Raw genomic sequence first — 72089 nt, 5'->3', positions numbered from 1 at the left:
CTTCAAATGTGGACTACACCATAACATCCTGGAATCCAAGCGGCCTTAACGTATCCTGTCTACTGACTGCAAAGATGGGCTCCAAAGATGGGCCCTGGGTCGTCATTCAATCGAATCAGCTGTCCACCGAGTTCTGTCCATCGCCGGCAACGCAATCAGTTCCTTCCAAATGAAACTTCCATTAAAACTGACATAAATACAAGAGCTTCACATTTTATTTGAAACTCTTACATAAAAAGAAAGTATAGCGAAGATCAAATAATCTGTATACTTGTGTTACGTAACGGGAGTTAAAATGAGTTAAACTGATAAAAAAACTTTTTCTTGTGATGGCTATGTGTGTGAAATCAGATTTGAAAATTTAAAAACTTTTAGCAAAGTTGAAGAACTGAATGTGCTGAAAACTTTATTTTTCTCTATATATACGTGTATGCACAGTGTGTGGTTCAACGACGGACACCATAAAGAACTTGGTTTTAGCCCACAAACGGATATTTGTATGCTATGATTCAGTCCAAAATTGACCATCTATATGAAACGAGTAAGATCTTAAGGTCCCATCACACTTTTTATTTTCCGGGTTTATCTGCTGGGTTCTGCATGGATGGTAGGCAATAACCAATTTAGCACCTTAGTGTAAAATGGTGGTCCAGATCTTTAAGTCCTAAAGTCTAGAATTTTCCAAAACTATTAAAAACTGTGGTAGAAATTGAGATAATTAACTATGAGATTTGACTTTTTACTAGACACGAAGTTAAAAATGTAACAGCTCATTCGTTTTTCATAAATTAAATAAATTCTAGAGTTTCTTACACCTGTAAGTATGGTTTGTATTCTGTGCAAAATTCACAGAAGAATCTCTCTCACTTGAAAAGTGTACCTTTAGTAATAAATGCAGCCAATAGTAAGTGAAAATTTGATGAAATTTCACGTGTAAGAACAATTATTTTAATATATGTTCGAACTTTCAATGCTATGAGTGTGAATCCCGAATACTTTCTGCTCCTGCTGACAAAGTTTTAAGAATTTATTTGTAAAAGTATAGACAGTGGCAATTGAAATGTCCTCTGGTGCCTCTCCTGCTCCAAGTCGGCCCGTTGGACGTCCTACCCTCCTTCAAAGACAAACTAGCTTTCGGAGAAAAATAGAGAATAATCCATGAAATTCATACTTAATGCGTTAGATATGCAAACAAAAATGTGTTTTTTTCTTGTGATATGTCCATGTAAAACGAGTGTTTGAAGACAACGTGATGGTACACTCGAGCAGTCGAACATTAAGTATGCAAGAGTGTGCAGAATTGCACTTTGCCCAGAAACATAGGACGAAAATAGGTAATTTGCAGCAGTCAGCTTCCCCTGTAATTACAGGATTTTGTAAAATACAGGCTTCTCTATAATAAATAGCTTCGGGGCAGTCATGATAAACATGTTGTCTGGCGGAATTGTGAAACCAAATTACCATGAATGTAGCTGCCGTGTCGAAGAGTGCAGTAGACTCTTGGCCTGTGTTACGGGTTCCACTAATTGGCGTGACTCGTAAGTTAATTTACACCTTATCTTCAAACTACTCTCGTTGCGAAATGTTTTCGCTGCATTTCACTGTCTTCACTTGGTGTTTATGACTGCAAACGAACACATTGGTGTTGGTCGGTAATCCTTACATCTCGAACTGATTCTAAGCAACGACGTGGGCTGCTGCAGAGACTCCTGTGTTATTGAGAATCGCGTCGCGTCGAGATTAGCTGTTTATTCTTACAAGATATGCCGAAAAGAAACACCACGTAACTGAAGAAACAACACAGTGATTCCGAGACTTAATGAGGTTGATATCGAGGTAGCCTGATTTACGCACAACCCATCCTGATGTGGCTAACACACCTTACGACTGTTGCTTGGGGTTCACATTCACATTCAATATGGACTTTTTGATTGTTTCATCTTTCAGGCGTTGATTGTATCTCTTTATTTTCCTATACAGTGAACTACGGGAAGATGAAGCCCTCAAAAAGAAAATAAAAACTCTTACGCTCCACACTGTTTATAGAACGATTATCTGAATAGAAGAAGGGTGGTACATATAGTCACAGGATTGTTTGGTTAGAGAGTGAGGGCAACAAACATCCCTTACATCTCGTAAGAATGTGCTGTGAGAGACTATGTATGGGCGGTGTTTTGTCGACGTGAGGATGGCATGGGAGGAGGGCTCGGAAGGGGGAGGTATACAATTTTAGGAACCTGTCACGAAATCTCTATGTCTGTAGTTATACCTTTGACTAGTTTCAAGCGTGGGCTATGAGGAAGAAATTTCTGATAATACGTTCCATGCGCAACATTGTATGGAAGCGCGTTATAGACTGCAGGTTTACTGGAAAAGAAGAGAATCGAGTCTTTTGAGATGGGTCTTAAAACTTAGGTGGACTGATGCTATAAGAAATGAGAAGTTCTTCAAAGACGCAGTGAGGTGCTTTGCGCAATCACCTGAATAGGAAACTGTGCATGGAAAAACGTGGAATATGATAGACTTGGAAAATTCCCAATCAATAAGTCAGGACATTGGGTGCAAATGCTACTGTGTGATGGAGTGGTTTGCACAGGAAAGGAATTCGTAGCGGGACGTATCAGAAAATTCAGAAGGCTGAAGACAGAATCTCCCCCGCCCCCCCCCCCCCCCTCCTCACACACACACACACACACACACACACACACACACAAAATATATTGTGTCTGTTGTCGTGCGGCAAAAAGGTATCACGAGTTATAATGACAAAAATGGCTTCAACCTTCAGCTATGACGCCACTATATTGAAACGGAGGCCACGAGAAAGACAGGTCGTGGTGTGTACGCCATAGCAGGTGACACTGCAGATCTTACGAGTACCAGCAGCCATCTCCGACGAATTAATAATATTCTTGACTGCACATTTAAATGCATGCAAGCTCTCGATAGCACATGTCAAAGTTAAGACCTTTAGTGGCTACCTTTTCAGTTAGATATTGGTTCCGTGTGGACCCTGCACGCAGACGAACGTTCGCGAAGTTTGCGACCAAGCCTATTAGTGTGATATCATAAGTATGTTGTGGGGCGCATATTTCTCGAGGGCCCCGATTGAAACAACGACATTGGTTAGTTGATGGATAGATAGTAATTTCAGGAGGTTTACGAAATAAACCTTAATACCCTGCAGTGCAGTGTGCGACGATTTTTCTTATCATGGTGATGAAGTTTTGTACAGCGTTTTTGTAATACGGAACCAAATTTGAAAGATATTAATACTTCCTTTCATAAGTAAGCCTGTTTTAAAAATATCAATACTTTGCTTATTTTTCAAGATCAAGACATTAAATTGTAGGATAAAGCTATGGGAAAATATCGTTGTCAGGGTGAGAAGTCTGCTCTTTTTAAAAATGTGTGTTCTTTATAAAAACGTTGGGAATTTATTCATGAAATACATTACACGAGGTGGTATCCAAAACTTACCTCTCAAAATTTGCACGAAAATGTTTGTGAACACCCTGAAATACCACTTAATGACACCCCTTAAATTCTTCTCGAATCAGTGAGGCAAATGGCAGCGAGCTAAGGATTTCCGTTCGATGATGGTGAACTTGTTTTCTTCGTGTTTCCGTGAGTTTGCCTTTTTACGATGGCTGACAAGAAAGAGCAGTGTGTCGGAACGAAAGTGGTACTTATTCATGAAATTTTGCAGTCTCGTTATACTGCCTCTTGCGAATAAAGTGACGGTTTTGGAAGTGGTCTTTTTTTTTTGTAATAAAATATTTTATAGAACAATCTTTGTCGCATGAAAACACTTATTCATAAGTGGTAACTGGTTTCGTCCAAATGTGGATCATCTTCGGATCACTCCGTAATACAGAGTACAAAAAAATAGAGGGGACTATGTTAGGAACGTTAATGGAAATATAAATTATACGCTGTTATATCCACTGCTGACGCGTGAAGACGATTGGACGGAGCAGGAACTGTGGGTACTGCTTACTGTACTACATAGAAATTATTATTTGCGTATAACTTGAGATAATACCCAGCACAGTATTGAGGTTTATACCCATGCGGTATGACATGTATGGCATCCTTTGTACCCCATTGTCCAAAGAAGGCGTAAGGTGATAGGCAAGATGAGGGGCATATGTTATTTAGCTCTACGACACTACCACACAATTAACAGCCGACACCAGTGCTATAGTTTCGGCACGTCGTCACTGGTGTAACATTGTATAACTTACGTTTAACTTAGTGTTTATTAATCCTACTTCGCATGTAATCGAAAGCGGGATACAACCTTTTGGCCTGCAGGTAAGCAACGTCCTGCTTCGCGTTAGCTAGGGGTCATCCGTGCTTTGCCGCATCACCTCACTCTCAGTTGTTTCCTAGACATAGCTGGAAGATCCCCGTCGAAGAACAAATGCTGGCGGTCTTGTGGTACATGGACGCAACGAACAACTGTTGGAATTAGATATTGTTTTGAGGGAGTTGGTGGCACTGTTCTAAGCTTATATGCTCGAGAAGCACGTCGCTCGGAGTTGGTGGATGACGGCTCTGAACATAATCTACTATATATAGCTACAGCATTCACGGATATAGTGTTACCACTTAACGCTAGGCATTGGCACCCATTAAACATAGTTCATGAGTACTTTTGTGTGTACACTGAAGAAAACATTTGGAGGTACCCGCTGTGTCGTAGGGATCACTATACACTCTAAGAAAGAAAAAAAGTCTCACCACCAAGAAATTATCAAAATGGGATACGTTACATATGATGTACATCTACACACGATCGAATGATTACACTCTCAGAAAAATTGGATAACTGCTTCAAGAGAATGAGCTGCACAAATTGACCAAGACAACAGTCCGTTGATCCAGGCCTGGCCATTATGCAAGCAGTTATTCGAATAAGCACTGATTGACAGAGTCGTTCGATGTCCTCCTGCGGGATATCTTGAAAAAATCTGTCCAGTTGGTGCATTAGTTTCTCAAAACCCAGATTGTTGGAGAGCTCGGCCCATAATGTTCCAAGTGTTCTCAGTTTGGGAGAGATACGGCGACCTCGCCGGCCAGTGTAGGGTTTGGTAAACACGATCACGAAACGAGCCCCAATGAACAGCGAAGACGTGTGTAGAGTCGTCCCGAACAGTGCTAGCAAAGTGTCGGTATATTCAATGTATTCACACATTGTTACGTAGTAAACAATCAGGAGTGTTGAACGCAGATGGCATTATTTTCTTAGCATTATCCCTTTGGTTTTTATCGGCGGCACCCTTATAGTACAGAGTTACGTAGACGATTTTCTATGCACCGTTTTGTTGCCCTTCATGGCAAACCATCACATATTTGCAATTCAGCAAGATATTGCCCGTCCGAACGTGGCGACAGTTCCTACGCGTTTCTTCGTGCTTGTCAAACCCCATCTTGTCCAGCACACTCTCCGGATCTCTCCCCAATTGACAACATTTGGGTCACAATGGGCAGGGCCCTCCAACCACCCTCGGATTTTGATGATCTAATGCGCCGCTTGTACAGAATTTGGCACGATATCTCAAATGGTTCAAATGGCTCTGACCACTGTGGGACTTAACATCTGTGGTCATCAGTCCCCTAGAACTTAGAACTACTTAAACCTAACTAACCTAAGGACATCACACACATCCATGCCCGAGGCAGGATTCGAAACTGCGACCGTAGCGGTCGCGCGGTTCCAGACTGTAGTGCCTAGAACCGCTCGGCCACTTCGGCCGGCACGAGATCTCTCAGGAAGACATCAATCAACGCCTAGTAGAGTAACTGCTTGTATAAGGGCCAGAGAGGGACCAACAAGTTACTGACTTACTCCATTTGTGAAGTTCTTTCGGTTAAATAAATAATATAATTTTTTTGAAAATGTGACAATTTGTTTGTCTGTACATGTGAATCACAGCTGCCGATTTCTGCCCCATTCACCATTTTTTCCATTTAAAATATTTACCATCGGCTATGCGACAATGGTAAAATTATTTCTATTTAGCGGGTCTGAGCCTGGTATTTAATTCATAAATGTTTTTCTGCCTTAAAGCGATAAATTTTATACTTGCGATTATTTTAGCTGCCTTTCCCTTTAGTGGAAAGCTTCTGGGCGTTGTTGTTTAAATTTTATTTATATATTGTTTTATGTAACCAGCCTGAGTTACTTCCATTTTTACCCAAATGCTTTAAGCAATCTTTTCTAGATTTAGCTAACTTTGTATTTTACGGTCTCCCATACCTTGTTGTCATTTATTGGACTTACAAGTCTCAGTTGGTATGTTAACTACTGACATATCTTATTCTTTGTAACATGTGTTAACTGAAACCTTCTTAGTGTGTTCTAGCAATGTCTGGATTTGGCACTGTGCCATTTTAAATTATATCGAATAACTGATGAGGAGGTACTGAAGCAAATTACGCACAAAGGAAGTTTATGGCATAATTTGACTAAAAGAAGTTCACAGGACTAATCCTGAGCCACCAAGGAATAATCAGTTTGGTAAAGGGGGTAAGTACAGGATGCAAAGTTTTAGTGGGAGACAGTGGAATGGAATCTGTCTTTCATATGTTGACATAAAGAAAATTATTATATAGCAATTACAGTCTTTGATTCAATATATTAAAAATTTCTTGAGTGGTTCTATGTATAATTAATGTTGTTAAGTAAGAACTCATATTACCAGAGCCTCAACACCAGATCTGTTACAAAAGTGTCTGACACTTTTATTTTGCGGCGAACATCTGATGGGTATGAATCTAGTAGCGTGATAGCATCAGCCGATCTCGAACCTTCATGCCCATGCGTGAACTTTTTCCCACAGTCGACAGCGTTAGTTGCTGACAAGCAGCAGTTGAGTGAGATAGTGTGTAGTCAGTATTTCGATGCATGCGAAATGATGGAGCGACTGGAACAGCGCTACTGCATCAAAGTTTGACAGAAACTCGGCGACAGCCAGGTGGAAACCACCTGGAAGGTTCGGGCAGCTTTCCGTGGCGATGCTATTGGCGTCACACTGATGGCGGTGTGGTACAACCTGTTTAAAGATGGTTGCACATTGGTGCAGAGTTAGGCACGCTCCGATAGGCGATCAACATACCGAAATGACCAGATCATTGACAAAGTGAACGCTGTGGTTTTGTGGGACGGCCGTGTATCTATCAGAGAAATTAAGGAAGTGGTGGGCATCAGCACTTTTTCAGCACATTCCATTGCGACCGAAGATTTGACATGAAGAGAGCGTCGGCGAAATTCATGCCGAAGCTGCTGGCGGCGGAGCAAAAGCAACTTTGTGTTGAAGTCCCACAGAACATGCTGGACTCCACAAACCGTGAGCGCGACTTATTGAACACCATAATCACTGGTGACGAGTCTTGGGTGTATGGGTACGACCCGGAAACCAAATCCCACTCGTCACAGTGGAAGCATTACTCATCACCAAGACCAAGGAAGGCCCGCCAAGTGTACAGCAACGTCAATGTGACGGTGACTGATTTCTTTGACTCCCGCTCTTTGGTACACCACCAATACACACCACAGGGTCAAACAATTACCAGAGAATACTACAGGGATGTCCTCCGTCGCCTACGGGTTGCTGTGTGCGGCGCAAGAGGCCGCACTTGCGGTCAACAGGAAATTGGCCCCTGCATCACGACAATGCTCCAGCCCATTCCTTGCGCTTAATTCAATCTTTTTGGCGAAAAACAAGGTTCCTGTGCTTCAGTAGGCTCCTCACTCTCCTGATTTCACCTCTTGTGACTCCTTGCTGTTTCCCAAACTCAAGAGGCCATTGAAAGGAACGCGATTTCTGACAAGAGAGGACATTATGGCAACAACTACAGCCGAGCTAAACGATATTTCGAAAGAGGCGTTTTTGCATGCTTTCTACAATGGTGGCACCGCTAGGAGAAGTGTGTAGTGTCCCAAGGGAACTACTTTGAGGATGATTAGATGTCAAATTCTCCAGATAAGCCAGTTTTTTTTATCCCTGCTTAAGTTCCTATATTTCTCTAACGGACCCTGTACTTCCGAAGCCACGAGGAAAACTTCAGTACGAGAAATTTGCAAATATTTGTATGTTTTAGTTTCTATACTATATGGGCAATCATTGCAACCCGATGAATGGCGCGGATTTTCTGGTGATAAATTCTTAATATCATCCAACTACGTACAACAGTTTTCTTAATAATCACAGTTTACGACATCTTCTACTTTTGTCTTGGATTGCTTCAGTATCTCTGCTAGATTTGAGAAATAGTCATGAGACGTAAGCCCTTATTTCCTGTTATATCAGGACTGTCAAAAATATGTAATATTGTAGTCGATAATTACAAAAAATTTTAGAACTTCACACAATGCGTTATGTAACTTTCAGCCTCATTCAAGCCATCACATGACACTGGTGTTCGTATAAAAGTCTTGTACGGCAGAGATAGGAACGTACTGTGTATGACAAACATTCACACATTGCTATGCAGTAAACACTTTACACTTGAGTTTTGATCAATTGGGTCGGAAGAAAATTTAAGCCTATTGCTACCGCGTAAATTTTTAATTTTAATTTCCATTGCGCGCTTAAGACTAAAGAAAAACAAACTTTAACTCTTACTAGAGCAGTGGGTTCTGTCCCAGCTGTTAAAAACGACCTTCATTAGATCAAAATGGTGTTAGTGTCAGGTGGACAAGCCCAGCGACAAGTAATAGAAGAAAATCGCCACTGCCGAAGGTTTTCTTCATGGACTTTGACGTAGTGGTTGAAATAGGGTGTTTTGTTGTCTGGCACTCGTACAGAAAGGGTGAAATATATGAACGAAATAAAGTAGCTGAATTTACGAAATAAAATGCTGTTACTGCCTCTTCTTTCTAAAAACCATGTAATCATATACTAAGCAATTAGCTTCGTTTCAACACTGTCCCAATAATTATCGTCTTCAACATGGAGTCTCACTTGCTTCAATCCCTACCGCCTCTTGTTTCACCGACGTTCAAGCCTAACAACTAATATTTTCCGTAATTTACCTACATAATACCATTTTAACATGGCAACGTTCATTACGTAGCACATTTGTTTCAAATTACACAGATAAAAATAGAAAGCAAATAAAAGTAGTGTACACGAAGTAAAGTTGAAACACTTTAGAAAAAAATATAAATTTTCGAGTTAAAAAATATAGAAGAGCACAAAAATTTTAAAACGTTTCGGCAGGAGACTGAGAAATTGTAGCCGTGAATTGTTACACACAGAATTAGAGCAGTAACAGTATTCATTACTGAATGAAATACGAGGAAGGGAAGACGGCTGAGGGCAATTTAGCAATTTTACGATCGCATATCTCTGGTAAATACGGAAGCTTTAAATTGCAGAAAAATATGCGGAATTTCTGGGTCATTCAGGAAGGGAGCTTTTAGAAGAGTTAAATTCTTTTTCACTGTTCCTGCAGCACTACTTCTGTAATTAATGTAAGAGTAAGAGTAAACCAAATCTGAATATTCAAAATAGTTTCTCTGAAGTTTGCAGAAGCATCTTATTGCTTCAGTAGTGCCTTTACAATGAAGTGACGTTCAACATCGACGGCAGAAAATAACACCAAAATTTATAGCAATATGCGAATTACACAGACCTTAGAGGTAGATAAGACATTTTATTTATGTAAGCAATCCACAGTATTTATACGGTGTCTACCTGTTAGCATGCTTGCCCTTTTCTTAAATATATACTATTTCTTTATTCCTTATAAAATATGTTCGTTATACATGTAGTTAGGTCTGATGGATAAATAGTTTGCTTAAAAGATATTCTTCCCTTATATTGAGTGAAATTACGTACTAGATGAATCCCCGAAATAATTATTCGTCATTATAGTAGCATGTCCTATTGCAATGAACAGGCATTAAGTTCGTTCTTATGGAGTGCATCACAGTTACTTACAGTTTTCTAATACAGAGTTATCCATAAGAACCTCGTAGGTTGCAAAAGATTTCTGTACCAAACTTCAAGACATAAAATTAAATGATACATATCGGTGGATAGAGCTTCTCCCCGAGTTTCAATTAGTTATACTCTTCGTGGAGTAGTTACAGAGCACACTACCAGAAGGGAGGCGTGTCAGAAGTTGTTGATAGGTCATCCACTCCGTACTTTCGCACGAAATTATATTGAAGCGCCAAAGAAACTAGAATAGGCATGCATTTCAAACACAGAGACATGTAAATAGGCAGAATACGGCGCTGCGATCGGCATCGTCTATATAAGGTGACAAGTGCCTGGCGCAGTTGCTAGTTGCTAGATCGGTTACCGCTGCTACAGTAGCACGTTATCAAGATTTAAGTGAGTTTGAACGTCAGCGCACAAGCGATGGGACCTAGTATCTCCGAGGTAGCTATAAAGTGTGGATTTTCCCGTACGGTCATTTCACGAGTGTACCGTCAATGTTAGGAATGCGGCAACACATCAAATCTCCGGCATCGTAGTGTCGGAAAAAAAATCTTGCAAGAACGGGACCAACGACGACTAAAGAGAATCGTTCAACATGATAGAAGTGCAACCCTTCCGCAGATTGGCCGGCCGCGGTGGCCGTGCTGTTCTGGCGCTGCAGTCCGGAACCGCGGGACTGCTACGGTCGCAGGTTCGAATCCTACCTCGGGCATGGGTGTGTGTGATGTCCTTAGGTTAGTTAGGTTTACGTAGTTCTAAGTTCTAGGAGACTTATGACCTAAGATGTTGAGTCCCATAGTGCTCAGAGCCATTTGAACCTTCCGCAGATTGCTGCAGGTGTCAATGCTGGGCCATCAACAAATGTCAGCGTGCGAACCATTCCAAGAAACATCATCGATATAGGCTTTCGGAGTACCTTTGATGACAGTAGGACACAAAGCTCTACGACTATCCTGGACCCATAAACACCGACATTGGACTGTTGATGACTAGAAACATGTTTCCTGGTCGGAAGAGTCTCGTTTGAAATTGAGCGGATGGACGTGTATTCATGGACCTCGCATGCCAACAGGAGAGTGTTCAATCTGATGGAAGCTCTGTAATGGTGAGGGACGTGTGCAAGTAGAGCGATATGGGACCCCCGATCCGTCTAGATACGACTCTGACAGGTGACACGTACGTAAGCATCCTGTGTGGTCACCTGCTTCCACTCCTCTGCACTGTGCATGCCGACGGACTTGAGCAATTCCAGCAGGACAATGATACGCCCCACACGTCCAGAATTGCTACAGAGTGGCTTCAGGAACACTCTTCTGAGTTTAAACACTTCCGTTGGCCACCAAAATCCCCAGACATGAACATTATTCAGCATATCTGGGATGACTTGCAACGTGCTTCTCAGAAGAGATCTCCAGACCCCCGTACGCTTACGGATATATGACCAACCGTGCAGGACTCATGGTGTCAATTGTTCCAGCACTACTTCAGGCATTAGTCGAGTCCATGACACGTCGTGTTGTGGCACTTCTGCTTACTCACGGGGGCCCTACATGTTATTAGGCAGGTGAACCAACTTCTTTGGCTGTTCATTGCGGTTCACTCTTGCAGACAGGCAAGTTAGTGAGCAGATTTTGAGAGCAGTCTGCAGTCGTTGCGCACTTACGAACGCACGTCGCACCCATATATTGTCGTTTGCCGCGTCACAGTTGATTCCCGTATTGAGCACCTACTGTGTGAGTCAGAAACTTGAAGAGGTCCTCTACCCCTGGTTACGCATCCATTCTTTGCACGAATAATACCTTTCGCGCAGTCTTCCTCTGAATACCTGGAGGTACTTATGAATAATCCTGTTTGAACTATGTGTGTACAGTGTGTAAGATGGTTCCATATGCTGCACGAGATACCACTGATAAAAATTAGAAAAAAACCTAAAATACATGTTGGTATATAAATCATTCCAACCCATGACGGTCATCTGTCGATGGACACTGCAAACTACGCAGTTACCACTCATTCCTATGGTTCTTGCAGCACTTCTTCTATAAAATCCGCTAACCCAGCCACATGTCTGCCTGTTTTGTCTTATGTATGGGTCACGTGCCGCTCTAGCGTGTGAAAATTGTAGACGCATACGTCACAGCAGTACCAAAAATGTCACCACAGCAAAACGTCTCAAGAGTCGTGGCCAACATGAACTAGAGGTGATCGGGCGGTCGTGGCAACGGGAAGGAGGGGGGGGGGGTGGAGGGTGCGTGGAGGGTGCCTGAAGTGGTTGTTACTAGATCTTCTACGACAGGTCATGAATTGTTATCTTTTGGGTTAGATTCCTGCATGGATTAGAAAATTCGATATTGCCCCGTCATGCATAGATCACATTCAGAGCTTTTCGGCATCGGAGATCCGCTTCAACAGAGACAGTAATTTGTTGCGGTAAGTATATGAACCGTAGAATCAATGTTCTAAAGTGCTTTCCATTCAAGCGAACCTGGAATTTTGCTTCCGTTACTACTCTTTGACTTAAGAGTATTCACTCATGATTGAGACAGAGATTGATCATTCCACTTTGTGTGAATGTTTCCTCGACACTCATTGCACTGGTTTCTTTTAGACGTGACGATCCCTCACTGCACTCGCTATCTGCCTACTATTCTTTCTATCTCGTGCCGCTTCAGCCCATTCAGTGATACGCAGCACTCTGAGGTCATCTCGTCTTGCCATCTGCTTCTTGGTCTTTCAAGGGGTCTCGAGCCTTCCGTCCTCTTGCAATATATGTGGCGGACTATTCTGCCATAGACCGTACTGACGAGACGGCACACCAATTGCAAACCTCTCTCTTTGGTGATGTCCACTGCCGAAGATTGATCGCCTAGCTTAACTAGTTCTTCATTTTATCTCCAAATCCATATTTGTGTTGCTTGACTAATTTTTGGTCCAAAGGCTTTTCTGAACACTTTATTTTCGAAGACTGAGAGTTGTTGCTCTTCTCTTTCGGTCAAACTCCATGCGTCGGCTCCGTGTAGCAGTACTGGTTTCATGTTTGCGTTGCCGAGTTTCAGCTTGGTTTTCCCAGTCAAGAGTTTCCAGGATAGAAATATTTGGAAGGAAAAATGAACTTTACTTTTGTGCCTAATTTAATTTGGTATTGGACTTGCCTTTTACTGCAATCATATATACTTAAACCAAGATATTTGAACATCGGAGTGTTACTGAAAGTGTAGTTTTCTACGAGTTTTCCGTAGTCTTATTTTCCCTTCGTATGGTCATACATTGTGTTTCCCTTCATTAATATTTAAACCTACTCTCACGGCGGTTTCATTTAGCTTCTTGAAGAGTGTTTCAATTTCACTATTGCTGTTTCGTGTAAAATTATGTAATCTGCAAAGGCCAGTATATTTGCTTCTTTACCTGTAATGTTTCCCTTTGTTGCTCGTTTTGTTTCTCTTACTACACTCTGCATGACGAAGTTTAAGATGAGTGGATATAGAGCATCACCTTGCTTCTGTCCAGTTTTGTTCTCAAAACAGTCAGATACTGAGACACGATATGTCTCCCTGCTTACTGTCTTCTCCATATGTATTTTGAACAAGCTGATGAGTTTCATGGCATTTCGTATTCCGCATAATTTCACACACGGTTACTCTGTGCTACGATTCGTAGACGTTCTGTGAGTCTACGAACAGGTTGCACATAAAAACTGCTATTTGTTATCACAGATGCATGTCACTTGTACAACAACCTTCAGACTGAGAAAAAAAAATCCTTGGAGAATTCATAAAAAACAAGCGCCTGCCATGCCGTGAAAGCCCGACAGATGTCTCCCGTCACCACGTCATCCCCTCCCTTGCGGCGCCGTGCGGATGTGAATCATTTGATAAAGAGGGACATGTGGCTAGCACACCTTTCTCCGGCCATTTTGCAGACTTCCCAGAGTGCTGATCCACTGCTACTCGGTCATATAGCTACACAATTGACACCACGTGGTTGAGTCCACACCATACCAGTTATCCAATTAACAAAATATCTTTGACAGTACCGGGAATCGTACCTAGGTCCTCCAAAGAGCGGCCATGTACACTGATCACTCAGCTACAAAGGAAGACTTAGGAAATCTTCACCAGAATGGCTGTACATAACAGATATTGTTCACTAATATAAAGGTAATTAACGATTATCCGTTGCTCTTACATGTTACCATCGCCGTGTGCTTTAATCCACCATAACTATACTTAACACTTGCTACGAGCGAACTATGGGCATGAGCTCGGGGTTGTAAAGAAGTGAAAGAGTATAGGAAAGAGAGAGTAAGGGGCACGGATGTGGTTTATACTACAGTAGCCTGGGACAATGGGTCCACACCTATTTCATTAGAACACTTAATTCACCCATCTGTTCCACCTACGACATTAAATTAAATCCATCAAAATAATTAAAGCTCCAAACCTCTACGATGTAATACAGCTGAAAGGTGACTGTTTACCTCTCGCTGCCAGACTGTCTAGCGCTTACATTGATTAAAACTAATGTTGGCTGATATAATGCAAACGATAGACCAACAGCTGAGCTCACGCAGTCGTGTTTCTCCTGTTTATTCCATCCAGATTATTGTTTGCTTTTACCCAACATTCTTTGACTTCATCCATTATATAGTCCTGAAATTTGAGGTTCTGTTTGTCATTAATGAGAGTTCTGGTGTATTTCAACACATTCACCTTCCTTTGATTTACTCATAATTCATATCACTCATTTATTTGAGGGCATTGAACGCTTTGTACAAGTTTACAACGACGAACATCTTTTGCTTGGCCAATATTTCCTATGGAAGTATCAAGATTTTGGTTTCGTTTCGCTCCTGTTATAAACGCAACAACGGAGTTGCCTATCTGGTGCCTTTACGTCATCTAACACCAAACTGACCTTCATTTAACGGCTACTCAGTCTTCCTTTCCGATCGTTCGAATAATATCCGGTCCCCATATTTAATTCGGTCCCCATATTGAACTCGTAAGCTATGAAAAGGTTGTGCGATATTTTTTCATTTATCTGCCTATCAGTATGTGATTCTGTGGAAAATTTGTTGCTGAAAGTCTGTTAGATTGTACACAGTAAATCGAATGAACATGGATATCTTTTTCAGTTCTGTCTGTTCACAAAATGGATTTTCAATGCTATTGTTTTCTCGGCACTCTTCTCCATGCCCCTAGATTTGTTCCGGGTATCAAATCATATGGTGCATGGTCTTCATGCCAAGTAGTGCTTATCAACAGAGTTCAAAGTACCACGCATCTAGGTGTCGTTGATTTCATTTGGTGTTGTTTACAGGAATAAGGTACACGTTTTTGGTGAGTGGGTACGGCTTCTCGAACTGCGATAGAGATTCTGTAATTACGGAGAAATGAGGAAATATAAGTAAGGCATTTGCTGCGGAAGATTTACTCAAGATTGTGGGTTACTAAAGCTATGAATCCTTTCCATGTAATTCGATAGAAAATTTGACTCATTTGATTATTACGATGCTGCCGAAACATTGCTGTCATTGTAGGCGTGTAATGCAGTCTGATCAGGGTGTTTCATAAGGAGAGCTGCATCAAACCAGTCTCAGGACTGAAGACCACAACAACAACAACAACTAACAAGAACTTTCATATTGGCACTTAGAGCCAGTTGGTTTTCTGGTACGGCACTTAGAATATTTTTAACAAATTATTAATATTCTAATTCGTTTCATTCTTTTTGCAGTGATGAAACGCGAAGTGTAAATCAGTGTTATCAGAATACCTTCTCAATTTTTTGGATACAGATTAGTTATGAACAAAAAGAAATACATTCCTATTTGATTATGCTGGAAGTTGTGAGATTTGGTACTTAAAACTTCCATTGTCATTCTTCATCCTGTTGCCACTTCCACAAATGATTTAAGAAATTCCACATTAAAATTATTTATTCCCTCTGCCTTTTTTGACAGCAAGTCTCCACCGCTCGGACACTAATACGACATCCCTCATGTTCTCCTGAATTGACAACTATTTCTGTCCCTATCATGCCAAGTAGTGCTTACCAACAGAGTTCAATGTACTACGCATCTAGGTGTCCTTGATTTCATTTGGTGTTGTTTACAGGAATAAGGTACACGTTTTTGGTGAGTGGGTTGTTGATGTTAAATTCGCCATACAGCTGGTCGATGTTTATCCGCTACGCACTATGTCGGCCATATTCTACATCGATATTCTTATTCCGCAAGGCACTGGACGATGACTGGAAGGGGATATCCTGTTCCAAAGCTTATCATTTCCGCACTTGAAAACCGATGTAAAAGTGGGCTATCCATATGCCCCCGTATGAGACCTAACTTCTCGTGTCTTATCCTAGCGCGAAATGTGTGATATCGGTAGTAGAATCGTTGTGCAGTCAGCTTCAAATGCCAGTACTCTAAATTTCCTCAGTGGTGTTCCTCGAAAAGAACGTCGCTTTCCCTCCAGGGATTCCCATTTGAGTTGTCGAATCAACTTCGTAATACTTGCTTGTTGCTCGAACCTACCGGTAACAAATGTAAGCAGCTCGTCTGTGAATTGCTTCGATGTCTTGCTTCAATCCGACCTGGTGCGGATCCCAAACACTCGAGCAGTACTCAAGACTAGGTCGCACTTGCGTCCCTTATGCGGTCTACTTCACAGATGACGCACAGTTTCATAAAATTCTGCCAATAAGCTGTAGTCGACCATTCACGTTGATTATCACATTTCACATAAGCTCGTTCCGTTTCATGTCGCTTTGCAACGTTACGCCCAAATATTTAAACGACTTGACTGTGCCAAGGAGGAAACTGCTAATGCTGTATTCGAACATAACGGATTTGTTTTTCCTACTCATCTGCATTAACAATTTTTTTTACCTGCAGAGCTAGCTGTCTTTCGTTACCCAAGCTGTAAGTTTTGTCTAAGTCGCCTTATATCCTCGTGTAGTAAATCAACTTCGACACAGTTCCGTACATCGCAGCATTATCAACAAACAACAGCAGACTGTTACCCACACTGTTCTCCAGATAATCTATGTATATAGGAATATTAAAGATCGTATCATATTTCCCTTCGGTAATAATAAAGATATCTTTGTCCCTGATAAACACTCACCGTCGAGGACGACGTACTGGGTTCTATTCCTTAAGAATTCTTCGAGCCAATCACGTACCCGGAAACCTATTCCATAAGCTCGTACCTGCAGTGGGGCACCGTGTCAAACGCCTTCAGAAATGTAGAAAAAAGGATTTAACCTATTGCGCTTCATCCATAGTTAGTATTATGTAATGCGAGAAATGTGCAAGCTGAATTTCACGCGAGCTATGCTTTCAAAAAGTACATTGATTCGCTGACAGAAGCTTTTCGACCTGCAGGAAATTTTTTGCAGTCGATATTAGAATATGTTCCAGAATTCTCAGTATACCGATGTTAGGATATTGGTCTGTAAGTTTGCGTATCCGTTCTTTTGTTCTAGTTATAAACAAGTGACACTTGCGCGTTTTTTCCCGTTGATTCGATTTTCCGGTGTCCGAGGGATTAGCGATGAATGCAACTTAAGTGTTATATGCATAGTGAGACGCTTGAGAAATGACACGTTCCAGATCAATAAGAGAATGGTTTATTACAACACAACAGGATATTAGATAAACAAGAAACTTTGTGTTACAAACCAAACTCTCACAAACATCGATTTGGTGTTCGCCTGGAAAACAACGAAGTTCATTAACATGAAGGCACGTAAAGACTAATCCAATGAAGTTTTCCACTGGAAGGAAGGAGAGTGTATTCGTCAGCAGGCAGATGATACTTCATCTGCATCTACATCGATACACCACAAGCCACAGTACGTTGTATGGTGGAGAGTATCCCGTGCTGCAACTTGTCATTTCTCCTCCTGTTTCACTCGCAAATAGAGCGAGGGAAGGCCGGCCAGAGTGGCCGAGCGATTCTAGGCGCTACAGTCTGGAACCGCGCGACGGCTACGGTTGCAGGTTCGAATCCGGCCTCGGGCATGGATGTGTGTGATGTGTTTAGGCTAGTTAGGTTTAAGTAGTTCAAAGTTCTAGGGGACTAATGACCTCAGAAGTTAAGTCCCATAGTGCTCAGAGCCATTGAACCATTTTTGAACAAATCTAACAGCCCGCCTCTGAATTTCTTCCATTTCTTCCTTCAATCCGACCTTGTATGGATTCCAAACACTCGACCAGTACTCAAGCATAGATCGCACCAGTGTCCTATATGCGGTCTCCTCTACAGATGAACCACTCTTTCGTAAAATTCTCCCAATAAACCGAAGTCGACCATTCACCTTACCAACCAGTTTTCACATGCTCGTTCCACGTCATATGGCTTTTCAACGTTACGCCCAGATATCTAAACGTCCTGACTGTGCCAAACAGGGCGCTAGTAATAGATTACACGATCATTACATGTTGGATCTTCCTATTCATCTGCATTAACTTACATTTATCCACATTTAGGGCTAGCTGCCGTTCATCACACCAACTGGAAATTTTGTAAAGTCGTCTTGTATCTTTCTATAGTCATTCAACTTCGACACCTTACCGTGCACAACGGCATCATCAGCAAACAACCTCATATTGCTGCCCACCCTGTCCGCCAAATCATTTATTTATATAGAGAAAAACAGCGATCTATTCATACTTCCCTGTGTCACTCCTGACGATGCGCTTGCCTACGATGAATATTTGCCGTCGAGGAGAACATGCTGAGTTCTATTATTTAAGAAGTCTTCGAGACAGTCACATATCTGTGAATTTATTCCCTTCTTCAACAAACGGTTCAAAAGGTTCTAAGTACTATGGGACCTAACATCTGAGGTCATCATTCCCCTGGACCTAGAACTACTTAAACCTAACTAACCTACGGACAACACTCACATTCATGCACGAGGCAGGATTTGAACCTGCCACCGTAGCAGCAACGCGGATCCGGACCGAAGCGCCTAGAAACGCTCGGTCACAGCGGCCGGCGCTTCTTTAACAGCCTTCTTTAACAGCCTTCATTGTGGCACTGTGTCAAATGCTTTTCGAAAATCTAGAAACATGGACTCCGCTGTTGCCTTCCATCCAAAGTTTTCAGTATACCATTTGAAAAAAGGGCAGGCTGAATATCCCACGATATTTTCTAAAACCATGCTGATTCTTGGGCATAGGCTTCTCAGTCACAAGAGAGTTTATTATATTCGAACTAAGAATACAGTCAAGGACTCTGCAGCAAACAGAAGTTAGGGATATTGGAGTGTAATTCTGCGGGACCGTTCTTTTACCATTCTTATCCCATGGAGTCACCTGCGCTCTTTTCCAATCGCTTGGGACTTTCTGCTGGACGAGAGATTCACGAGAAATGCAGTGTAGGTCAGGGGCCAATACCGTAGAGGACTCTTAGTGAAATCGAACTGGGATTCCATTTATTTGCGTTCAAATCTTTAAATTGCTTCTCTCTGACAGGTAGTCTTATTTCTATGTTGTCCATACCGGACTCTGTCTGATGGTCAAATGACGGCATGTTTGTACGGTTCTCCTGCGTGAACGATTATTTGAAACTGAGGTTTAAAATTTCGGCTTTCGTTTTGCTATCTTCAGCTGCCACGCGAGACTGGTCAAGAAGGGACTGAATGGAATCCTTAGATTCGCTTAGCGTTTTTACATACGACTGGGTTTTTCTAGCGTCCTCTGCCAGATATTTTCCTAACGAGTGACGATGGTAGTTGTATGCTTCGCGCACAGATCTTTTCACAGTCGCACGAATCTTTACTTACCTTCGCTAGTCTCCATTTGCGCGTCTCCTCTTCAAACTAGAGTATAATAGCCTCTGATTCCCCAGAATCCGCCCACTTTCGTTATTAAACCACGGTGAATCTTTTGAATTCTTTATCTACTTACTAACCACGCAACTCTTCAGTTTACAATTTACAGTCTCCTTAAAGTCTGCTCATAATTCCACTACATCCAATTTACAGGAACTAAGTAAAGCCAATTCATTGTCTAAGTGATACGTTAATAACTGCTTACCTGCTCCATCAGAAACACTCTCCTAGACTTCTTGAAAGATTTGTTAACTTTCGTAATCATAGATGCGACAATGACATCATGATCCCTAATCTCCGTCTCTAAACTGACGTTGTCGATAAGGTCCGGCCTATTTCTGGCAACAAGGCGGAGGCGACGTTGGAGAGGTCCGAGGTCCGAAGCGGTGGCTATAAACTAGCTCTGATTGCGGGCTAGTATTAGCCAGCACATGCGTTGGCCCAGAGCGTCGACGGAGAAACAGCGATGAGTGGAGCTGCGCCGCTATAAACAGCCGATGCCCGAAAGTATACTCGGGGATTTATTTCCACGCACGTGACTCGGAGGAGGGCGATTTATCCCCAACGAAGAGTATCTCTGGTAGCGTTTACCCCACCATCTGACTGTTACTATACAACACACGCAGGCGGGCGAAATCCTGTGAGGTTTGCGTTGCCTATACAAAACAAGTATCTGGTGCAGTTCTTAGATCCGTTACTGGTGCTAAAATGGCAGGTTATCAAGATTTAACTAAGTTTGAATGTGGTGTTATAGTCGTCGCACGGGTGATAGGACAGAGCATCTCCGATGTAGCGATGAAGTGGCGATTTTCTCATACGAACATTTCACAAGTGTACCGTGAATCCGGTAAAACATCAAACCTTCGACATCGCTGCGGTCGGAAAACGATCCTGCAAGAACGGGACCAACGGCAACAGAAGAGAATCGTTTACCGTGGCGGATGTGCAACCTTTCCGCAAATTGCTGCAGATGTGCTGCGCCATCAAGTGTCAGCATGATAACCATTCAACGAAACATCATCGATATGCGCTTTTGGAGTTAAAGGCCGACTCGTGTACCCTCGGTGACTGCACGACACAAACCTTTACGTCTCGCCTGGGCCCGTCTGCACAGACATTGAACTGTTGGTGACTAGAAACATGTTTTCTGGTCGGAAGAGACTCGTTTCAAATTGAGCGGATGGACGTGTGTTCATGGACCTCGCATGCCAACAGGAGAGTGTTCAATCTGATGGAGGCTCTGTAATGGTGAGGGACGTGTGCACGAGGAGCGATATCGGAACCCTGATACGTCTAGATACGAATCTGACAGGTGACAAATACCTAAGCATCGTAAGCATCCTGTCTGATCACCTGCATCCATTCATGTCCACTGTGCATTCCGACGGACTTTAGAAATTCCAGCAGGATAATGCGGCGCACCACACGTCCACTATTTCTACAGAGTGACTCCAGGAACACTCTTCTTAGTTTAAACTCTTCTGCTGACCACCAAACTCCCCAGACATGAACATTATGAAGCATATATGGAATGACTTGCAACGTGCTGTTCAGAGGAGACCTCCACCCTCGCTGACTCTTAGGGATTTATGGACAGCCTTGCAGGATTTATGGTGTCAATTCCCTCCAGCACCACTTCAGACATTAGTCGAGTCCACGCAAAGTCGTGTTTCTACACTTCTGCGTGCTCGCGGGGGCCAACAAGATATTAGTACGTGTACCAGTTCGTTTGGCCCTTCAGTGTATGGCGAGTAAGTAAGGGCCACTACTGCAGAGCACTCTTTGTGAAACCGAATTGGAATTTCATCCAGATGCGGTAACTAATTTATTTTTAATACTTTCAACGGTTTCTATATGCGAAGAATATCTATTATTGTGTCGTCAGCTCGGGAATCTGTGCGATGGTCAAACGACCGTATACTTGGGCGATCCTCCTTTTTGACCGACTTCTTAAATCCGAAATTTAAACGTCGAATTTTCTTTTGCTATCTTCTATTGCCACACCAGACAGGTCAACGAGTGACTGGATGGAAGCCATAGCCTCGTTTAGTGGGGTATTTGATATGTATTCAAATGCTGTAACACATCGACATGTTTATAAAACAAGTTTCGAGATTCACTACGATCATATTATTTAGATAGATCGGACATTTTGTGACATTTCAACGTGAATTGAGTGGCTGTAAAGATGAAATCATTATTGTGTGAAATAAATGAGTAGTTATGTTTCAACGTATTTCTGTAAAGTTTCGTTGCATGCTTTAAGGTTTCACCCACTCAGATACGTTAGTATGTTATTTTTCTTCCGACCGGAGTTGCATTATTGACTTCTCAGCTTCCATCACAGAACATGACGTAGAACAGCTTTTCCCAGTCGATGCGTGACGACGTAACGCTGTTTGCCAATCTTGTATAAAGTGTTTTGTAGCACTTGGTTTAACCATAGGGCTAAACTCTTAATTTAAAATGTAAGAGACTTATAATCGTAAGAAGAAGTTCATTTCTGTGCTTCGAGTGCAGTGAAGTGACTTAAGTCATGGGAGAGCGATACGTACATAAGCAGATGGCGGTAGTATCGCTTACACAAAGTATAAAAGGGCAGTCCGTTGGCGGAGCTGTCATTTGCACTAAAGTGACTCATGGGAAGAGGTCTCCGACTTGATTATGGGATTAACGGACTCTGAACGCGCAATGGTAGTTGGAGTTAGACGCACGGAACATTCCGTTTTGGAAATGGTTCATGAATTTAGCATTACCAGATCCACAGTGTAAAGAGTGTGCCGAGAATACCAAATTTCAGGTATTGTATCTCACCATGGTCAACGCAATGACCGACAGACTTCACGTAACGAACGAGAGCAGCGGCGGTTGCGCAGAGTTGTTAGTGCTAACGGGTAATCAGCACTGCTTAAAATTACAGCAAAAAATCGATGTGCGAGTAGGACGAACGTGTCCTTTAACACGCCAGGGTAGCCGAGTGCTCTAACGCGCTGCTTCCTGGATTCGGGTAGACGCGCCGGCCCCGGATCGAATCCGCCCGGCGGATTAACGACGAGGGCCGGTGTGCCGGCCGGCCTGGATGTGGTTTTTAGGCGGTTTTTCACATTCCACTAGCTGAATACCGGGCTGCTCCCCACGTTCCGCCTCAGTTACACGCGTCACAGACATTTCAAATACATCCGCACTATTTCATGATTTCCACTAGACGCAGATAGTTTGGGTCCATTGATGGCAGGAAGGGCATCCGACCATCTATGACACTAACATTGCCAAATCCGTTGTAACCACGCCGACCCTGCGATCGCTGCGGGACTATGGCTTAAGCGAAAGAAAGAAAGTAGGACGAACGTGTCCTTTAGGACTTGCGGCGAAATTAGACGATAATGGGCGAGGGCAGTAGACGACTGACACGAGTGCCTTTCCTAACAGCAGGACATGGTCTGCAGCGCCGCTCCTTGGCTCCTGAACATATGGGTTGAACTGGAAAGCTGCAGCCTGATCAGAAGAGTCCCGGTATGAGTTGATAAAAGCTGATGATAGGGCTCTAGTGCGGTGCAGATCCTACGAAGCTATGGAGCGAAGTTGTCAACAACGTAATGTACAAGCTGATGCTGGCTCTACAATGCTGTGGTTTGTGTTTACATGGAATATGCTGGGTCCTCTGTACAACTGGATGAATCGTTGCCTGGAAATGTTTATGTTTGGCTAGCCTTTCATGGACTTCATGTCCCCAAACAATTATGGAATTTTAATAGATGACAATGCACCTTGTGAGAGGGCTACAACTGTTTGCGATTGGTTTGAAGAAAATTCTGGGCAAATGGAGAGAACAATTTGGCCGTCCAGATCGCCCGAAATGAGTGCCATCGAACATTTATGGGACATAATCGAGAGGTCAGTTCATGAAAAAAATTTTGCACGGCAATACTTTCGCAATTATGGACGACTGTAGGGGCTGTATGGTCCAATACTTCCGCAGGGGACTTGCAATGACTTGTTGAGTCAATGCAACGTCGAGTTGCTGTACTACGCCAGCAAAGGGAGGTCCGACACCATGTTAGGACGTATCTCTTCACTTTTCTTAACCTCAATGCACAGAGATAATAAGAGTCAACCGTGAAGTGCAGTTTAAGTATCCTGATTGATGTTGATAATATTTCTTAAGACTACAGCTCCAAAATCAAAGTGCATAGCCTCTGTAAGTGGTTAAATTAATGATATAAAATTTTATTAGACATTACCTCCACGTATTATATCGAAGTAAAGTTATCCATTGCAAAATATGAGTTCATACACCTGATTGGTGACCTCTCGTTTGATGAGTACTACGGCCACATGCAACCTTAAAGCACCCCCGCTGAAGCGCAGTGTCCTGCATAGTACATCAATTAAAACCAGACGAAGTGTTTGTTTGACGATACTGCTCGCATATTGTCAATGCGGCACTATTTGCTGAAAGTGTAAGGTGTCTGAACAGTCCAGTGGCTTCTTTGACAATAATACGCAACTTTTTTTTATAAAAATCTAATGTAGTAGACAGTTTTGGAAAGTATGTCGTTTCATTCATGATAACTTCCTTGTATATTTTGAAAATAAATCACGTAGAAGGAACAATTCTCTCATAGTTTTCCTTGCAGGCTTTGTTCCCCATTTCTGCAAAATAAAATATGTGAAGTTTTCACAGAAGTTAGTGTTTCTTTCAAGTAGTTCATAACTAAACACTTGTATGTAGTGTGGTCGGGGTGCCTGTAAACTTGATTCTGACGCATGCGTGGAACACTAACAGCGTGCTCTATCTTGCAAAACGTGAGTCTTCGATGGCTCACCTGAGGGTGACTGGCAGCTGCCCAGTTGAAACATTGTCGATGTATTTAACGGCGACCGGCTCAAAGACCGAAATTATTTTAAACGTTCAATCCACGGGGAAAATACTAAAATTCACAGCGCGCTGTTACGCAGGCTTATTATTGTAAATTTTACGTGAATGAAGATGCAAACTTGGTGTGAGTTTTAACTTACGCATAGGACCATATACACTCCTGGAAATGGAAAAAAGAACACTTTGACACCGGTGTGTCAGACCCACCATATTTGCTCCGGACACTGCGAGAGGGCTGTACAAGCAATGATCACACGCACGGCACAGCGGACACACCAGGAACCGCGGTGTTGGCCGTCGAATGGCGCTAGCTGCGCAGCATTTGTGCACGGCCGCCGTCAGTGTCAGCCAGTTTGCCGTGGCATACGGAGCTCCATCGCAGTCTTTAACACTGGTAGCATGCCGCGACAGCGTGGACGTGAACCGTATGTGCAATTGACGGACTTTGAGCGAGGGCGTATAGTGGGCATGCGGGAGGCCGGGTGGACGTACCGCCGAATTGCTCAACACGTGGGGCGTGAGGTCTCCACAGTACATCGATGTTGTCGCCAGTGGTCGGCGGAAGGTGCACGTGCCCGTCGACCTGGCACCGGACCGCAGCGACGCACGGATGCACGGCAAAACCGTAGGATCCTACGCAGTGCCGTAGGGGACCGCACCGCCACTTCCCAGCAAATTAGGGACACTGTTGCTCCTGGGGTATCGGCGAAGACCATTCGCAACCGTCTCCATGAAGCTGGGCTACGGTCCCGCACACCGTTAGGCCGTCTTCCGCTCACGCCCCAACATCGTGCAGCCCGACTCCAGTGGAGTCGCGACAGGCGTGAATGAAGGGACGAATGGAGACGTGTCGTCTTCAGCGATGAGAGTCGCTTCTGCCTTGGTGCCAATGATGGTCGTATGCGTGTTTGGCGCCGTGCAGGTGAGCGCCACAATCAGGACTGCATACGACCGAGGCACACAGGGCCAACGCCCGGCATCATGGTGTGGGGAGCGATCTCCTACACTGGCCGTACACCACTGGTGATCGTCGAGGGGACACTGAATAGTGCACGGTACATCCAAACCGTCATCGAACCCATCGTTCTACCATTCCTAGACCGGCAAGGGAACTTGCTGTTCCAACAGGACAATGCACGTCCGCATGTATCCCGTGCCACCCAACGTGCTCTAGAAGGTGTAAGTCAACTACCCTGGCCAGCAAGATCTCCGGATCCGTCCCCCATTGAGCATGTTTGGGACTGGATGAAGCGTCGTCTCACGCGGTCTGCACGTCCAGCACGAACGCTGGTCCAACTGAGGTGCCAGGTGGAAATGGCATGGCAAGCCGTTCCACAGGACTACATCCAGCATCTCTACGATCGTCTCCATAGGAGAATAGCAGCCTGCATTGCTGCGAAAGGTGGATATACACTGTACTAGTGCCGATATTGTGCATGCTCTGTTGCCTGTGTCTATGTGCCTGTGGTTCTGTCAGTGTGATCATGTGATGTATCTGACCCCAGGAATGTGTCAATAAAGTTTCCCCTTCCTGGGACAAAGAATTCACGGTGTTCTTATTTCAATTTCCAGGAGTGTATTTTTTGCTTTCAAAATAACGATCCTTTCATGGTCTTTCACAAATCTTTACAAAAAAATTTCAGAGGCATTTGCTGTTGAGAGAATATACGAAAGATACTGCAGAATGCAGGAGTTATTATGAACAGCTGCACAAGATATAATGATGGTCCAAATGGCTCTGAGCACTATGGGACTCAACATCTTAGATCATAAGTCCCCTAGAACTTAGAACTACTTAAACCTAACTAGCCTAAGGACATCACACACACCCATGCCCGAGGCAGGATTCGAACCTGCGACCGTAGCAGCCCGCGGTTCCGGACTGTAGCGCCAGAACCGCTAGACCACCGCGGCCGGCAAGATATAATGACAGACAGTACAATATCAAACCACTTGAAACTTGCGACATCCACTGCTCTATCCCTCGCAAAGGCAAGTTAATTACACTTTAGCAGATACCATGCTTCTCTCTCCCTTTTAGTACCTAAATCGAAAATTTTCCAATGTTTGGAGCCGTATTAATGTACAATTGCCCCAAATGCTGGACGGTCCTCATTTTGTTACAGCCGGTACTGCAATTTCAGGTCTTCAACCACTAGAGTTCGTATTGTATCAGCGATGAAACACATCTAGCGCCAGATGCTACGTTTTTTGTTGGACTGGTGTTGGCTTTAGATCTAATGCTAATTTCGTATACCATATGTGGCACTGACATGGTGATCGCCATGTCGTCCGTGTTGGTATGTGGTATTCTTCATATGTGTTATACCACGCAGTATGGTCTTTTACCGTAGGATAATAATGTGTCAACTTAAAATGGATACAGAGAAGTAACTGAAACAGTATTTACACAACTTGCACTGAAATGTATAGCACATAACGTTCACTGACGGGTCTACGGATGCAGTAACTGTATAGACTTTAGCTAGTAGCCATAAATATGTGAGTTCCATGTGCTCTATCTGAAGATGAGCCTAGGAAGGTTGGAAACCTGGTTTATGAGAACAAACAAAGGATGTTTCGAAAAAAATAACCGTATTAAATGGTATTATGCTGTCAAAACTATGGATCACTGCACCACGGCTCTGTTATTGGCGGAACGAATACGTTGTCTAATTTATAGTCATGTTTTCTTGGTTACCGTCACAAGCTGTAAATGATTGTTCTCGAGTTTACGAAGTGTAATTGCGTGATTACAGTGCAAAAACGGTTCAGGGTGAGGACACCAAACTGATCCTCCAACCGGATGGAACATTCGCAGGTGGCATCGACAGTTTGCAGATACAGGGTGTCTATGTGAAGGAAAGAGTGCTGACCGCCCTAGTGATTCCGACGAAAATATCGCACTAGTTCAAACCACTTTCCCTCGTTGTCCTACAAAATCAACTTGTCGTGTCGGTAGGGAATTATCATTGTTTACAACAATTTCGCTTATTTTGAGACGTCGGTTTGTTATAAAGCCGCACAATTTTCAGCAGTTCCACGCTGTACGTTAAGACGACACACGCAGACTTGTGGCTTTTTCTGACGAGCGTCAGAATGTGATTGATAATGACAATACTTCCGCACTACGCATCGTGTTCAGTGATACAGTAGTTTTCCACCTTAGTGGGATAGTAAAAAAGCACAATGTTCGAATTTGGGGCCTACAGGACCCACGTACACATAATCAACATGTACAAGATTCACCTGAAGTCTTTGTGTTTTCTGCGATATTAAACTCATCTACTTATGGCTCGTTGTTCTTTGATGCAAGCTCGGTTGCTGTGTCACAGAACTATTTGTTTCCGGGGCTGAACGAGGACAACTTCCTCGAGAAGTAGAATACGCTTGCTGAAGTCGCCAGGTGCGTGAATATCTGAATGAAACGCTACCAAACTCTTGCAACGGTCGTCAAACAGCTGGCGACCGACCACTACTCAGCTGGCGTCCACTGTCACCAGATTTGACGTCATGTGACTGCGTCGTATGTGGTTTCATTGACGACAACGTTCATGCACCAACACTATCACAGTACTTAGTTGAAGAAACAGACCCATACTGTCGAAACATCAATGACAATGGACATGCTTACCTGAGTGTGAGAGGAATTCGAGTAGCGATGTGATATTGTTCGTGTTGCTGGTGGAGCACACATTGAACATCGGGTATCTAAACGTGAGATATTCGTAAATATGTTTCGCAGATTTCGCCGTGTTTCAAAAAGTGACTGGTTGGAGTTTTCTGTATTTATATTTACTATATAGTCATGGGTGCTATGTCATCCATATCTCAGTTTGTCGCTTTGCAGTCATGTTCTCCATGTGTATTCACTGACCTCTGGAGAGAGCTTGTTATCTGCCTCATCTACAACAAACATTCGATTAACAAATTTGATTAAAGTTATATTGAAAGTGCACGTGACATTATAAGCTGTTGTTATCCTTTACGTACTACCACCCGAGTGTGTTTAGCCTCTGCAACTTGTCATGATTTGGAAGTCACTCAGCATTTTCTTGGGGGTGAAAGGTCACACAATGTGTACGTCTGCTGACAATAATAGATCTTAATTTCTAAAACGTTAAACTATCCATCACAATTTCACAACGGTGATGTCATAATTTCTATCAACTGACTGCAATGACATTTTCGGGGAAACAGTGAAGGGAGGGCAGAAAATAAATGGACGTCATTCAGGCGGCTGATGACTCGACTCCCGACGCAGGATGCTTATCGTGGCCGACAAAAAAGCCATTAACTTGGCTGAGCGGGCTCACTTTATTTCGATTTAGAGCCTCAGTGGGGGAGGGCCTCCTTTTCAGCGTCCCGCTAATGCACCTCGGCCCCAGTTTGCTCACGGCTTTATTTTCCCTTCCGCTGCAGCGCGGCGCAGCATAGGGCCGACAGACTGCATAAATAAACGCCCCAGGGTCGGCTGGGCCGCTATGGCAAACACGCACCCACGATCCCCCACCCCCCATCTCATCCCACACCGCCACTCATCCTTCGATTGTGAGTGAGCCGAACTGATAGCGCACGGTGAAGGCGCAATTCACCATTTATCACGCTACATTTTCCGTTCTGCATTTGCATCTATACTCTTGCCATTATATAGTGCTTGGCGGAAAATAATTCTGTTACCACAATGAGTTTTCCCCCTTCCTGGTTCCATTAGGGAACTGTGCATGCTTTAATGATACTGGACCACATTAACAAACAAATACCCACTTTAACGATGTACAGTACAGTGTGTCTGTTACAAAGGGTGTTTCGAAATTCCCTTTACGAACTTCTAGGACTAGTTCAGGCGAGTGAGTACATATTATTTTGAATGAACCCAAGTCCGGAAACATTATCCAACGACGCTTGACGCTACCGAGCGTGGAAGTTATAGATGCAATCGCGTGTAAATGTATGTACATAAAGGGTGACTCAGTGATGATGATACAGACTCTCAAGGGTGACGGAGAAGGATAAATGTGTAAATTTTTGGTAAGGGTGCCTGTAACGGATGCGAACTAGTCGAAAGTTATAAACGAAAACCGCTCTGATATCTCTGACAATTCAATATATATACTGTTACCGTTGTGGCCAACATTGTAGGTTAGGCAACTTTCAAGAGTGGTAATACGGACCAAGAAAAGGAAAAACGTCCAGAAAACAAGGACTCTAAAATCCACACCTTTTGAGCTATGAGTTATTGGTAGATAGGGGAGATATGTTCCACAGTAGTGAGTATGAATAAGTCCTCAAAGCTCCTCAGCTATGCATTTAAGAGTCCATGTTAACAACTTTTCTTTTATTGCCCTGTACTACCATCTCTGAAAGTTGCATACCCTGCAGTGCCGGTAGATGTATACTATTGCCACAGGTATCAGACTGATCTTAGCCTGCAACTTCCAAATCATCTGTTTCTCAACAGGGGACCATTACCTCATATTGATACATTTCTCCGTCAACATCATCGTTGCAAGTTTGTAACATACATACATTCATTTATAGGCATCAGCGCCTATAGTTACGATACTTTGGAGCGTTGTTGAATGACATTTCTGAACATGGGGTCCTATTCAAAAATTATGTATTCATTCCCCTCTACAGGCCCTAGAAGTTTGTAATGTGAATCTCCTAACACCCTGTAGGATGAGAGTGTATATTTGTAAGTCCAGAACCTCCTTCCCAACCCCTGGAATGATTTCATTATTTCAATCAAATTTGGCAAAGAAACAGCAGGCCGTCCGAGTATCAGCACTGTGGCGTTCACACAAATCCCAATAGTAGTGGAAATATGGTCTACAATGTGATTTTTTTCGAGACCTTGACGTATAGGATGCCTTGCACGACAGGCATTTTGTATACGAACAACGTATCACAGGCAAGAAACGATTCCTCAGGCCCCAATGTGTAGCCTGCCCTGCATGACAAACGTGTTGGAGTTGTATCGCCCTACTTTATCGAACTGCTTTTCAAGGTAGCCAGAGCATCAGCGGAAAATCAATAGTTGTGAAATCCATGATATGTAGCCTGCCCTGTACGACATGTATGTTGTGGAGGTAGTGTCAGCTTGCTTTACTAAACTGCATTACATGGCGAAAGGTTTAGAGGTGGGTAGAGGAGCAGGTAAAATGTGAGGGGGGAGGGGGAGAAAAATGGACAGAGTGGAGGAGGGACAGATTCTGGAGGGAGAAGCAGTGCTTTGAGAGGTGATAGGCAGGTGACAAAGGAAGGAGGCGAGGTGGAGATGAAATGGTAGAGGGGGAGGAGGGTATGGTGAGAACTAGGGGACGGAAAATATGGTGAAAGTCAGAGATGGTGAACTGGACAAAGAGAGAAGGAGAAGCAGCTTAGCAGAGAGAATTTGGAGGACGAGATAGACAGATCAGAGAATAGGTGGACAGACAGAGGGAGCAAAATGTTGACACAGACAGGGAAAGGAGGAAGTGGGTTGAATATATGTCAAATGCATACGTGGGTGAAGCTGCTGCGAAAAGTATAATTATTATACTACGAATTTATAAATAAAGTACTGTTATTTGTTTTGTATGTATTATAAAACGTTTGTGCAGTTTGTATCATGTATGCCAGCAGTGCTCAGAGGAGAATGGAGGGCTAAGCTTTATATTGCTTCAGAATTACACACCATGAAATGCAAATCATAGTTAGCTGGCAGATGTCAACCAATGGAAGAAGACCAAATGACTTCTGATCTCAAGAGGACAATGTGATATGAGAATATGAAAGTCAAATACTCTTGAACACATTGTATTATTACAATGTCTCGTTTTAAGTCTTGCATTCTAGAGACATCTATTTTTTGAAATCCACTCTTGGTTATTTAATGGTTGACTGCTCATTGCATTTTATTAGGAGGTCAAGTATCTGTACAATGTACAGTGAATAAATAGTGCTAAAGTGTTTTATCGAAAATTTATCAAGATTTTCATGAATGTCACTTCATTCTCAGTCCTGAAATAAGCCAATTTTTTTTGCTTTCGTTAATAGCTTAATGATATTTGCTTGAGTATTCTGATCAGAAATTAATTAAATAGAAAGGTATTAAAATGCAGTGTATATTTCAGGACCAAAATTACTACATCTTAAATTCACTATAGCATACAGTGGCTTTATTCGTGGAAATGTATTACCACGAATTCTACTGTGTCGAGAAGTATATAATACAGTTAGACTGAAACTATCCTAAAAATGTGGAAGAGGCATTTCAGTAGATAGATTAATTCTCATTCCTGGTGAGAAAAATCTTATTTTACGGACAAAGGAAAATTAACACAAAGGTAGGGGAAGAGGAGGTGGGCAGATTTATGGAGAAGGATATTGACGAAAGGGAAGGAGGATATGGACAGAGGGGGGGGGGGGGATGAGCTGGAGAGAGAGAGAGGGGCGAGGAGGATATGTGCAGAAAGGGGTGGGAGGGACTGATGGTCCTGGAGTATGTGGAGGAGGGGGGAGGGGGGTCAGGAGGAGGACCGTAGATGGAGAGGGCAGTGGGTATGTGAAAAAGATGTTGGTATGAGGAAGCAGGTTGAAGGAAGAGACAGACTGAGACGGAAGAGGGGGAGAGTATAAGGAGGTGTGTGGAAGTGGGAGAGAGTTGGAGAAGTAGGTGGAAGAGAGACAGGTTCTGATGATGCATGTGGATAACACAACAGGGTATGAAGAAGCATGTAGAAGAGAGAGATAAATTAGGGGCATGATAGATTAGGGGAGGGATATAAATTTTTCATGATTGTTTTGACGAAGCCAGAGGTAACATCAATCATTATCCAGACAACCAGTGTGGCTTCTCTTCCCTGTTTGTGTATGAGAGAGGGCAGCAGGGGCAACGGAGGGGAGAGGGAAGTAGGGACAGTTACATATTAGCCCACTTCTGTAAATCCTGAAGCAATTTATACCAAACTTGGCAGATGTATCACTTGCAATCCGGAAAAGTGTTACTGTAACAGTAGTAGTCCCATAGCAGACATGCAGCTGAGTGTGGGACATAAAAGCATAATTCAGGGACGTTTTAAGCAATTTCAACAAAATTTTGTATGTAAATGAGTAGCTTTTTGTATAGATGTAATGTGATGTTATAGAAGTAGCGTGATGGTTAGTGCTTTCCTTAAATGTGCGGATAAAAAGGGGAAGATGTTTGTTATCTGTTGGTATTTATTTCCTATACTGAATGACCTGGAATGCGCTAAACTTATAAAGAGCAATTTCGCTCTTACTTGTGCTGTTCAGTGTGTCAGTCATGTATGCATACGCAGACGAAGCCATGGGTATAACGGTAGTATCTTTATAAAACTGTCGCACAACTTACTTAGGTATTTCTGTGTCTTCTTACATGTTCTGAAGGCCTATGTTTAGCAGAGTTTGAAATCTAAAGAATATGGTTACTGCACATTCACTTTTCAGAATTTATTGTCTTCTATGAAACTTCTTCTGCAACCTTCGTGATTCTTTAATTTCACCTTACTTTTCTGTGATTCACAAGAGAAACATTACTGTAGTTTTAACATGTTCCGCACTCGACACAGTGATCATCTTTATTCATTTGTTTCTTGTGTAAATTATGAGCATTTCTAACTGTATGAATGCAATAATTTTGTTATGTGTGTGTGTGTGTGTGTGTGTGTGTGTGTGTGTGTGTGTGTGTGTGTGAGTAAGTTCGTAAATTTTATAAAGATATCTTGTTTTTAATTGCAAACACCAAAGTTTAGAAACATATTACATACAAAGTCCAATCTTCCAGATGAGAAGAGAAAATACTTTATAAATAAAAGCGAAATGGATCTGGTGAAAAATGCAGTGTAATTTCAACAAACGTAAGACGGAAAATCCAATAATAATTGATTACGATTAAATCATAAACACAGCTAACTGTTTCATTTGAGAATCTGTATTATTAGTAAGACAAATTTCATCGGTTGTAATTAAAAAAAATTGTTAAGAATTATTTAATGACAACAAGATAAACGTCCTAAACGGGAAATACTTTCTGCCGCTGTACTGCAAGACAAAACAAGAACGAATAGATAAGTTCAATGAAGTATGCAAGTTTGAATATCCCTGTAGAAATGTAATCAGGTAAAGAAATATATGTGCTTAGTCATTTAAATTCTTGCCTTGCAGTAACATCAGCTCATGATCTAGCGTTGGCGGCATGGGAGCTCAGCGTGTTTGAGTAATGGACTAGCCGCCATCTGTAATAATACACTCCTGGAAATGGAAAAAAGAACACATTGACACCGGTGTGTCAGACCCACCATACTTGCTCCGGACACTGCGAGAGGGCTGTACAAGCAATGATCACACGCACGGCACAGCGGACACACCAGGAACCGCGGTGTTCGCCGTCGAATGGCGCTAGCTGCGCAGCATTTGTGCACCGCCACCGTCAGTGTCAGCCAGTTTGCCGTGGCATACGGAGCTCCATCGCAGTCTTTAACACTGGTAGCATGCCGCGACAGCGTGGACGTGAACCGTATGTGCAGTTGACGAACTTTGAGCGAGGGCGTATAGTGGGCATGCGGGAGGCCGGGTGGACGTACCGCCGAATTGCTCAACACGTGGGGCGTGAGGTGTCCACAGTACATCGATGTTGTCGCCAGTGGTCGGCGGAAGGTGCACGTGTCCGTCGACCTGGGACCGGACCGCAGCGACGCACGGATCCACGCCAAGACCGTAGGATCCTACGCAGTGCCGTAGGGGACCGCACCGCCACTTCCCAGCAAATTAGGGACACTGTTGCTCCTGGGGTATCGGCGAGGACCATTCGCAACCGTCTCCATGAAGCTGGGCTACGGTCCCGCACACCGTTAGGCCGTCTTCCGCTCACGCCCCAACATCGTGCAGCCCGCCTCCAGTGGTGTCGCGACAGGCGTGAATGGAGGGACGAATGGAGACGTGTCGTCTTCAGCGATGAGAGTCGCTTCTGCCTTGGTGCCAATGATGGTCGTATGCGTGTTTGGCGCCGTGCAGGTGAGCGCCACAATCAGGACTGCATACGACCGAGGCACACAGGGCCAACACCCGGCATCATGGTGTGGGGAGCGATCTCCTACACTGGCCGTACACCACTGGTGATCGTCGAGGGGACACTGAATAGTGCACGGTACATCCAAACCGTCATCGAACCCATCGTTCTACCATTCCTAGACCGGCAAGGGAACTTGCTGTTCCAACAGGACAATGCACGTCCGCATGTATCCCGTGCCACCCAACGTGCTCTAGAAGGTGTAAGTCAACTACCCTGGCCAACACGATCTCCGGATCTGTCCCCCATTGAGCATGTTTGGGACTGGATGAAGCGTCGTCTCACGCGGTCTGCGCGTCCAGCACGAACGCTGGTCCAACTGAGGCGCCAGGTGGAAATGGCATGGCAAGCCGTTCCACAGGACTACATCCAGCATCTCTACGATCGTCTCCATGGGAGAATAGCAGCCTGCATTGCTGCGAAAGGTGGATGTACACTGTACTAGTGCCGACATTGTGCATGCTCTGTTGCCTGTGTCTATGTGCCTGTGGTTCTGTCAGTGTGATCATGTGATGTATCTGACCCCAGGAATGTGTCAATAAAGTTTCCCCTTCCTGGGACAATGAATTCACGGTGTTCTTATTTCAATTTCCAGGAGTGTAATAAAGAAAAACTGAATGAAGTTATCATCCACAGAATTTGGCATCCACACACAACTACTGAAGAAAAATGATTAAGAAACAAGTACATAGAACGGAAATAGAGTGTTGCTGCCTCCTGGATTCGTTTCTCAGGATAAAGAAGGAAGATTACGACATCGTGTCGATATCGAGGTCATTAGAGGCGGAGCACAGCCTCGTTTTGGGTCAAGGAGGGTGAAGGATATCAGGCGTGCCCTTTCAAAGCAACCACGCGGGCATGTGCCTGTACTGATTTAGGGTCAGGATGCGAGTCCAGTGTCCTAACTCGTATCCCAGGAGCCATGGACATTTTGTCCGCTACTAGACAGTAGGGGACAGGGTGTCTGTATTGTTCACATCATGTCATTGCTAATATCGATGGGCACATCGCCGAAATGGTGTGAATTAGAAGGACTTGCTGTAGGCGCTCGAGCTACCTTAGACGTAGCCTCCCACTCAACAATACCTTACAATCATTCCATTTCCATCATACAATGTATTTTTCCGCTACTACTCTTGCTGATTTTTGTTTCATGGGCATGAAACGATCGTCCAAAACATGTTTATGAAACTTGCTGAAAGATTGAAACTGTGAGCCAAGTCTCGAACGCGGTACCTTCGGCTTTAGTGGGCAAATGCTCTACCGACTGAGCTACCCAAACAAGACTCACGGGCAGGAAGTTTGTTATCGCACCCACTCCGCTGCAAAGTGAAAATTGCATTCTGGGAACATCCACCAGGCTGTGGCTAAGCCATCTCTCAACAATATCCTTTTTTCCAGAAGTGCTAGTCTTGCAAGTTTCGGAGTAGAGATTCTGTGAAGTTTGTAAGGTAGCAGACGAGAGTCTGCCGGAAGTATGCTGTGAGGAAGAGTCGTGAGTCGTGGTTGGGTAGCTCTGTCGATGGAGCACTGAGCCTCGAGACGCGAAAGTCGGGAGTGCGAGTCCCGGTCGGACATAAAGTTTTAATCTGTCAGGAAGTTCCATATCAGCGCACACTCCGCTGCTAAGTGCTAATGTCATTCGGGAAACATTCCCCAGGCTATGACTAAGCCATGTCTCCACAATATCTTTTCTTGAAGGGGTGCTAGGCTTGCTAGTTTGCAGCACAACCAGCGTGAATTTTGGGAAGTGGGAGGTGCCGCCGGAAGTGAAGCTGTGAAGACGGAGCGGGAGTCATTGTTGGTTAGCTCAGCCTGTAGAAAACTTTTCTCGTGAAAGGCAAGGGTCCCAAGTTTGAATTTCGGTCCGGCTCACAGCTTAACTCTGCTACGAAGTTTCGAAACAGCATACGCTCCGCTGCAGAGTGAAAATTTCGTTTTTAAAAGCATATTTTTGCTCCTAATGTATCGTTTCCTTCTACTGGACACATCTTCAGAAGCTATAAAGACAGCGACAGCAGTTTGAAAATAAAAATCTCTGAAAGCCGAACAGCTTATGCTTATCCCCGCAAAGATCAGGTCGTGATATGAATAGACCGCTGGCTAACATCATGGACCTTCATGGACGTATGTTATGGAAATTATTGTGGGGAAGAATTGGCGATCATTGCTTTATAAAGTACTTGGGCCATCAGCTTTTCTCATTTCAACTCTTCTTCTTCACAACTGAATCTCTTCTTACATTTTTGAAAGGTTCTTTTCCGTTAAAGGCGTCTCTTGAGTTTAAATTAGTTCTGTGCTTTTGCAGTATCAATATTCCATAAATATTCGATCTTCGTGTAAATGAAGCACAGAGAAAAATATTCCCAGCTACAAGCTGCCATACAGTGCGGCTTGCGGACTTTTAAATAAAGTTTGAATCTAATATCTCAATCTATACAGCCTCGGATGAAGACTCCACAATTTGAAAACGAAACGTTAGAAACAGGAGCACACATTGGACCATGGCTTAGTACACGTAAAACACAACTGACTTAAACAGGTTTGGTTCTCACTCTTATCTAAGAAAAATGGACCATTATTTTAGAAAAATATAACATTTCATCCACTTCTATTACCTACGTAAATTTATATTCCTACATCTATATCTTTACTCTGAGAAACATAATAAACTGCGGGGTAGGAAATACCTTTTATGGAACGATGCGAATGGAACATGAAACAATGCTTCTAGGTCTCTCTGTGAGTCTTGTTTCGCCTTCTCGATCTCTGCGGGAGACTTACACAGCAGGCCATAGGAGGGCCGCGGCACCTCCCTAGCTCTCACGGAAATGTAAAAAGCTTAATGTAATCAGGTGCTCTTCCTTACAAGCAAATGATTTAAAACTTGATCTTACGCAAGTTTTTAGCAAGGTCGGATCTGGGACATTTTTATGGCGATCTACAAGTCGCCACTCGTCATCCCAAATATTAAACACACTCCATAACGCCAATTACAGCTTTGAACACTCGTACTGGCGCTCTTGAAACGAGGTGAAACATTTGTGGTTTCTGCACTGAAATATGGGTCTTCAAGTTTTTGAAGAGATTTCGTGAGGTATATACTGTCGATAACAAAATTCGTGAGACTCACTCGCCTTATCGTTAAGCTGTACTGCACAGCTTTACTGTTAAGCGGCATAGCCCGCAAGGAGACAACTTTCTACACGCGTGAAGTTGGAAAACTATCCAAGCGCTTTGAACATGTTTTATAGAAGGGGGTGACCATTGTGTTGTTCGCACGTGGTTATCGTATGCCCTTCTGGCAACACTGGTGCGCTCAGTGTGTGTTCCTTGCACTCATGTTTTTTCATGAAGTATTTGTGAGGTTGTGGACACTCCCATTTCACTTACTGTACCTCTCGCTAACTTTGCCAAGTCAATCAATCATCTGTTTTGTGTCCTTAAACATTTCTAACTGATAGTTTTCGCTTTCACTTTGTCTTATCAAGCAGGATTTTTTTTTAAATTTTTTATTTATTTATTTTTTTATTGGTGCTTGTTCACACAGATCAGCAAAGAAGAAATTGTAACCAAGAGGGAGGATCTCTTTGGACCGATATTTTATTTCAATATCTAGACGATTCCTTATTCCTCAGTTCCCTAATGCTCTATAAAACAAACAAAATTCAGGATTCATTTACTAGGACCACTCATTTCATATCCCTATGCCACTGCACAATACTTTCGTTACAGTCAGGGCCAAGCAACACAAGCTATCACTTGCGGCGCCAAGGTGAGAGGTGCGTCAGAGGCGTCGTAGCTGTGTCTATGCACGACGTGTCCTATCTAGTAGCAGCCCCTCGTGGCGCTGTGCAGATATGTGCGCCAGGGGCGCACAAGTGCCAAATTTACGGAAGTGCGTATCACAGTTAGTAGCGAAAATTGACACCGTTGAATAGTACGACGGAAAAGAACTGCGGCGTCAAATTGTAAACCATTTTTGTGGAAAAATGTTCTCGAAGCGGTCTGGTTACAGCATTTGGGCTATCTGCTTCTCCGTCGGTCCAGCCGATGAGGTTCCTTTTGGCAGCTGAATGGCATGTTGAGCTCGGTTGGCGTCTTTCACATGCAAATTGAGAGCGGCGAGAAGATATGCTATTAACGGACTATTTTTTAGTCTGTGAGAACAAGCAACGACTTAGTGTAAAGATCAACCTCTGCCACCCGCTTTTCGATAGCTTGATTTACAGTCTCAGGTTTGTCCAACAAATGTTTTTCGACTGCCTCTGATGGTTGTGAAGTGTTTAGTTGTTACCGCGTTTGACACTGATGCCATGAATGTCACAGAATGCAGTACTATGCAGTTCAACACTGTTGCTTTTACTTGGCCCCTTGCATTTATTAAGACGTAATGGTTACTCTTCCATTATCATACGTTCATTTTAGATCAGGGTTCCCAAAAATACGTATGAGTTTAGTAATATTCTCCGAAAGACCAGAGATAGTCAAAAGTGCTTTGAATGTTGTTACGACCCAAATCTTATAAGTAATCGCAGCAGTAAGATACATTAGTAAGACGAGCAGCCTGCTTCGTCTTGTCTTTCTCCTACCTCTCATTCAGATTCCTCTTCAAGAGGATGCTGATCCTCTGGATGGAATCTAAATTTCTCTTCCGATGTTAACTTCCAAAAACCCATCATCCACCGAAATCTCAAAATATACATCCGTCACAGATCAGTGGAGTGCACGTACTCGTATATCGCCAACTTTTCTCAACAGCGGGAATGTTCTAAGATATCTCTATAATCGACTGTCATTATCTCTGAAGCATCCCCTTTGAGAGTTATTGATTATGTCTAAATGAATTCTCACCATGAAATCTCAAAATTCTGATTACTAATACTCAGCGTGGAAAATCAAAGCAATTAAATGATAGAAAAGACATTTGCATAAAGCTTGAAACAAACCATAGGTCTAGAGAGAGGTTTTCCTTGTATTAATAACACACCTTAGCTAACGGGGTTAGGACAACAAAAAGTTTAGTAAAATATGGATTTTTGAAAAATACGGCCATTTTGTAGGGAACATATTCCTGACGTGTGTGATATATGTCATGTAGTTATTCTTTGGAAACCTTATAGTCATCATTCGATAAAATACGTTTAGGAAGCGTATTTGCAAACGATGTTATTTTGAGACTTCTCAAAGTAACATCTTCTGCTAACGGCAATTGTGTACGAGTGTACATTTTTCTTGTATTGCCCACTTATATGAGCTTCCCTAAGCACATTTTATCTGCTGATGATTACTCGAAACGCTCCACAAATGAAGGATTTTGCGATGAATATGTTTCCAAGGAATTATTCCATGCCAAGTGTGGATGATCGCATACCCTACAAATCGGTGACATTATAAGTTAAATGGAAGAGTCTCGTAGATAAAACACATATTTGAGGAAATGAAATTAAAAGTGTATGTTTCCGCCATGGACTGTCATACCTGAAACAAACGACTCTCGATATCGATCCATTTCGCTGTTATTGACATGCGTTATTTTGTTCGTTCATTAGGTGTATTCTCTGTTTTGAAAGTCTTGCAGTGTGGTTTAGTGAATTTCGAATCGATTTTCGTTTGGCTGCACTGTTTTGTACTCGTTTGTGGCATATTGTCGCACATGAAGCATAGAATTCGTTGCTTCAACCCTAGACAATGTCGACAGGGCAAAAGATACACTGGAAAGCGTGTTTCTTCAAATTATACTGAAGTATCTGCGCTACAATGATAGAAATGCGGAAAAGACAAGTCCGAAGGCAATTTATTGGACTCACGAAAATGAATCTCCAGAAGCACAACAGACTCGATCCCAAATGCGGATCGACGCAAATATAAAATATCAAACAATAATAACAATAAAAAAAACGACTCTTCACGGAGAGTGAACACAATAAACAATCCTACAATGTCAAGAGGTTCGTCGACTACACCAAGTTCATCTACAAGAGATCTGCCAGCTAGAAGAGGCGTAGGAATATTCCGCGAGAAACAATGCCCAGCGCTGGAGGCGGCGAGCAGTCCTCGTAGGGATGGCGGCCGTAGCGCTAAACAACGAGACCAGAGGCTTGTGGTCGCTGTATAAGGTGAAGCGACGAAAGTAGATGAAATCGTGGAATTTCTCAAAGATGATGGCCAAGGCCTCCTTCTCAATTTGGCTGTAGTTATGCCGAGCTGGGGATAGCGTTTTGGAGAAAGAGGCCACCAGACGCTCAACTCCGTCGATGATGTGAGACAAGACGGCCACAACACAATAGTCTGATGCATTGGAAGCTAAGGTGAGAGGCCTGGTGGGGGTCGTAAGGGACAAGGCAAGTCGACGTCAGAGGAGAAAACTTCAGATGGCGGAACGCCTTATCAGAAGCCTGCGACTGGTCCCAGGGAACATTCTTATGGAGGAGGTGGCAAAGAGGTTCCGTCAGAGGCGCGGCATGTGGGATAAAACGGCGGTAGTAACTGAACTGGCACAGGACTGACTTGAACTGGGAGTTGTCATTCAGGCCCGGCAGCTGCCGAATAGCCTCGACGTAATGGCGCGTCTGTCGAATTTCATTAGTGCTCAAAACATAATCACCTGATGAACAAAAGAAAAAGAAAGACATTTCTCCTTGGTTACCTGAAGAACCTGGAAGAGGCGCTGGAGGTTTCAGGTCAAGTCTGGGGTGCAGATGTCATCAAGGTAGTTAGCCATCCCCGGAATGTCTCCTGTCAATGTTTCCAAATAGCGCTAGAAAGTGGCGGAGCACTAGCGACTCCGAATGGTTCAAATGGTTCAAATGGCTCTGAGCACTATGGGACTCAACTGCCGAGGTCATTAGTCCCCTAGAACGTAGAACTAGTTAAACCTAACTAATCGAGGTCATTAGTCCCCTAGAACTTAGAACTAGTTAAACCTAACTAACATAAGGACATCACAAACATCCATGCCCGAGGCAGGATTCGAACCTGCGACCGTAGCGGTCTTGCGGTTCCAGACTGCAGCGCCTCTAACCGCACGGCCACTTCGGCCGGCACTCCGAATGGGAGGCGGTTGTAACGGAAGAGCCCTAAACAGGTATTGATTACCAAGATCGTTTTCGTCGTCCATAGCCAACTGGATGTAGAGAACCCGCAAGTCAATTTTGGCAAAAATTGGCCAACCAAGGTTCACGATGTGTGTAGCCCAGGGAGTATGGTGGACTAGGGTCAGGATGCCCTCACCCTGCAGGCGACGAGGCTCCTGCTGTAGTTTGTCACGGAGGGTGAACGGTACCTAGCGAGCCTTTTGAAACTTCGCAACTGATGAGGGGAGGAGTTAGATTGGGTTTCGAACCCAGAGATCCACAGAGAACACGTTGGGAAAGTCATCCAGAAGCTGCAGCAAGTGATTGGCTGCTGATGATGCATGGACGGCCATGCATGAGTCATGAACCTCGGGGGCCCAGTAAGGGAAAATGATCCATTCCCAATAAGTTGGTGGCCATGTAGGGCGTAGAGGACCAAAATCCGGGTTGTGACATAGTGAGTGAGGTACTGGATGCGACCCAAGGACCACCACTGTAGGTGAATGACATCGCTGGTGTAGCTCTTCAGAGAAGTATGGAATGGACGAAGTGGCGATGAATCTAATAGACGGTGGGAACCATCATCGATGATGGTGGTGGAAGACTCGGTTTCCACTTGAAAAGGGAGAGGAGTGCCGTTCAACAGCACAGTCAGAGTGATCGCTGTCGTCGTGTGCGGAGAAACCGATTCCACGAAGTAAATAGTTGGCAGCGGGTCCGTCTCATCCACCACGGATTTGGAGGCGTCCACAGCAGTGTGGTCCACGGCCATCAACGATAACGACCGACAGACGTCGGCTTTGTGACCTTGTTTCCCGCAGGACGGTCACCAGCCGGAAGCGGAAATCTGGCCACTGATGTGTGATAAAGCATTGACTACAGGAAGGCGACCGTTGTCGCTGCTGCTGCTGCCGCCATTGGCGCATATGGGGACTGGCGCCCTGGTCGTGGACGATGGGTGCGGCATCAGGAGTGGGCCCCCCGCGACGCTATGGCGGCTGCGGTGATGGGAAACAGCGTCGCGGGGACGGGTGGTGAAGACCTGTGCCGGGGACTGCAGCGCGAAAGTAGAGTGAAAGGACTGCTCATCAGCGCGGATAATCTATGAAAAAGTGTCTAAAGAGGGATCTTTCGATTTCAGAAGATCGGTCCGTAAGGTATCATCCGGCGAAAGGACGAGAATCATATCACGATGGAGTGCCAAACCATAAGACTGCTTGCAGTTGCCACAGAAAAAGCGACAGTCACGGGAGAGACCTTGTAGCGTAGCAAGCCATTACCGGTATGAGTGCGCGGCAAGCTTCTGGTAACAGGACTACTTGCAAAGTGCAGCCGCCACGTGGACCTGAGAGTCAAAATATTCCAATAGGTTAGAGGTCAACGCCTCGTAGGAGAGAACATGAGGTTCTGTATCGGGATGGAACTGTTGCAGAGGGTGACGAACTTCTGGGCCCACATAGGCGAGAAAGAAATGCGTGACGCTGAACGTCACCAGAGGACCCACGTAGTTGCCCCAAGGCTCAACGAATTTGTTGAACTTGGGAAATGCAGGGAAAGCAGCACAGAGCCCCAGGAGCGGGGAAGATGGGTGGGACCCCTGCATAGGCAGGCACTTCAAAGGGGGTGGAGATCGTGGACATTGCTTGCAAACGCTTAATAATGAGCTCGTTTGTTTGTTGTATACATTCCAAAAGCGCTCTGACTCGCACTGAGGGTGCATCAATACCTAGAACACCATCTGTCGTAGCAGACAACAGCCGAACAAACGCAGGAGACTCGTACAACATCTAGTCGACACTGAAGTATCTGCGCTAGCTAATAGAAATGCGGAAAACACAAGTCCGAGAACAATTTATTGGACTTACGATAACGAAACAATAATAAAATCTACAAAAGAACAACAGACTCGATCCCAACTGCGGATCGTCACAAATATAAAATACCAAATAATAATAAGAATAATAGGAAAGACCCAATTCTTCACGGCGAGCGAACACAACAAACAATTCTACAATGTCTAGAGTTTCATCGACTATACCAAGTGAATCTACAAGAGATCGGCCAGATAGAAGAGGGATCTGGCCGTGGCTGCCGGGGCGTCACTTCTGTATCCTTCAAAGTGGTGCGTCGAATTGCCTTTCGCCGCCAGTGCGCCGTCTTATAAAGCCCGTTCGTGGAGTTATCGGCCGGCCGCGGTGGTCTAGCGGTTCTAGGCGCTCAGTCCGGAGCCGCGCGGCTGCTACGGTCGCAGGTTCGAATCCTGCCTCGGGCATGGATGTTTGTGATGTCCTTAGGTTAGTTAGGTTTAAGTAGTTCTAAGTTCGAGGTGACTGATGACCACAGATGTTAAGTCCCATAGTGCTCAGAGCCATTTGAACCATTTGTGGAGTTATCTGCCGGAACTATTTGCGATCACGTGCCTGGCGTATCAAATTAGTGACCTCTGATGTAGCTGTTCCGCAGGCTCCACGAAAGGGTAGCGGTCCGTGGAGGCTTTTGGTGGAGGCCTGGTGTTGCAGTGTGTTCTGGCCGCCGGTAAGTATTTGTTTTGACAACACAGACGGCGTAGGTTTCCCCGGTGAACATACGCCTTGTGGTGCAGGCATCTCATGTTGGTTGGATGTGAAGTGGGATGCCGACGCTGTAGGGGCTACGATGTAAGAAGTGGGCGGCCACAGCAGTTACACCAGTGGCAGAAGACTGCAACCTATCAGTGCCGATAAATAAATCACAGCCGAGTGGTTCAAGAATGATACTGGTTTCTGGCGCTACTGAAAATTGAGCCTGTGGATCTCAGGGTTTGTGCAGTACTACGTTAATACATTGTCACAGTCACTGATGGACAATGTTATGTACAAGCATTGCTTTGGTGCTCATTCTGTTTCTGTGGTGGAAGAAGAGAATGCCTGGAAAGGCCTTGCTACAAAGTTATCTGTAATTTTCATCAAATGCAAACTTTGAGCGTCTTGCATGACATCGACGATCTTAAACAAAGAATATGATGGGAATGTGGGGGTAGTGTATGGTTTGCGCTGTATTGGTAGGGGATAAAAGGCAGCAAGACCGTTTTATGATGAATCTTCCACCTTCTCCAGCAAAGTTTCATATGCGCTATGGCTTACTGGTTAAAGGAGTAGCAGAATCATCAATGATGAGTGTTGTTGATGAATCTATTGCCGAAAATGATGGTGACAGAGAAGCAGAGGCCGCTTTCGAATGTACCTGGCTAAAAAGAGGGCACACTTCGTTGTACGCAGTTGTTACAACAGCATCTGTTGACACTTGCAAAGTACTAAATGCTGAAGGTTTGACAAGTTTTATGTGAAGTGGATTCCAGATCACGAATGTAATATGAACTATGAAGACTCCAGTGAAAGTATGGAAGTGCAGGAAGTTTTCATCTTGTTTAGCGTATCAGTTGCCTCCTGCAGCATACGATACGAAGTAGCTTGGTGACGATGACAATAAAACTTCGCTTTAGGTCCATAAATATGCTGCGTAAGGAACCATTTTACAGCAGTTTGAATGTGTAGGGCACATACGGAAAAGACTTGACTCTATACGTCAAAAGCTGATACAAGATTTGTTAGGTGGAAAATTCTCTAATGCAGAAATTGACAAACTACAGGCATATAATGGTTTGGAAATGAGAAATAATGCAGAGGTCTTAAAAATCATGACGCAAGCAGTTTGAGTCATATACGTCCAAAAAATGTCCACGGATAATAACCATATCCACAATTTGTGTCCAAAGGGAAGTGAGTTGTGACGTGACCACCAAAAGTCAGTTGATGAAGATAAAGAATATCATCACAGGAAATCTCTGCCAACTTCTGTAAAGGAACCCCTTCAAACCTACATTCAGAGGCCTTTAAAATGAAAAATGGGAAGAACTGCACTTGCTGTTACTGTTTACGATGCAATTTCATGTTTTAATGGTGGTATACTAAAGCAGGAAATACGTTTTGGAGAAAGTAGGAACTATGCCCAGAGTGAGCTGTATGAGAGCTTTGTATATGACAGACTGAAAGCGAGTAGTAAAAGCAGATGAAAAGTTTTTTGAGTTGACAAAATCAGGAAGAGTGCATCGTAGGAATTTGAGAAGGAAGAAAACTGATATGAAAGTGAAAAACAACTTGTTTACGGTGTTGGACAGTTCTAAAGGAATGCAAAATACAAGTAGAAACTTCAAGTTGAATTTTCAGCAGAGAACAAATTTGTATACGTAGGTACATATAACACTTAAAGTAAAAGTTCTATTACTTTCAAACTTGGCATGCTTATAAAACCGGCCTCCTTAATGCAATACACCAGAATTTTCCAAGTGAAACATGAAAATCAAAATGTAAATGTTTATCCATTTTTTAATCACTTAAATAAATTCTAGAGTTTCAAACATCTGCAAGTATGCTTAATGGTTTGCAAAATTCATCGAAGAATCTTTACTTATGCAGAAAAGTTTACATACATCAACAAGTGCATCGAAAAGTAAACGACAAATAAAATATTTTCTTGGGATTTAAACTTCCACTACTACGCGTTTGAATCCTACATATTTCCTGGTGATGTTGAAAAAGCTTCATGAACTTTTTTGGAAAAGTATTTACCGTGGAGAAATTAAAATTTTCTGTGGTGTCTCCCTGCTCCCAGCAGACCGGTATGAGCCCCTGTTCCCCCTCCCACCCAACCCCACCCTCTATCACAGGTTAATGGCATATTTCATTTAGCAAGGCTACTAATTTTCTGGCGTTTGTCGTATAGATTTCTAAAGAATCTGCTAGTATGCTCGGCGACAGTACTGCAAGTAATCTCAGAAGCTGGAATCTCTACAGGGTGAGTCACCTAACATTACCGCTGGATATATTTCGTAAACCACATCAAATGCTGACGAATCGATTCCACAGACCGAACGTGAGGAGAGGGGCTAGTGTGACTGGTTAATACAAATCATAAAAAAATGCACGGAAGTATGTTTTTTAACACAAACCTACGTTGTTTTAAATGGAACCCCGTTAGTTTCGTTAGCCCATCTGAACATATAACCAAATACGTAATCACTGCCGTTTATTGCATTGTAAAATGTTGATTACATCCGGAGATATTGTAACCTAAAGTTGACGCTTGAGTACCACTCCTCCGCTGTTCGATCGTGTGTATCGGAGAGCACCGAATTACGTAGGGATCCAAAGGGAACGGTGATGGACCTTAGGTACAGAAGAGACTGGAACAGCACATTACGTCCACATTCTAACACCTTTTTATTGGTCTTTTTCACTAACGCACATGTACATTACCATTAGGGGTGAGGTACACGTACACACGTGGTTTCCGTTTTCAATTACGGAGTGGAATAGAGTGTGTCCCGACATGTCAGGCCAATAGATGTTCAATGTGGTGGCCATCATTTGCTGCACACAATTGCAATCTCTGGCGTAATGAATGTCGTACACGCCGCAGCACATCTGGTGTAATGTCGCCGCAGGCTGCCACAATACGTTGTTTCATATCCTATGGGGTTGTAGGCATATCACGGTACACATTCTCCATTAGTGTACCCCACAGAAAGGAGTCCAGAGGTGTAAGATCAGGAGAATGGGCTGGCCAATTTATTCGTCCTCCACGTCCTAAGAAACGCCCGTCGAACATCCTGTCAAGGGTCAGCCTAGTGTTAATTGCGGAATGTGCAGGTGCACCATCATGCTGATACTACATACGTCGACGCGTTTCCAGTGGGACATTTTCGAGCAACGTTGGCAGATCATTCTGTAGAAACGCGATGTATGTTGCAGCTGTTTGGGTCCCTGCAATGAAGTGAGGACCAATGAGGTGGTCGCCAATGATTCCGCACCATGCATTTACAGTCCACGGTCGCTGTCGCTGTACCTGTCTGAGCCAGCGAGGATTGTCCACGGACCAGTAATGCATGTTCCGTAGATTCACTGCCCCGTGGTTTGTGAAACCCGCTTCATCGGTAAACAGGTAGAACTGAAACGCATTCTCAGTTAATGCCCATTGACAGAATTGCACTCGATGATTAAAGTCATCACCATGTAATTGCTGATGTAGCGACACATGAAACGGGTGAAAGCGATGACGATGCAGTACGCGCATGACACTACTTTGACTCAGTCCACCGGCTCTCGCAATGTCCCGTGTTCTCACTTGTGGGTTCATGGCAACAGCAGCTAACACACCAACTGCACCCGCTTCTCCTGTGACGGGCCTGTTACGGACCCGTTTGCGTGCTACGACCATACCTGTTGCATACAGTTGGCGGTAGATGTTTTGCAATGTGCAGCACGTTGGATGCTCTCTGCCCGGGTACCGTTGTGCATACACCCTGCAGGCTTCAGCTGCATTTCGTCGACACTCGCCATAGATGAGTATCATCTCCGCCTTTTCAGAGTTCGAATACACCGTGGTCACAGTTCCTACAACACTACACTATCACAGACGTCTGGTAACGCGGTGTACTACAGTTGGTCTGCGTGCGGAGACGAATGCAGAATAACAATAGCAGCAAGCGCTACATGCGGACACTGACAGCTAGACCAAACCACAACAGTGCACTACAGCCACACTCGTAAACACGGTCGTCATCGTAAACATGTCCCTGCAGATGCTGCTCGCCGACCGTGGCCCGTGTTTGTTACAACACGCAACAGAACGTCGGAGGTTTCTAGTGTCAACTTTAGGTTACAATATCTCCGAATGTAATTAACATTTTACAATGCAACAAACGGCACTGATTACGTATTTGTTTACATGTTCAGGTGTGCTAACAAAACTAACGTGATTCCATTTTAAAAAAACATAGGTTTGTGTTAAAAAACATACTTCCGTGCATTTTTGTATGGTTTGTATTAAACAGTTACACTAGCCCCTCTCCTCACGTTCGGTCTGTGGAATCGGTTCGTCAGTATTTGATGTGGTTTACGAAATATATCCAGCGGTAACGTTAGGTGACTCACTCTGTATATAAGTCATTAATCGATCTGCATAGCTCGCTCATCATCTGTCCGTGTCCAGGTACGGCTTTATAATGAAAAGAGGATGACAGTTGTCCAATGCCCACATATAAAAGGAGACCGTAGACAGGCAACAGTATTTCCCGAACGAAACATGACCATGACTCCAGGTTGTTACTATACATCAACCCTGGACCTCTCTACCATCTTTGAGACGCGTTGGATATCGTAATGAGGATTTGTATTCCCTGAAATTTTACTGGATTACATTAAGCCATTAAACCAGTTCGATCTCCTATTGTTCTATAAGGCACATATCTAAACTAGAACGTTGGGAGATCCTATTGGTTTAATGAAATTAGAATACTTACAGGGCCATACTGCTTAATGTGCTCATGTGTGCACTGATGCCAACGTACACCATATACACAGCGGTGAAAGTTACAAGCTTTTTCGCACGTATTCAAATATCATGGGAATGACTGAGGTCCCCGTTACACAGAACAAGCATATAAACTATAAAATTCCTGAAGATAAGGATCGTTAAAACTAAATACACCTGACGCAAAAGCACATGAAAATAAGCCCATGATCAATAACGAACGTGGTTGTGCCTTGTTAAGGGGGCCGCAGTCCTTCCTATGAAATTTGGATACGAGCGAAAATGTGTTGGTAAATTTCCTCTCTACGTGTATGATGACACTACTACCCTCCGTTACGTACATGAGCAACATGACTAGCGGTGTGGCCTTGCATGGTGAGGCAGTTGGAGGGTTGCTGTCCGCCGCTTCCAAGTCTAAAGTGAGTTTTCTTAACCATGAGCTTTCAATGTTGTTAGCTGGAGCTTTTTACCTTTTCTTGTTTTCTTGCTTTGCTCTTTTCATTGTAGGTAAACGGGAATGTCATTTTTTGAACTAGTCACTTTAAATTATGGCGCTCCTCTTGCTGAAGGTAACAGTATTTTATTTTGAGAGGGCTAAGTCCACCTCCTATCTGTATCAGGACTGAAATGCTTTACAGAAGCGGAAGTATTTCACAGGTTATTAGGATAGGCATCTGTTTGTCATCAAGACGTCGGTTGAATGTTTCCTATCGTGTAGATCTACACTTGAATATGTGATTTAAGATCACGAAATCGGTCGTGTTCCTGTAAAGCTTCATATACAGCTGAAAACGGTTTTAATTCAGAACCATGGAGTACTTCAGTTGCGGATGCCCTCAATAGGGACTTATTTATTTTCATTAAATTTATTTCAGAACCATTCTGTTATATAGAGTTGAGATTATTCTCCTACGTTTTGAAAGTGTTTTATCTTCTGCCCACATTGCACACCACTGATCACTACAGTTATACCACCGTGAGGACGGCGTTAAAATGCTGGCGTGAAATGTTCTGAATACCTTGTTATGCAGAAGATTAACATCTCAGGACAACCAGTATGATGTAAATACGAGTAAGGCCATTCACATTCTGCATACAAGTAAAGTTTACGTAATGGGTTTCTTATTCTGAAATCACTTCAAAATTCCGTTACTTTGAGGGAAGTTTGTGCTACGCCTCGTACACGAAGGAAAAACGTTCAGCAGCCGGTATGGGAATTCGGCAGCGTGTGGATCGTGGCCCAGTGAGACTGCGCGATAGTCCCTCGATAATGCTGCTTGTGTCGCCCGGGTCCGCAGATTTTTCAAGGGAATATTAAATCGATGAGTTTTAGTAGGCTGTGATCAATGTCATCAAGGGTCGCAATGGCCTACACTAACTAGCGACCTGAGACGACAAACACACTGGCGAACAAGAGAGCGACGTACTACCTCTCAACTGCCACTGTGATTGATGATCTCTGAGATAAAACTGAGGCAGCACAGAATGGCGTGCCCAATCTGTGTCATCGAAACTCAGTTCGATTCGAGTTCCGGCCGTGTTAGAGCCTTTGTTGGTGCTAAATGCCCACTAAGTATGAGGACCTGCAGATTTAATGATATGCAGAGTGTCTACATGAATCCTCCGTGATATCCAGATGTAATTTAAAAGACAAATACTACGAGACACATGTAATTGTGGTTTGTGCTTGCCAAAAAGTTTGGAACATAAAATTAATGAATTTTTACATGGGCTGGTTAATAATTCGTTAAATGTCTGGAAGATACTCTGTCTGAAACCAAGTGCACACAAGCATGTCTGGAGTGGAGGAGACAACTGCATCCACAATTATTCTGCAGACGTCGCCAACGTCACGCAACGGCGAAATTCCGACGATGTCTTTCACATCAGCCCACAGAAATAAATCCAGAGTGTTTATGCCCGAAGATCACGCTGGCCACTTGGTTGGTACATCACGTCCTATCCATCTCTGTGGAAATGTGTAGACCACGAAATCACAAACATGTACACTCCAATGCGGTGGTGCACCGTCCTGCTGTAAGATCTGGCAGAAAGGGCAGAAACTGCGGGAGGGCAGACTGCTCAAACACGTCCATATAAATGTTTCCTGTTTGCTCGATGAAGAAAAATGGTCCAACTTTGCTGTGTTTGATTCACCTTTCCTCTGCATTGATACGTTCCCGTAAACTGTGTGTGTTTTCCTAACCCCAAATAGAAGTGTTGTGCCTGTTACCCTCCCAGTAAACGTGGAAGGTTGCTTCATCAGGGAAACACGACATTTCCTAGATAGTTGGGGTTTTGCCCAGTCCGAAACAACATCACAATACGAAATTTATGGCGAAGCATCAGGTCATTTTGCTTCAATTCCTGCAAAGCGTGCATCTGACGTCGTTTATGCAGCACCTTGCCAACTCTTGCGCAAGAGATATTTATTTCTCGTCATTGTCGGTGAACTGTCTTTGACTAGTTTCTTTGGAAGGTCTCTCTGATCTCCTCTACTGTTTCATTAGACGTGCATTCTTTGTCAGAACCTGACTGTTTATACCCAACCAGTGACTAGGAACTTTCGCACCAGGCCTTAATCCCCTTAACGTCTGGTGGTTCGATTTCAGAAGTCGCGTGGGAGATTTCTTTGAACAGCTGTGGGTGATTTCGTTTCCAAATACCTCGCCACACATCTTTAGAGATTTGGTCTGGTAATTATTTATGACCTCATAAAAAAAAGAAATAGTTTTCAAAAAAATCGACGCGAGACTTCTTGAGTTGCCTTCCATCATGCGACAAACTGCAAAAACCTACCGATATATCTCAGAGATGCTTTTAAACCGCAGTTGAAAATCAGGGTGGTTTCATGCAGACGCATTGTTTTCTTCCTACTACACCGTATACACACAGTAATTACAATTTCAATTTTTTCTATCCTCCTTGTTGCAACTTCAATCCGATGAATCCTTTTAAATCTATTATCTGTGCCGCTTAACAGGAGACTCCACCGTAAAATGTCAGTTTTTTTTTTAATTGATGGAATTTTATATCACTTGAGGGATTACTCATAGATCCCAAAACGATTTGGCTGTATTCGAATTACATGCACTTAGGTTTAATAAGTATTTGAATCATTTAATGCGCGATGGACCGTGGCAAACTGACAGATGCCAAACTGGTCAGCATAATACCTGTCTTTCAGGTACTGCACTACTGGCAGTACTGGCAATATGCAATGACGGCAAGACGCAAAATGCAGTTAGAAGTTTGCACAGTGTCATTTGATCCAAGCGACGCAAAAAAAGAAACGATACTTGTGTTTATTGTAGAAACTTTTTCTAAAATCAGTAAGGGATGTTTAATGAATGAAGAAAGCACGGGTCCCAGTGCAGCTTCATCACATTGCCAAAAGAACATCTGCTGATATAGAAATCGATGACGGAGCAGGAAGTCCACAAGATGCTGCCTGGAGAAGGACAACTTCAAGAGAAAGGTTACCCAAGTTTCGAAATTACAACAAGAAGCAGCATTACAGGAGCAGAAAGGGAAAACGTATGGTTCTGGTGAATTTTAAGGATATGTGTCTTTACTAGCACCCATTTTTTGCTAACATTTTGAAATCCATTTGCTTATTAGTTTTTTAAGTACAACGCCAACTTTTTTTATTTTAAATGCTAACCAAAATCAATGAAATTCTTACATAAGGTAGTACTGAGATATGTGCATGTTTCTATGCCTTACTATTATAAAAAAATGTACTTTGCGTATTTCGTGATCACATTTAGAAACAGACAGTTAAAAAGAAATAAGTTTGAACTTGAAGGAAATACTGATAGTACATAAATAACATTTCTCATAAAATGAACGCATAGAAAGGTTGAACAATCTCTTTTGAATCTACCTAAGAATCTGCAATGGGAAAAAATAAACAGCGTTAAAACATATTTCAATTTCATAACTTAATAACCAACGAAGTTCTGGACTTGAAAGCTTTGATACTGATACAGTTTTACCCGATAGACATGATTTTGAAATTCGGTTGAAATTGGTTAAACAGAAGAAAAGTTTTTGAGTGGGGTCTCTCTACTGTTAAGGGGGATCTTCTTGTACTCAGAACCGTATGAGGAAAAAGAACGTTGAATAACATCAGGTCCTAAGAAATGTATTCGTATATACATTCCTAGAGCCAGTAAGAGCATAAAACCTTGTATAAGATCGTTATTTATAAACGACATTTATGCCTTACCCTCAAAGTGATTTCAAAATCGTTATAATAGAAATGTATTAATTCTATAATTCATATTAAATTAAGTTTTTCTGTATGAAGAAATACATTTTGTAAGTGAAGTCGTATTGATATCGTTTGGGCAGAGAGATTTGCTAAGAGAGCAAAGCGGAAATAAATGTATAGTATGTAAAGAAACAAGCGATGGTTATGTACTTCACTCGTTCTCATCAGTCTGTGGAGATTTTCTATGTTGAATACGACAAAGTGTAAGAATCTGCTTCTATGTGCCTCTCCGTTTATACAAAGATATGATATTTCATTGAAATGTGTAAGTTGAGTTTATTTAGAAAAGCAGACCTGATTGATTCCTGTTGCCGGGCGACGTGGCCGTGCGGTTCTAGGCGCTACAATCTGGAACCGTGCGACCGCTACGGTCGCAGGTTCGAATCCTGCCTCGGGCATGGATGTGTGTGATGTCCTTAGGTTAGTTAGGTTTAAGTAGCTCTAAGTTCTAGGAGACTGATGACCTCAGATGTTAAGTCCCATAGTGCTCAGAGCCATTTGAACCATTTTTTTTAAATTCCTGTTATAACAACTGTTACTGTTTATGAAAATTTGTGTCTTTCTGTGCACAGCCAGTAAAGAAAGATTGCTACAAATTGTTCGGGGGTAGAACGACCGGACGTGTTACGTATTATTTCGTTACTTCTTTGAATATTTCTAAGTCAAACCACCCTGTGATCGAAATGCCGATCATGTCTTTTCACATCTTGCGTGTAGCTTTACGTAAGGATAATATTACCGTGATCGGACAAATGCCATCAAACAATGACGTTGGCAGTCGTTTCAGTGGCATGATTGGTCTTTTGGCTGACGATATTATGACGTAAACGGATGCTTAATCGTATCTGTTATCAGTAAAATTAATGTCAGTTTCTCATTTTTTTGCTTACGTTTGGACGTTTCTCTCGCCCGTCACGGAAGTGTACAACATTCATTAAATTTCTTTACCTTCACATGCTGATAAACTTCAACTAACAACTACAACACAAAATCTTTTCATGCACTATAAATTCATTGCTAGAGAGAAAAGTTTGAAGTTGAGATATATTTTCACACCGCCACATCTCGTCACATAAAACAATGATTTGACTAATTAAAGAGGTCAAGAGACATTTATTTGCCAATGTAGAATATTTAACTACGCATTGTAGTGATGTATTTTGACGATTTAAAAGGAGAAATGAATGTAGCGCCACTGACGCGCCTAAGAAACTATAGACTAATTCAGCGAGCATGTAAAAACATCGATATTAAAGAGAGACTCTTAAGACATTTGAATATAAAAAAACAAAACAAAAAAAAAAAACAAGAACGCAACCCATCGTCCACTGCCGGACGATTTCAGTCTCTTTTTATCTCTTGTATAATACGGACGCACCATTACATAGGCGTCATTATAAGATTTGTAATTTGTTTAAATCTACAGAAGTATACTGTTATTTTGTTGCATGTGAGACTAGCATGTGAGAAAAAAGCAGAGTGGTTCATGAATCAACATTTCTACGTGGTTGGACAAACTTAATCATTTAGTTTCTATGTGCAATTTTTTATTTTTTATTTATTTATTTATTTATTTTTTCACAGAGCCAACCGTGTCCGACGTGTCATTTGTGGACAGAACAGTCGAGGCCGACGTTAACATACTACTTATATCCCCCCCCCCTTGTAATATTCTTCAAACTCTGTTGTAAACTGGCCCTTAGGTGCATTTACAGTGCTAGTGACGTACGGGAATTTCTTAGCAAACTTTTCTAATCGCACATCGGTCGCACAAAGCCTCGCTGTTCTACAATGGTACGCGGCACTTTCTAAACTTTCTAAACGGGAAAGGGAGCCACGCTAGTATTTGTTGCTTCCCCTTCTCAATCTGACGCTTAATAATAATAATAATAATAATATTTACTTACATCAGAAAGTACAAAATGGCTTATTCACACAGTAAAGAAATATTTGACGTCATTGGCGCGTCGTCTGTATGACTCTCACAACCAAGGTTAACTACCAGTGTCCACTGAATAAGAGGTACCAGTTTCAAGTCGACGCAATAACACCTTATACTAAAAATGCCTTGTTAGGACATATTAACATGTATAACGTCATATCTCACTTAAGAGTTACCTTGGTCAGGATTATTTACATCAAAGCCTAATGTTTTCTACATATTCGATGAATTTCAGTTTTTCTGTGGTATGTAAACAAGCTTTGTCTGGCTTGGCACAGTCCAGTGCACGTTTCTGCGAAACATCCCATACAGTTCTAACATATTTGAAGAAGATTCATTTACCACCAAAAGGTGCTTTTAGTGAATAATCCATGTGAGGTTTTACATGCTAACCTATCCTACGGGGATGCTTTAGTATAAGGTCTTTTTAAACCGACTTCAAAATCGGTAATTGTCAATGAAACATCATTCACTAAAAGCAGCTAATATTGGCCACACATATTTCTCCTGATACTTGAAAGTACACTTGAAAATACACACAAGAATGACGCAATGAGTTGTTAAGGTGAAAATTTCGCTATTCCTGAATGCGGACAAGCTGATTAGTCCGATATTCTTTCTACACTGATCACAGAATCGCGCCATTACATTCTGTGCAAGAATTTGCTTTTATGAAGAATCGTGACTTCACACATTTGTGTGTTATGAAAGTTATAAAAATCCCTCTGGCAATTCACGACTATTCCACTCAGTTTACCGCTAGCTTTCCTCCTCGCAGTCTGCGTACTATGCTTTCAGAAGCAATGTCTTGATGCCGGCACGGAGCATTAGTTCCGAATACTGCAGCCGTGCTTCATTGCTTTCCCGCCGGCGCCGACCGAACGCTCATAAGAGCCATTAATACGATTGACAAACACGGCGGCGACTGCTGCTGCTGCTGCTGCGACAGCTATTGGTCGGCCGGGCTCTCAGCGTAATTCACTGTGCCGAGCTGGTGGCGCAGAGATTGCGAGCCACTGTGCACCATCGATAACACGCCTGGGGTGATCCAGGGGGCGAGGGAACGGAGTGTTGGGGCCAGGGTGGGGGAAGTGGAGGGGGAAACTGTAGGGGGTAGGCTGTGACGCCGTTACCGCGGCGTCACAAATAGTTTCGATGTTTTGCCAGCGGGCGTTGGTAACAATGAGCGAGTGCCGTATCGGAAAGAGGGTCGGCTGACCGACTGGACCTGGGTCGACCCGCCGGAAGATAAGCCGCATGGGTCAACACGGCGTGGGGCTGGGAGCTGCGGGGTGCGGAAAGGGAGGGGCAATATTTGCGGAATATCCCCAGTTCATTACTGGCACGCCCGGCGCAGTATATCCCATTGTGCCGGTTAGGGAGTCGCGCGGCCGCTGGGGGCGGCGCGCGTGGCTCCCCTTTTAATCTGGCCGCAGCGGCGCGCCGCGGTCCTCCATCGACGCCGGCGCTACAAAGCCCGTCCGCCGGCTTCGGTCTGGTGTGCTGCGCGGCGTGGTGCAGCGCGGATTTCGGCATTTATTAAACTGCTGAGCGCGCCCTGTTTGCTTGTTTGCGCTGCCGTAATTACCGCGGCGGCCACGGCGCCTGCAGGGATCACGCGTGCGCGTCCACTGACAGCGCGCGCATACACACGCTCCGACGCACGCACACACTATCCCAACTCGGCCGCTACAAAAGTGCCCGTAAACGCCGCGGGGCGCACGCGTATGTTTTCCGATGCCGGACACTCGCGATTGGCGATGTGTAGCGCGCGGCCGGAGATCGCGGGTGCATAAAATAAATGGCAGAGCTGGTAGCTTTGTGTCAAACTGTTTGCGGAGAAGAGCATAGCTCACGGGCAGCCGTCTGCTGGCACAGTTGCAGTATGGGTAATTCTGATGCACAGCGTTATGCGAAATTTCAGATGCTACTTCAGAGACAGAAGAAATTGTTCGTTTTAATCTTCCGAGATTAACTCAGTCAGCTGAATCAGTTTGAACTATCAGATAGGATGATTATTTTGTCCATTTTGTTGAAGCTACATCTAATGACTGCAAAATTCTAACGCGAATTCTTTATAGACGAATGGAAAAACTGGTAGAAGTCGACCTCGGTGAAGATCAGTTGGGAGTCAGTAGAAATGTTTGAACACGTGAGGCAATACTGACTTTACGCCTTATCTTAGAAGCTAGAGTAAGGAAAGGCAAACCTACGTTTCTAGCATTTGTAGACTTTTGACAATGTTGACTGGAATACTCTCTTTCACATTCTAAAGGTGGCAGGCGTCAAATACAGGGCACGAAAGGCCATTTACAATTTGAACAGAAACCAGATGGCAGTTATAAGATTCGAGGGGCATGGAAGGGAGGCAGTGGTTGGGAAGGGAGTGAGGCAGGGTTGTAGCCTCTCCCCAATGTTATTCAATCTGTCTATTGAGCAATAGTAAAGGAAACAAAAGAAAAGTTCGGAGTAAGTATTAAAATCCATGGAGAAGAAATAAAAACTTTGAGGTTCATTGATGACATTGTAATTCTGTCAGAGGCAGCAAAGGACTTAGAAGAGCAGTTGAACGGAATAGACAGTGTCTTGAAAGGAGGATATAAGATGAACATCAACAAAAGCAAACGAGGATCATGGAATGTAGTCGAATTAAGTCGGGTGATGCTGAGGGAATTAGATTAGGAAATGAGACGCTTAAAGTAGTAAATGAGTTTTGATGCTTGGGGAGCAAAATAACTGATGATGGTCGAAGTAGACAGGATATAAAATGTAGACTGGCAATGGCAAGCAAAGCGTTTCTGAAGAAGAGGAATTTGTTAACATCAAGTACAGATTTAAGTGTCAGGCAGTCGTTTCTGAAAGTATTTGTATGGAGTGTAGCCTTGTATGGAAGTGAAACATGGACGATAAATAGTTTGGACAGGAAGAGAATAGAAGCTTTCGAAATGTGGTGCTACAGAATAATGCTGAAGATTAGATGGGTAGAGGTATTGAATAGAATAGGGGAGAAGAGGAGTTTGTGGCACAACTTGACAAGAAGAAGGGACCGGTTGGTAGGGCATGTTCTGAGGCATCAAGGGATCACGAATTTAGCATTGGAGGGCAGTGTGGATGGTAAAAATCGTATACGGAGACCAAGAGATAGATACATTAATCAGATTCAGAAGGATGTAGGTTGCAGTAAGTACTGGGAGATGAAGCTTGCACAGGATAGAGTAGCACGGAGAACTGCATCAAACCAGTCTCAGGACTGAAGACCACAACAACAACAACAACAACAACCTCTAATGAAACCGGGCAGTCCCACTCTCTTACTACACTCCTGGAAATGGAAAAAAGAACACATTGACACCGGTGTGTCAGACCCACCATACTTGCTCCGGACACTGCGAGAGGGCTGTACAAGCAATGATCACACGCACGGCACAGCGGACACACCAGGAACCGCGGTGTTGGCCGTCGAATGGCGCTAGCTGCGCAGCATTTGTGCACCGCCGCCGTCAGTGTCAGCCAGTTTGCCGTGGCATACGGAGCTCCATCGCAGTCTTTAACACTGGTAGCATGCCGCGACAGCGTGGACGTGAACCGTATGTGCAGTTGACGGACTTTGAGCGAGGGCGTATAGTGGGCATGCGGGAGGCCGGGTGGACGTACCGCCGAATTGCTCAACACGTGGGGCGTGAGGTCTCCACAGTACATCGATGTTGTCGCCAGTGGTCGGCGGAAGGTGCACGTGCCCGTCGACCTGGGACCGGACCGCAGCGACGCACGGATGTACGCCAAGACCGTAGGGTCCTACGCAGTGCCGTAGGGGACCGCACCGCCACTTCCCAGCAAATTAGGGACACTGTTGCTCCTGGGGTATCGGCGAGGACCATTCGCAACCGTCTCCATGAAGCTGGGCTACGGTCCCGCACACCGTTAGGCCGTCTTCCGCTCACGCCCCAACATCGTGCAGCCCGCCTCCAGTGGTGTCGCGACAGGCGTGAATGGAGGGACGAATGGAGACGTGTCGTCTTCAGCGATGAGAGTCGCTTCTGCCTTGGTGCCAATGATGGTCGTATGCGTGTTTGGCGCCGTGCAGGTGAGCGCCACAATCAGGACTGCATACGACCGAGGCACACAGGGCCAACACCCGGCATCATGGTGTGGGGAGCGATCTCCTACACTGGCCGTACACCACTGGTGATCGTCGAGGGGACACTGAATAGTGCACGGTACATCCAAACCGTCATCGAACCCATCGTTCTACCATTCCTAGACCGGCAAGGGAACTTGCTGTTCCAACAGGACAATGCACGTCCGCATGTATCCCGTGCCACCCAACGTGCTCTAGAAGGTGTAAGTCAACTACCATGGCCGGCAAGATCTCCGGATCTGTCCCCCATTGAGCATGTTTGGGACTGGATGAAGCGTAGTCTCACGCGGTCTCCACGTCCAGCACGAACGCTGGTCCAACTGAGGCGCCAGGTGGAAATGGCATGGCAAGCCGTTCCACAGGACTACATCCAGCATCTCTACGATCGTCTCCATGGGAGAATAGCAGCCTGCATTGCTGCGAAAGGTGGATGTACACTGTACTAGTGCCGACATTGTGCATGCTCTGTTGTCTGTGTCTATGTGCCTGTGGTTCTGTCAGTGTGATCATGTGATGTATCTGACCCCAGGAATGTGTCAATAAAGTTTCCCCTTCCTGGGACAATGAATTCACGGTGTTCTTATTTCAATTTCCAGGAGTGTATTTAGTAAACAACGTGATACACTGGTGTACATACAACACGATACACTAGTGTGCATGAGGGTTATACTTCAATTCCGCTGCTTCAGCCAGTGTAGACGGAAAATTGTTTACAGAATGGGTATCCAATAATATTGAGATCGTGCGCTGCAGGATATGCGCTGTTAATAGTCGTTGGGATCTGGTCGTAAGATATGCAAAATCAAAACTACAAATCAGTAATAAATTCTCTCCAATGGTGGATCGTTGCTGTGTCGAAGTCTTGCGTATTCCCCGCGAGAAAAGCTGAAGGATAAATCTTGTAACGCAATAAATAGTGCCATAAACATATGAACTGTTGAATTAAAAAAGACACAATACGTTGTTAACACAAAATCTGTTCGTACTTCAGAGTTCATTAATAACTACAGCCCACGATGGTTACATTCCGATGGCTGTAAGAGGAAAGACAAATGCGGAAAGTCAGGCTTCTCCCACCTGCTCTCTGACTCGAATAATGACCACACCTTCCTTTTTTTTTTTTGTACGGATAATGCAAATATGATTATCGAATCTTTCGTCACAAGATCTTGGGATACTAAGTCTGACTTAAAAATGATTGCTTAGAAAGGGTCGTTACAGGCTAGGTACTGAACCGGTGACGTAGGACTGAAACACAAGCACCAGTCTGCCTTACAGCTGCAGGCAGTCAATATGGTTCCCGAAATGGTAAGCAAGACTTTACTCATAAAGCTGTTACATCAAAACAGTAATAGTTCTACTGCTCTTCGCGAGTACAGACGCATTAAAGGAATATGGATAGTCATTATGCATATTTTGTGTTACTCTCTGTAATCTTTCCTATAGAAAACTGTCGCTGTTAAAATTACATTTGCAATTATTCTTATTATTTTTATTATTATTATTACTATTATTATTGTTATCATGTTATTAATTGTAGAAACGTTTGCAAAAATTGAAAGAATATTTTATATGAATGAATTTCTTTTGTTAAGGTAGTGATTCTCGCGTTTGAAATGTAAATTTTTGGTAGGGGTCGTATAATACCTAGCACGTTCATGTAGTGAGTTCTGTTTGGGACCTCGTATCGATTGGATGTCATTAATAGAGGAAAAATGTGGAAAAACATTAAGAAAATATCTTATACATTGCATTTTAAGAAATATATGCTGAAGCAAATAGGACCTTGACGTATGTTTGGCAAGCAGCATCAAATTAGTGTCAAAAATCGTGCCATCTACAGCAACGTTTACTTATGGACTACCAAAAAGAGATAAGTAAAACATCATTTCTATTAATTTTAATTTTAATTATGTACAAACTTATGTTTTTCTCTTCGTTGCTCTCAAGGTATTCAGTAAATGCGGAGAAGGCAAAATGACAAAAAAATCTTCTGAGATTTGGTGTCTAAAATCTTTGGTAAATCAAGTTTTTTTTTTCTGTTAATTGATGTCTTGTGCAGATTAAGGAACACAGTTCAATGAAAACATTTTTTCTTGTGCTTCAACCTTATGGACCAAAAATCATACAATAACTAATACAAGTTTACTACTGTAAAAAAACTGTATCTCTCATTTTAAACAATTTCTTTCACATAAATGACATTTCTAACAGTGTTTTAAATGTCACCTTCCACTTCCTCCTCAGGCGTAAAAACATTATAACATGTGAGTGGTTAAATGATGTGAATGGATTGTCAACCATAGACACAGACTTGTAATACCAAATGTCTAAAACAGTTCGGTTTTTTGAGGGGGTGTTTAGTACTCTAGTCTATAGTCGTCTCACATTTCGCTGCTTTGGGTCAGTGCTGCCTTGAACGACTAGACTATATCAGTATGCCTACTCTCAGCCGTGAGCGAATTTTGTCATATGAAACACAAATCGGTTTGGTTTCTAACAGTTCGTTAAGATGCATTTCCCGGAGTGCCTTGCCTTATTCAATAGCTTGCAAGGTGGCGCCCTATCTGTCCATTCACTGCAAGTGCCAGTTTGCATTTTTATTACTGAATTGAGGGTTGCCACGGCAACCAGCAAAGTGTAGATATCAAGTTAATATAAATATGTAATTATAACGATCACAGTTCTATCGAGACACACAAGGAGCACAAGCTGCTTTGCAGTAAAAATCACGTATTATGAAGAACTTTTCTGTGGTAGAGTTTTCTGTGGGAAACCGCTGGATGTGGGCTCGGTGTCGAGCAGCCGGAGGGAGATTTTATAACACCGACAGAGAGGACCGCCCAAGTCGGCATTCTCTGCAGAGGCGTCCCTTTGATCTTTCACTAGATCGCACTCCCATACCAGACAATGGTGCGCCGTCGGCGGGCAGCAGAGGGACCTCCCGCGAATTCCGAAAACGGCGGCGGTGTGTGGTGCTCGGGCCAGTGACTTCAGACAACAGGCGCCTTCCAGAAGCAGCGCTGACTGGAGGCATCCAGACAGCGAGCAGAAGTGATAGTTATTAGGTAATTTATAAGAAAATTGTTACTGTTGGAAGCGTCCTGTACCAGAGCGCCAAGTCCGTCTGATAGCTGCAGAAATTAAGCATTGGCGTTTTGGCTTCGAAGGGAAGCAGTCGCTTCTGCTCTGGTCGGCGCGACGGAGTGATACCAAAATTTTGTATTTCAAAATGGTTCAAATGGCTCTGAGCACTATGGGACTCAACTGCTGAGGTCATTAGTCCCCTAGAACTTAGAACTAGTTAAACCTAACTAACCTAAGGACATCACACACATCCATGCCCGAGGCAGGATTCGAACCTGCGACCGTAGCGGTTTTTGTACTTCGTTCGGTAGCCCGTACATTAGTTCTGCATATACGCGATCGCGTGGGAAGGTCACATTTGCAGCAAGACGTTGATCCACCAGGAGGGCAATTGCTGCTGTGGTTTCGACGTTGCAGACAACACGACAGGCTGAATATCCGCATCTCCGGCCGTATTCAAATCTCTCTTGCCGGGATAGGTGCAGGAGGGTTATTTGTGGGCCGGATGTGTAGTGCAGTAAGTGCTCAAAGTGTAGTTTTCCTCTGTATATCAGTAACCTTCAAGCTGGTAGGTAAATCAACCAGAATGTCGTGCGCTCTGTCAGTGACAGGAGAGGTGCCAAATTAGTACTTTTTGTCAGTTGTCATTTTCATCTATGGACACTGCGCCAATCGATCAGGAGGCATCACCTCATCCTGCATATTGTGATGCTAATGTAAACCCCTAAAGGCAATAAAAATTTGTTTCATTCTGTACAGTATTTCCGGCTTTCAGTTAAAAATTATCCTCAAATCCCCTAAACCCAGCAACTTTTTGGATGATTATGTTTTTATTAAACTGATTCTCATTACATGTGCGGTATGCGTCCTCCCCTGGTATGATTCTTCAACAGGGGCAATGGATTAAATGTCAGTTACTGCATATATGAGTCACGTCAGGAAAGGGGGGGGGGGTGTTTGTAGCATTCAGAGTTCTGTAGGGAGCAGCCTACTCACGCCGTATAGAATTCATATGCTTTCCATTGTGTGCCAGCCTAGTCCACTGTAACTAGCTATGACGTCACGAATGTTGCACAATACCTTAAAAATAAAGTAAATAATCTGAAAAGTTGATAGCATGTCAGGAGTTATGCTAAAATAGTAATGTGTTAAGTTTAAGTTTAGTAACTTTAACAGTTTTCGAAATTTCGATGTTTTATGTAAAAATCATCGGCGCAACAGGAATGAGGAAGAAACTTCAAAATTTATATTCTGATTCCTTTATCATTGTAATGTAATGGAAACAGCATGCTGGATCTCTCAAAGTAATAGTTTGGTTGAAATCCATGATTCTCTGTTTTGTGCCCTAAAAGTTTGGAAGCAAGATAGATTAAGTTAGTGATTAGATAAATGTTTAGATTTAGGTAGAATGGAGATACGCTATAATAACTAAGATGTGAGAATTTTCAAAAAAGTAGCTATAAAACTATAGCTGTAGCGTCTCTCCAAAGGGCAAGTTCAGAGGTCATCTATTGCGTGCAGTACAACTAAATATAATTCTCTCGCGAAAAGTATTTAACTTAGCCACATTAGAATTTTATTATAGATACTTACCTGTGTGCTGATTGCACAATTAAATCAAGAGCTTCATTGGCCTTCAGCGGATGGTGCACGATCTGCATACCGCCTCACAGTGAGATCTACTCAGAGGACGCCTCCCAAGCTGTGTACTACATAACATCTCGGAACATATCGATGACCGATAAACAATAATATCTGATATTTTTCTGTTCATGCACACAAGGAATTTCGTTGCAATACAGAGTGAAATGTCAGTGCCGATTACATACTAAACTATTCAGAGCAATAAGTGTTGTTTCAAAAGAAAGAAATAAATAAATAAAAAGGCGTAGAACGTATCGTTGGCCTAATCAGAACGGTTGTGTACGTCCACACACGACGGCCTCTTTCTTCGCAGTGCTTGGGATTTGTGTGTTAAGTAGTGTATTTGTTGAGTATAGATGACGGCAGTAGTCCAAGTGCAGGGTGGTGCAAAGCTGGCTGTAATAATAGATTGAAGAGGGTGGCGGCACACACTACTATTATCGAACAGCACCATGAAGGCCACCAAACTTTACATCCACCTTTCTATGGACGAATCTCCACCATCAGCATCGCACAGCAGGTTCGAAATTTTATCCGGAAAACTGCCAAAATCCGGTTACCAGGAAACTACCTCTTTTCCTCTAGTGGGACAGAGACGCTGATAATTCGAAGCAGTAATCACCGAGTGGAGCGCCAAAATGGAGACGAGCGCTAGCGAACTCTCTACCGAAGCAGACATCGTGTAGAATCTACACAGGGTGTGAACGATAACTGTTCACAAAGTACCACAGAGGGTACGAACAATTTAGTATGGAATCCTTTTGATCTATCAACCCGGGAAGCAATCTCACATTAGCTTACAAATCCACCCAAACTGCAGCGCAAGCGCTCCACGCGAGATATTCAATATTGTCCCTGCCTTATGCCACCGGCGTAGGCAGGTATTCAGTTAACATTATTAATTTAATCGTTCCGTGCTGGTAGTAAAAGAAAATATTCTCTTGTAGATGTTATGTAGAAACTAATTACCTTTACAATTCGATATAAACTTAACCGTACGTGCACAATAGTTTCGCAGTTTTATGCTGTTAAAATTCCAATACCTTGATTTAAAAGTTAGCAAACGACTGTTTTACTATTGTAATTTTGTTGGGGGCCGAGAGTGAAACACTGATACCGTCTTCGTGCTGGCAGCGTTTGTCTAATGGAAAGTGTGACACTAAAAGAGAAAGATAAGGAATGTTTATTCGCAGCACCAGAGGCTTCGTCATGCAACATTTGACCAGAAAGATTCCATATGCATGGCTGTGGTGTGCTTGCTAGGTAAAAGAGTGCAACAGAGTTCCATAATTCTAGGAAAGTAAGAAAAAGAATCTAGTTTCCAGTAACTAGTTTCGTACAACGTGAGCATATCTATCAACAAAACGATTTATTTGCAAGGACTCGGCAGTTGAGCTATAGCAGAAGCCACTCTCACATTGACTGATGGCACATAGCAAGACTGCCGCGAAAGGCATCTTTTGATGTTCAAGTGAAATTAACATGACTGTATGGGAAAAGCAAATGGTTTCACTATACAAACATTTCACAACTGAAGTTTTGATAAACGACAGGTCGGATTAATTACAAAACGACCATTCAACTTTCATTCTTTAGTTTCATTGGGCATGTGGCTCCACTGTTTAGAATTCTTTTATTAGACCAAGTAAACTAATCTGCCCTGACTTGGAATATTCTGCCCTGTTAAAGACAAAGTTATTAACTATGAGATTAATTAGGGAAGGAAACCTGACTTCGGCGTAAGAAATGAAAGGCAACTGAGAACTTCACACTTATATTAATAGCGCTAAGGCAATTAGCAGGCGTATCAAAGTGAACACAAACGAAGAGGAAAAACCAACTCTATCACAGCAGCAATAGCCAGTGTGCCTTGGCAGTTGACGTATAGCACAGTGCCTTTCGGATTTAAACACCGGTTTAGGAATGTAAGAATCGAATATTAAGCACTCAGCATATCAATACATGCATCTATAGAAGCACATACAGTGTCTCTGCAAGCTGTGCCAGATTCACACTCACCACATTTCCTCTCAACGCATGCATAGAAAGCGTTACATTGTGTTAAGAATTAGAGGATGCTTCCTTCGATATGAAGATACCATGCAATAATCATTGACGTAGTCAATCAACATAGCCAACTGTTATAACTAACAATTTGAATGTTTTTACAACAAAATTTTTATGTACGTGAGTCTACATGGAAATGACTGAATAACAACGAAAAGTCACAATCACAAATCCAGTAACAATTTCCTACTAGAGGCAACAAAAGATAACTTCTAAGTTTCCCACAAGAGTCCGTGGTAACACACATACACTTAATTCTAAGTCCTATTCCGATGGCGAAGACGTAGTCTTCCGTGGAGACGTCCTTGAGGTCGGTATTCGGCACGAACTGACGTCGGGTGCTGGTTCTAGCCTTCAAATAGTATTGGCCAGCCAATCAGATGTTGGTATAGTAATACTTCCTGCAGGCCATCTCGAACTCCATCTGCAGGAAGTAGCACTCGGAATGTGTTTCCAAAACACCCGATGTTTACCATTGCTTACGACTTGGGCATAGACAACCTCGGTCTTGTGTGGTGTTAGATGTGTTGCCGGCCCACAGGGGCTACCTTGGCGACGGCGTAACACCAACGAAGGATGACATATTACGTGGTACGATCATGGAATGCCCACAAAGTACCAGTAAATGACAAGGAAAAGCGAAAAAAAGAATGACTCTGTACCATTGCATAAAATTCAGTAATTAAATTTAATGGACGCAGTTATACATGACCTCTTAGTGCACAGACAAGAGTAAGTAACTAGTAAAAATAAGGGGCGATCAAATAGTTTCCGTCAGAAGGCCGTACAGCTAAGAACTGGTATAATAATCTGGCAAAATCTCCGTGATTGCCTCAGTCATCCCACCGGCGGAACAGGTTGGAGATACCCGTTTGCTAACACGCCGTGTGCGTGAAGAAGCGCGTAACTTCTACATCTACATCTACATCCATACTCCGCAAGCCACCTGACGGTGTGTGGCGGAGGATACCCTGAGTACCTCTATCGGTTCTCCCTTCTATTCCAGTCTCGTATTGTTCGTGGAAAGAAGGATTGTCGGTATGCTTCTGTGTGGGCTCTAATCTCTCTTATTTTATCCTCATGGTCTCTTTGCGAGATATACGTAGGAGGGAGCAATATACTGCTTGACTCTTCGGTGACGGTATGTTCTCGAAACTTTAACAAAAGCCCGTACCGAGCTACTGAGCGTCTCTCCTGCAGAATCCTGCCTCGGGCATGGATGTGTGTGATGTCCTTAGGTTAGTTAGGTTTAATTAGTTCTGAGTTCTAGGCGACTGATGACCTCAGCAGTTAAGTCGCATAGTGCTCAGAGCCATTTGAACCATCTCTCCTGCAGAGTCTTCCGCTGGAGTTTATCTATCATCTCCGTAACACTTTCGCGATTACTAGATGATCCTGTAACGAAGCGCGCTGCTCTCCGTTGGATCCTCTCTATCTCTTCTATCAACCCTATCTGGTATGAATCCCACACTGCCAAGCAGTATTCAAGCAGTGGGCGAACAAGCGTACTGTAACCTACTTCTTTTGTTTTCGGATTGCATTTCCTTATGATTCTTCCAATGAATCTCAGTCTGGCATCTGCTTTACCGACGATCAACTTTATATGATCATTCCATTTTAAATCACTCCTAATGCGTACTCCCAGATAATTTATGGAATTGACTGCTTCCAGTTGCTGGCCTGCTATTTTGTAGCTAAATGATAAGGGATCTATCTTTCTGTGGATTCGCAGCACGTTACAACTTTCTACATTGAGATTGAATTGCCATTCCCTGCCCCATGCGTCAATTCGCTGCAGATCCTCCTGCATTTCAGTACAATTTTCCATTGTTACAACCTCTCGATACACCACAGCATCATCTGCAAAAAGCCTCAGTGAACTTCCGATGTCATCCACAACTTATCGACGTTAGAGATATTGGTCTATAGTTCTGCACATCCGTTCGACGTCCCTTCTTGAAAACGGGGATGACCTGTGCCCTTTTCCAATCCTTTGGAACGCTGCGCTCTTCTAGAGACCTACGGTACACCGCTGCAACAGGGGGGGGGGGGGGGGGCAAGTTCCTTCGCGCACTCTGTGTAAAATCGAACTGCTATCCAATCAGGTCCTGCTGCACGTCCTTCTCCGACAGAAATCGGTCCTTTTTTTTAAAGGTCCGCATCCTTTAAAATCGCATGGGGAGAGATCTAAACTATTGAGCGGGTGCTAGAGTGCCCCCTACTTGAGTGGCGTCATTTTGGAGTTAAGACATTTGCGATATTGGAACGTGCGTTCCAGTACTGAGCGTGGTGCAGCGTTCAGCACGGATGGTTATCGACAGACATGCTACCCTATACGTATTGTTCATTCTCTCATATACGCCTACAGATGTTTGCCCTCCGGCGGCCAGGAAACGAGAAACAGCACGTGGGTACTGGCTGAACGTCGTCAGAGTCACGTATAGGTATTTACCGCTCGAACCTCGGAAAGACAATTATACCACACCATTCCTTTGCCTACAGTTCAATGCTTACATATCTGCATCGGAGTCTCGTTACGCTTCACTTACGCTGCAGCAGTTCCCCCAAACGAAGACTTTTTAACTGCACCTCATATACACTACTGACCATGAAAATTGCTACACCACGAAGCTGACGTGCTACTGACGCGAAATTTAACCGACAGGAAGAAGATGCTGTGATATGCAAATGATTAGCTTTTCAGAGCATTCACACAAGGTTGGCGCCGGTGGCGACTCCTACAACGTGCTGACATGAGGAAAGTTTCCAACTGATTTCTCATACACAAACAGCAATTGACCGGCGTTGCCTGGTGAAACGTTGTTGTGATGTCTCGTGTAAGAGGGAGCAATGCGTACCATCACGTTTCCGACTTTGATAAAGGTCGGATTGTAGCCTATCGCGATTGCGGTTTATTGTATCGCGACATTGCTGCTCGCGTTGGTCGAGATCCAATGACTGTTAGCAGAATATGGAATCGATGGGTTCAGGAGGGTAATACGGAACGTCGTGCTGGATCCCAATGGCCTCGTATCAGTAGCAGTCGAGATGACAGGCATCTTATCCGCATGGCTGTCACGGATCGTGCAGCCACGTCTCGAGCCCTGAGTCAACAGATGGGGACATTGGCAAGACAACAACCATCTGCACGAACTGTTCGACGACGTTTTCAGTCGGAGCCCATGGCTGCGGTTACCCTTGACGCTACATCACAGACAGGAGCGCCTGCAATGGTGTACTCATCGACGAAACTGGGTGCACGAATGGCAAAACGTCATTTATTCGGATGAATCCAGGTTCTGTTTACAGCATCATGATGGTCGCATCCATGTTTGGCGACATCACGGTGAACGCACACTGGAAGCGTGTATTCGTCGTCGCCATACTGGCGTATCACCTCGCGTGATGGTATGGGCTGCCATTGGTTACACGTCTTGGTCACCTCTTGTTTGCCTTGTCGGCACTTTGAACAGTCGACGTTACATTTCATATTTGTTGCGACCCGTGGCTCTACCCTTCATTCGATCCCTACCAAACCCTTCATTTCAGTGGGATAATGCATGACCTCAATCTGTATATTGAGCAAGCAGTAAAGGAAACAAAAGAAAAATTCGGAGTAGGTATTAAAATTCATGGAGAAGAAGTAAAAACTTTGAGGTTCGCCGATGACATTGTAATTCTGTCAGAGACAGTAAAGGACTTGGAAGAGCAGTTGAACGGAATGGACAGTGTCATGAAAGGAGGATATAAGATGAACATCAACAAAAGCAAAACGAGGATAATGGAATGTAGTCAAATTAAATCGGGTGATGCTGAGGGGATTAGATTAGGAAATGAGACACTTAAAGTAGTAAAGGAGTTTTGCTATTTAGGGAGTAAAATAACTGATGATGGTCGAAGTAGAGAGGATATAAAATGTAGACTGGCAATGGCAAGGAAATCGTTTCTGAAGAAGAGAAATTTGTTAACATCGAGTATAGATTTAAGTATCAGGAAGTCGTTTCTGAAAGTATTTGTATGGAGTGTAGCCATGTATGGAAATGAAACATGGACGATAACCAGTTTGGACAAGAAGAGAATAGAAGCTTTCGAAATGTGGTGCTACAGAAGAATGCTGAAGATAAGGTGGGTAGATCACGTAACTAATGAGGAGGTATTGAATAGGATTGGGGAGAAGAGAAGTTTGTGGCACAACTTGACTAGATGAAGGGATCGGTTGGTAGGACATGTTTTGAGGCATCAAGGGATCACAAATTTAGCATTGGAGGGCAGCGTGGAGGGTAAAAATCGTAGAGGGAGACCAAGAGATCAATACACTAAGCAGATTCAGAAGGATGTAGGTTGCAGTAGGTACTGGGAAATGAAGAAGCTTGCACAGGACAGAGTAGCATGGAGAGCTGCATCAAACCAGTCTCAGGACTGAAGACCACACAACACAACAACAATGCATGACCGCATGTTGCAGGTCCTGTACGGACCTTTCTGGATACAGAAAATGTTCGACTGCTGCCCTGGCCAGCACTTTCTCCATATATCTCACCAACTGAAAACGTCTGGTCAATGGTATCCGAGCAACTGTCTCGTCACAATACGCCAGTCACTACCCTTGATGAACTGTGGTATCGTGTTGAAGCTGCATGGGCAGCTGTACCTGTACACGCCATCCAAGCTATGTTTGACTCAATACCCAGGCGTATCAAGGCCGTTATTACGGCCAGAGGTGGTTGTTCTGGGTACTGGTTTCTCAGGATCTATCCATCCAAATTGCGTGAAAATGTAATCACATGTCAGTTCTAGTATAATACATTTGTCCAATGAGTACCTGTTTATCATCTGCGTTTCTTCTTGGTGCAGCAATTTTTATGGCCAGTAATGTAAGTATGTAGTCATCATTTCAATAAAGTTTCTACAAACGACATAAAGCAATTACTGAGCTGAAATATGTGTTAGAGTGAGTAAACTGTATTCTTTTCCGGATTTTGTTCCGAGTCTTGTAGCTTCCGATCTAACAAACACATGTCAAACACGTGTCCACCCGCAGTACTCATCGCAACTTCAAACGTGAATCAGTGAAAGTTTAACCACACATTTCAAATACCTCACGAATGATTAACGAAATAACTTTACAAATAGGTAGTGTCCAGCGATAACACTGCAACACCCGAATGTAGCACCTACGTAACTTGCCTCGCTACCATCCACACAGGACCAACAAATAGTACAACACTGAACCGTAGAGAAGAGCAGAATAGAGCAAAGTAAACTACTCTTGAAACCAAGGCTCCGCGTGTACTGTGAAGAGTCAGCTCTCTGATTGACCAATACAACTGGAAACCAAGCATCAGTGTGCGTTGTAAGCGGTTAAGCCTCTGATTTACCGATGAAAGTGGAAGCCATTAGAGGGTGAATCTTCAAGACTTCAGTGACTAATCCTCCACAGATAGCTTTCTTTGTATTCGATGTAGTATTTCCGCGGCAACTATTTCGCAAAGCACTGAATGTGGTAGTTTCACAGGTAACCTTAGAAAATGTAAAAACTATTTCTGACGGTTTATCACTATATGAGAACAGTTTTTCCAGTTCCAGGTCACAATAACTTGGTGCTGTCGCGTCTGTCAGACGGCATCTCTTGAGAAGTCACTCAGTAATGTGATCGCAATCTCTAATACCGTAATAACAAAATAGATAATAAGAATGGCAATGTGATGTTACAACAAACTGTAGGGGATTTAACCATTGCATTCTTTGAGAGG

Source organism: Schistocerca piceifrons, chromosome 6 (genome assembly GCF_021461385.2).
Source record: "Schistocerca piceifrons isolate TAMUIC-IGC-003096 chromosome 6, iqSchPice1.1, whole genome shotgun sequence".
In the NCBI taxonomy this organism is placed as follows: Eukaryota; Metazoa; Arthropoda; class Insecta; order Orthoptera; family Acrididae; genus Schistocerca; species Schistocerca piceifrons.
This window is presented reverse-complemented; position numbering follows the sequence as displayed.